Raw genomic sequence first — 72,089 nt, 5'->3', positions numbered from 1 at the left:
ATTTTTATTTTATCAATTTAATATATTATTTATATTATGGTTAAAGTGTTGAACAAATTAAATTTCGATTTAACCAATTAAATTAAATTGAAAGATAAGATCCATAGCCACATATGGAAAAGCTAAGCAAAAGAATGATCAGCATTTGTTATTGGAAGGGAGCATTAACAAGTCGGGAGAAGATGGAAAGTTAAAATTGACAAGTATGGAGGATAATGATAATTATATTATATTAAAAAATAAAATTATTTAAATTTTAGAAACGATATTATTAAGAGAAATAATCAATATCTATGATTGTAAATAGGATTTGAAAAATATTTTGTTTTTTTAAATAATGCTAACATTAGTAAAAGTATTATAAAAGCTTTTGTATTAAGAATCGAATTGTATTTTACTTTTTTTACTAAAAAATTAGAAAAATTAATCCAGATACATCAGATCCAAGAGCAAATTGGTCTTTTCATTTCTATTATTAAAAATTAATTTTTGTATGTCAAACTAAGGCATACATGGCACGACATGCGTGATTGTTTGGTTATTCTATCAACAACAACAGTATTTAACAGTAGAAATAGATAAAATTTTTAATTTAACCGATATAAATTAATTTATTTATTTTTTGAATAAAAGAAAATATTAGCAGAGAAGCTATATGGTTGTTTTACCTGCTAACATCTTTTTCATATGCTTAATTTGCATTAGTTATCCGTCTGCAGAATCCTTGCATTTGCTTAATTTGCATTAGTCATGAAGCTGCAGGATGAAGAACCAGCAGGCTGTGCCACTGCCACTGGCAGTGCCACCACCAAAGTCATCACTTTATCTTAATTGTAGGGCTTAGAGTCTTTTGCAGCTGTTTCTTTTTTTTCTAATTAAATTCCATTGAATCCAATCTCTAACTTCTAAAAAAGCTCCAGATGGCTAAGAATGGCAATGGCAAAAAACATAAACACCCTAAATGCCATGGACTTTAATGGATTAAAACGCCATTGAAATTGAAACTAAACTCCCATATATATTTTTTTGAACACAAAGTTCAAAACACATGCAAATTAAACAATATTAGTAGTAGATCTACGCTTTTTTACTTCATCACCATCTCCTTGTACCAAGTCTAGAATCCATCCTTTGCAACTTCAACTGCTCCTTAAACTTGTTGATGAAATCATCGGCTTTGGCATCTACTTCATCGTCCTCCTCCGTAGCTTTACCTTTCCCTTCCCTCATAGTCGCCGGCCGTCGAGCTTCCAATATATCATCTTCCTCGAAATGCGAAAACGGTGACTTCGCACTCGCTGATTTCTTCATCTTCTTCGGAAGCTTCGTTGGTACCTCCCCAGATGCCGGTTCGGCGTCGGATTTGGTCCTCGTAACTTGATTGTTACGGTTCAACTCACTGTATATTTCATCAAAGCCTCGCTCTTCACCTTGGGTTTGTTCTACTTGTTCGGGTTCTTTTATTTCTTCTTCCTCGGGAGTGTAATGGGAGCTAATCTCACGGGGTTTTTGCCCCGGGGAGAAGTAGCCATAGAGGTTTATAGACTTAAGCCTATGCAAAACAGAAGGAGATCTATCGAGGTGGGTTGGGACTGGTTCAGGTGTGGTTTCAGTTTCACTGGTTTGTTGTTGAAAAGAGATATGGAAATCAGCGCCGGAATCTGGGATTTCGGCGGCGGCGGTGGTGGTAGTAAAAGGTTGTTGGGATCTGTAAGAGTACAAGTTGATGGATTTGAGCCTTTGTAAAACAGATGGAGATGGAAGGAGTCTAGGGTCGTTTGTTTCATCTCCTTCGTGGAGTGATGGGCCGTCTCCGACACCGCCAGAAGCGGCGGCGCCAGAATTGTTGGAAGAGAAGGTGGAAGTGAAAAAGATAGTACCAATAGTAATGTTAAGAAAGACAAAGAAAACAGTAGGGGTAAACCAGCTGAAAATGGAGGCCCAAAGGGAAGAAGAAGGTACAGTCGACATTGATTCTTCCAACATCACTGGCTCTCTTGTTTCTTGCTAAGATTTTCTTAAAGCAAATTAAAAGAGAAAATTGTACCTAAAAAGCCGCACAAGGAAAGGCTAAGAAAATTAAAACGAAAAAAAAAAAGAAAAATAGAAAATAGGGTGGAGCCTGAATTCGAAGTGGAGGCCGACGGCCTATTAATTGAAATTATAACAAAAAAAATTATTAAAAAATTGTAATTTTTAATGTTTAGGGTTGCTTATTTCGCCTATTGGGTTTAGATTTCAACATTTTAATTTTATCCTCTAATTTTATATTACGAATGTAATCTTAAATTTTGAATCAATTTATTTTTATTTTTATTTTTATTTTAATCCATTTAAGTTTTTCTTAAAGACTAATTAATATATATTTATTAATAGTAAACTATAATAATCATTATATTTCATTTATTAATATATTAATTATGGTTATGGATAGTGTTGTAATCACGGATTATTATAATTATGATTTATAAATTTATTTCAACACAATATATTTACTTACTAATATATAAATTGTAATAAAAAGTAAGAATTGTAATAATTTATCATAATTTTATGGAAATTGAGCTTAAAAATATTAAAAGAATTAAACTTGTTTAAAAATATTATATAACAAGGACAATTGAGTAAAATGTGCTTTTAAATAATCTAACATTCCGTCAACTAAACAACTAAATCTTGCATTCCGGCTAAGTGAGCCAAATAACTTAATCTCACATTCCATCAGTAATATTATATTCTCGTAATTTTATTAGGAAACTTAATCTAAGATTCGACAAACCAAATACTCTTTTAATGTTTACATCTTTTGTCAAGTTGGTCATTTTTTAGCTAAATTTAGCGCCCAACTTTTAAAAAGAGTAGAATTTGACGATCAATTTTTTAAAAGGAGTCGAATTATTATTTTTAATGAAGATACTGATTAAAGTTTTAAATTTTTAAACATGGCAACTCTCATAGCAATATGTTTGTACTTCATGTTAATCTTATTGAATTTTTAAAACTTTATATTTTTCTGAACATTTTAATAATTTAAATTATTTGTTGATGATATATATAAGTCAAATAATGTTATGTTAACATGAAGTACACATAGATTTTCGAATAAGTTGCCACATCAACATCGCTAAAAAATTAATGTTTTGGCATTTTGTTAAAAAAAAGCAATTTCACTCATTTTTAAAGGTTATAAATGTCCAAATTTAGCTAAAAATAAAATAATGGCTAAATTGAGAAAAGATGTAAACATTAATGATTAAATTTGCTATTATGCCTAAAATATATAATAGTGATGAATCAAAATAAAGATTAAGGAAAACTACACAACAAGTCACCCAACTATTGCTCATTTCATTTTTTAGTTACGCAACTATTAAATTTTTTATTTGGTCACCCAACTAATTGAGATTGTTTCTTTTAGTTCATTTTCGTTAAGTGCAGTTGAATCTCTAATGGGATGGTGACATGGCAGTTAAAAAGTTGGTATAGTAATAAATTTAGGCTTCAACTTTTATATATTTTATTGATTTAGTCATAATTTTAAAAAATTAACCTACAAAATTTACAAATAATTTCAATTTAATCCTCAAAATTAGCAGCAGCGAAACTGTAACAATCATGAGAGAAATAATGGGACATACAGTGGAACTTGTTTAGTACTGTGTTTCAGTTCATGTTCAATTTCCCTGTCAAGGGTGTTGTCTTTCATAATATGCTAATGAAGCAATTCTTAGAATTTGGTGGGTCTGAAACTCATGCACACAAAGGAATCATCACGACGATCATCATCAGCTTCCGGCAACACCTTGAACTGGTCTTCATTGGCAGCCGGCGAGGGTGAGGGCAAAGGCGATCCGAGCATTTGGGCAGTCACGTCTTTCCATCACATACGACCTTGAACTGCCAAGCGTTTGGTGCACTCTCAAATATTGGATGACCTATCAACGCCTTTCCATGACTTCAGTTTCCTAAAACACCCATCAAAACAAGACAACGATGAAGACACAGAGAAACAGAACACAAAATAATTCTAATATATATAATTACCTTGAAGTTGTGAAATTGGAGTTGGAGGTTTCAGCCAATTTGATTACTGTTTCGTTGCTGCCACAGTTTCCATTGCTCTCTAATTTTGAGGATTAAATTGAGACTATTTATACCCTAAATTTATTATTATATCGATATATTATTATACGGATAGAAATAAGTTTTGTATAAAAATATAAATTAAAATTGAAATGAATTATGTGTAATTTTAAAAGTTTTATTAAAAATAAAACCTTAAAATATATTAAAATAGTAATTTCAGGATTTCTTTCCAGTGGTTTTAGAAAAACACCTGGAGTGTTGACAGTTACTCATATAATCTTTATATAATAATTTTATTATATTTTAATTTTATTATAAATATATATTTCCTATATTATAGTATAATCGAATAATAAAAAGTTGGATGCATTTTAAGTAAATTTTAATAAATAGAGAAAATAGTCAAATGACAAAGTTAACCCTCTAAAATGAAAAAACTTCTATTTAAGTTCCTTTATAATATATAAAATTTTAAATTAACAATGATAAAATTGTACTTTGACCTCCTAAAATGATAAAATTTAATTTAAATTTTTAAAATTATAAATATATATACGATTAAAAATATATAATTTAATTCCATTATTCCTAATAAAAAGAAATTATAAAATCTAGGCACGTGTTGGTGTTGCGGGAAGTGATCTGAGACAAGAGAAAGGGACAAAAGCAAAAGTGAGGTTCGTAATTGTAGCTGCTGCCTCTTCCATCATGCTGACACAGATCGCATTTATAGCTACTCACTTCTTCATTGTTCTCTACTAATTTCTAGGTTAAATTGCGAGAGATGATGTTAATTAAATCACCTTCAATTTTTCATCTTTTAAAGTTGGAATAAGCTCAACGAAAAGGTTTAAACCCTAAGAATTTTGAGATCTTATGTTCGAGTATTATTTTATCTAAATGTGTAGATTCTTTAATAGATTTATCTTGGTTATAGTTAATTAGTTGTTGAACTGTTGATATAATTAAGAGGAATTTTGAAAATGAATTTTGAATAAGATATAGATAAGAAGGGAATGGGCATGGGCACAACCGTCTCGACAGCCTTGAGTGTTAATGTAAAGTTATCTTAAGTCAAATCCATTTGAAAACATTGTGAAAGAAGAAAGTTTGACTCGATAGTTTTAAATGTCAAGATCAAATTATCTTAAGTTAAATATATTTTAGAATACTGTACTTGACTCAATACTTAAATGTGTCAAGATCATGTTATTTTAAATCAAATATGTAATAGTTAAATATAAAATTATTAAAGAGAATCCTAAAATACAAATTCTCCTACAACTTTGAGAAAATGATAAACGTGGGCATAGAAATATTAGTTTAAAAAATAATTTGAGAAAATACAATGTTGTGACACATGAGGAACTTTTTATTTTTGCCCGATAAAATCTATCTATATAACTATATTTACTTAACTATATATAAAAGGAAGGTTAAAAGGAACTTCCTCCTATTGACACATGGGTACTCACTAGACTTATTTAAGGGCCGAGTACTTTACCTACTCAATAAGTCCGACCTGATTTGGGTTGGGTTTGGACAAAAAAAAATTTATTTCGGGTCAATTTGATTCAACTTAAAGAATAAAAAATATTTTAAAATTAAAATTTAATTATAAAATATATAAAATAACAACTAAAAAATATTTTTTAGTATTTATTAAATTTTGAATAGTAAAATGGGTTATTTTGACGGCATGACCTAAAAATGGGCCTGGGCTTGAAAATATTCTATAACTAGGCCTTAGCTCGACCCAAGGGCACTTTTAGTACTCCCCGTCCTTCTATTATACTTTAATTTCTAACATAATTCGGTCTTATATTTTTGTTATGTTATTAGTTAGTCCAAATAGTTAATATAGTTAAATTTCTGATTAAAATGTTACGTGGTTATATATAATTTGAATGTCTTAAGGGTTTTAGGGATAGACACATCTTCTGGGTTTGCCTTACTTTTTTTGACACTCTAGGGCAATGGTCAAATTTTAATTTTGAACCTTGTACCATGCTAAAACTTGGACTAAATCCATATACTTTAATTTTTAACATAATTTAGTCATACTTTTATAAATTCATTAATTACTCTAAATAGTTAATATTGTTAAATATTTCAATTATAAATGCTGTAGCCATTTTTTTAAGAGTAATATTCCAACAAAAAATATTATTCTAACATGATGAGTCTGAATGCGTATTTTTAAGAAAAGGAAAACCATTTAAGCATTTTTAGCATAATTTTTTATTACGTCACTACTAAGTTTTTTTTATTTTAAAATATCACACCATTGAATTTAATGAAGAATTTAACGGTGGTACCAACTTAACCTAAGTTTTAATTTTGAAAAGTAGAGGAACTAAATTCTTGAAAAATAAAATAAGGAGACTAAATTTCAAATCCATAAAGTATATAAGGACTTAAATCATATTTTAACCTTCAAATTTTTACTCCATAATTTGATACAAATAAATAATCAACCCATTTCAAAATGTCACACAAGTGAATTTAATAGAAGAATTTTAATAGTGGCAACAATTGGACCTAAATTTTTAAATCTAAAAAACAGGAAATTTAGATATTTAAAAATAAAAATAGAATTACAATATATTTTAACCTTTAAATTTTTACTCTATAATTCGACACAAACAAATAATTAATCCAGCACAAAACTGAGAATCATACTAGCATATATCAAAGCAGGGACCTTCCTTGGTTGACACATGGACTAACCTTTCCTTTTCTTTTCCTTTTGTTCGCATTATATAGAAAAATGATAAATTTTTAATTTTAGTCCCTATGCTATACTCAATTTTAAGGTTATATAATAATGGTCAATTTTTAATTTTGGCCGCTGTATAACACACAAATTTAAGATTAATTTTTATACTTCAACTTTTTGACTTGATTTGGTACCTCAAATTTACAATGCTATAAATTATCTAAAATATTTTATTTTGATTAAAATGCTTATATAACTTTTAAGAGTTATTAATAATATTAAAATTGTTTGTTAAATTCAAGTCCATTTCAATATCTTTTTGTTACATGACTACTAAGTTATTAGTTTTTAATTTCAAAATGTCACACTGCGAATCTAATGTAAGAATAATAGAGAAATAGAATTTCTAAAAATAAAAATACGAAAACTAAATTTTAAATATAAAAATAATTAATATTTAAATATTTACTCTATAATTTTACATAAAATATAATTAATAAATCACCTAACGCGAAACGTAATAAAATTCGTACTAATTGAAGTATAAAACAAAAATAATATATTTTATCTACACTTTGTGACACACTTATTTTTTTTCTTTACATTGTTAACAAATAATTAAATTTTGATTCCATCCTTTTATATTTTTAGATTATATAAATAATCAAGTTTAAATTCAGTCTATATATTATGCTTAATTTTAAATTTTAATCTTTTACTTTGATATTATTATACACACATAATTACTATTTCTTATTTTTTACATTATTAAATAATGGTTAAATTCCGATTCTGGTCTTTTTTTCTAAAATTATATAAAATGATTAATGTCATTAGTTAGCCTAAATAATTTATTCGATTAAAATACTAAAATGAATTTTAAGAATTGTTAATAACGTTAAAATTATCTCGCTAAATTTATGTCCATTTCAATGCCATTTTATAGCCACAAGGTTACATTAGCGAATTTAATAGAAAAATTTTAACAATGTTAATAATTAGACTTGGATTTATAAATTCAAAAGTAAAAGATAAATATATTATAACTTTTAAATTTTAACTCTATAATTTAATCCAAAATAATTAACTAAAAGCGTCATACTAATTTATTTTAAAAAATAATACTATTTAATTTTTCATGTATAATTAAATAAATTTTTATTTTTTCATCACTACAAAATTAGTGTCTCGTAATTTAATCTTTAGTATATGGATGCTCGAAAGCGAAACATTTAAAACTATTATCATCACAACCGACAGGTATCAATGTCGTGAAAAGACAACAAAAAACAGTTAATCAAACAATATTTTTAGCTATATGGTTCTTTTTTAGGTGTCTTTATGTGGTGGGTGCAATTCGCCAATAATTCTACAATTTCTTTAAAGAATCTAGGGCTAAAAAAATGGTAATTGATATGGATAATAATATAGCTATTCATTTGATTCAAGTAATTTCAGTAGAATAATATCACTCAATTGTGTTACGAGTTATTAAAGATCAATTCTAATTATCTTGAATGATTCGATTACATATGTATTTAGAGAGGGTAATCGGGCAGCCGATGGTTTGCCATCAATAGTGTCCTTAAGGCCTCTGGGTAGGTATATCTACATGCAACCGTCGGATGAAGTTCTTCAACTGCTATAGGATGATAGCCCTGAAATAGCTTGGCCTCGCCTAACCTAATTATGATTTTTATCCCCCCAAAAAAAGAGTTGATGGATGCACAAAATTCCAAAATGTTCAAATTAATTTATTATTACTATTACAATTGATGAACCAAATCGCTATCAACATAGAATATTCTTTCTCTGATTGCTCTTTTATATTCTTTTTTTTTCCTTTCGATTTTATTATTATTATCTTTTCGTTAACAAAGATGAAATCTAAGCACACCACAACCATCGTTTTCTTCAACTTTCGGCCGTCGAGAAACGATGGGTTCGACTCCTCCGCTCAAGGGAGGTTTGTCACATTTTTGCTAATGGTGGATTGCTTTCTCCATGTGCATGAACCTATGATGTAGGCCTTGGGAAAACTCCCCTTCAACAACTTGAAGGAACGTCAAACTCTAGCAATTATAATAAGACAAAATCATACTGATTTTCATTCAAATAAAGTTCATACTACTAAGGGTCTTGTTCACCAATTACTGCTCCCATTTTCATCTACCCACCTACGTACGTGCACGATTTTACCAACCTAAGAGTTTCCTTGTATAAGAATTTAGTTGGATCTAAAAAAATAGATAAAGATAAATATTAATATTTTCTAAATACAATATCTTTACTCGAATGGAATAATTCGTAATGCACCGCGATTTGTTTTAAATCAGAATTATATCAAAAGATCACTCGAGAAAGAAAGTTTGTACAAAATAGTATTTCACCATAATTGGATGCACCAACTCAAAATGGTTAAAGTACTTGGGAGGTCTTTGTATTATAGAGACTCTGTCAGATTAGTCCCTCTATTATTAAATGGATCAATCTAGTCTTTATACTATTAAAAGAATCGAATAAATAAGTCCAAGTTGTAACAAAGTTAACATTTACTATATAAAAAATATTTTGAAAAATATATTTTTTCAATTAGAGTTTAATTCCAAACAAAAGATTTCATTTATGAAACCATAAAACTTTGAAAATCTTAACTTTGTTAAACAAGAAAAATATTTTTCTAAATAGTAAATATTGATCTTTATTCTAATTTGACATTATTTGGTTCATTTTAACAGTACAATGACTAAATTGACCCATTTAATAGTAGATAGATTAATTTGATCAAATCCCTCTGATAGAGGGACATTCCCTATACATTCCCTATACAGTTCATGTCTTTTGAAGTTAGCAAGAGTTCTATAATTTAAGCATTGAGGACTGGATTATTCTTAACCTCACCAAACCTTGGTATTTTTCGAGCTCTATAGAAAACTAGAATATTTTCCTTGTTATTGCTTATTGGTTTTTATGGAAGAGAAGAAATACTTATATTTTTACTCCTGACTGTGTGGACAATGATGGTTTTATAATTGTTGCATGAGACATAAAGAAGCGATTTTATTTTCCAGTCAATTGAATCAGATTCATCACAAATGTCCGGAGAAGGTGGGCGTAGAATAACCTCCTCCATCGGTGGGGAAATGGAAAGTAAATGTAGACGGTGGCCAGAACTTGGAATATGAAATAGGTATAGTCATGCCCGGCCCTAGTGGTCGTCTAAAGGTGTGGTTGCCCAAGGCCTAAAGTTGAAAAGAGACCAAAATATTATTTTCCAGTTGTTAAGGGGCCCAAAAAACATTTTTCACCAACTTTTAAGGGACCTAAAACCCCATTTTATTTTTTTGCCTAGGGCCCCAAAAATGTCAAAAACGGGCCTAGGTGTATGGTGGGTGATGTGATTCAAAGTGCATCTAACTTGTGGTGCTTGGGATTTGCAAGGAATATCGGGCTGTGCAATGCTTATGAGGCGGAACTTTGAGGTATTTTTGATGGTCTTGAGCAGGCTTGGGAGCATGGCTTGAGAGCACTGCATCATATTAAAGGTATTATGATGATACATCAACCGGATTCATTTATCATATATGTCATCCCAAATCTGTTGCATCGAAATTGGGATATTGATATTAGGCATGTGCATCGAGAATGCAATAAAATGGTTGATTGCTTATCAAAGGCTGCAGAAGGGATGGTTATTGGCTTTGACTCTTGGTCCCAACCTCCTGATTTTACTTTGAATGTGTTGCGTGAAGGTGTTACTGATTTATCTTTTCTTAGATTGATTACTATGTAATAACTTATACCCTCATTCATAATAATAATAATAAAGTTTAATTTTTGAATTTGAGACTCAACCATAGGATGACAATGATCACACTTTTGAGCACGAGAGCGATAGATGATTACCAACGATTATGCGAAAGTTTATATGCCGCTATTTGGTGTAAAAAATATACGGCAATTGTAGTTAATATGTTTTATTAAAAAAATCTTATAATTTACTATAAAAAAATAAAAATATTTAGTCAAAGTAATTAAAAATTACAATTTTTATTAAAATAAAGATAAAAAAATAAAATCCTTTTTATGTTTCATCAAAATAAATTACTACAAAATTTATCATCGTCACTATTTGCAACTAAAAACTTTAATGGGACATAGGTGAGGCTCACATTCCAAATGTTTTTTTTATACAATGCCTAGAACTATTCATAATCTCTTCTCAACCCTTAAATAGGGGGATAATGACATTCAAAGCACTCGAACCCACGTCCTCCTATACTGACAATAATATCGATGTCAATAGAGCTAAGATTCAATTGGCATGACTTCCATTTTATATTAAAAAAAAACTATCATTTTAAGTCTCACCTATTTTTTTTTTTTGAAAGTCTAATTGTAAATTAATGTGTTTACCACTCTTGCAAAGAATCTCAAGTGCATGTGTCATTTGAAATTAATTACTTTAAATAACTTTCACCAGTTATAATATTATTTTTTTGTTATTTTGCCCAATAAAAATTGTTTCATAGTTATCAGCATTTTGATGATCTCTGATTTGGTTTATTGTATCGTATTGTAAAGAGAACTGTTAAGAGATTTTCATTTGAAAATAAACGAAGTTATGGATGTTAAAAGCAACTCTAGAGGTGAGATCTTGATGCCACAAGAGCATTTGGAATTATTTGATTCATAGTTTTTAGAGACAAAAAGGGGTGCTTATGTTTACTATTATAAGTGAGACTTTGGTGTTGTTAATGGGTTAAGTTTCAAAATCCTTTCATATCATCTATAGCTTTGCAACCTAGCTAGCTATCTTGGGTTGATTATCTTATTTCGTGCTTTTGGATTTTATGTTTCTTTTAATATTTTTGACATTAATGAAAACTTTCAATTTATCGTTTTTCTCTTTCATTTTTAAGTGATAACTTTCATGTCTACCTTGATTGGCACAATGTAAAATACATTGTGTTTGGGTTTTAATTTTATATATGACTTAGGGTTAAATTTTAAGTATACATGTGAACTTTGATCTAACATGAATTTTGATTTGATGCAATTTTAAGAATGTAACTTTAATTTATGTTCTTTTGTATAGAGATTAAATTTCAAATTTGTGAAGAGTATAGAAATTTTATTGAGCATATACCTATTAGGCTACTAGCTACCTTGGCCCAAATTGAAGAGGAAGATGCTAGATATATTTTGGGCTTTCAAAGTTTAATGGGTCGTAATATGAAAAGTTTAATTTAGATAAAAAATTCTTAAGAGATTTTTTAACTTTTTAAGAGTCTAACATAAACAGATTTAAGAAAAATAATCAGATTTCGTCACATGACATAACTTTAAAGTGCCACATGACAAAGTTAATAGCGTCAAGAGGCTTACCCAAATTGCCTAAATTCAGTTGAGGATTCAATTAATTGTTAAATTATTTTACAGGGGTTTTTCTATATAATAATTTTTATTTTATTTTATAAGGGTTTTTTTTTCTCAAAATATAACAACATATTACCATCATAAAATAAAGTAGTAAAAATAAAAGTTTTCTAACTATGCTGAATTTTTCTAATTACTCTACTATAAAAAGTGATGACATTGATCTGCCTGTTGAGTTTGGCCATTATAATAGTGAAACACTATGTTGAGTATGAATTTACATGTTCAATCTTAGCCTGCTGATATATGCTGACCAACTTGCATGCTTTGCATTGCCGTATACGGTGACCACAGTGCCATCTGCACCTTTCTCCCGGTGTCGCCAATGCGTGCCTAATCGGCTAAGCCGTATCTCGCCCTGGCCGATGATCTAAAACTTGTTCACAAAGATGACAGTAGATATCAACATAAATTATCCACCATATTTGCATACATGCTCAGCAACAGCTGTGACTGTCATTTGGTTGATATTAAACAATCCACAAGCACTTTGCCTAATGAAAAACAACAAAGCTCCATTCAACTTTGAATTAGAAACTCAATGCTGAATTATTTGGTTAAGTGGATATGTGATCAGCAGAGCTAATAAGAGAATTGGCCAAAATTTGTCATCAGTCCCTGTATTTAAATGAAGTTTTAGATTTAGACCCGTGCTTAAATAGATTTGTGATCAGCAAATCTTAAAGTTCTGGTAGATTTGAATAAGAAAATTGGGGTAAAAGTACTATAGAAGCTCATATACTAGGAGTAAGAATATTTTTTGCCCCTCTACTAAAAAATGGGCAAATCAGTCTTTGTATGTTAGATTAAGGAGCAAATTGATTCTTTTGTAAAAATTTCATCCATTTATATTGTTAAAAACTGGTCCTTATACGTCAACGTGAGGTAGACATGGCATGCCACATGTAGTTGTTTGGTTATTTTTATCAGTCACACTAATTTTTAACGGTAAAAATGGATGGAATTTTTAAAAGAAATGACCAATTTGCTCATTTGTTTAGTATAGAGGGCAAAATGCAATCTGACTCTTAGTACAGGAGCTTCCATGGTACTTTTATCGAAAATTGGTCAAATTATATCATCAATCCCTATACTTTAATAAGTTTGAGATTTAGTCCTTTTACTTAAACCAGGTAAAAACTTTTTTTTTTTCAATTTAAAAGTCCTACTCTAATAGTTGACCTTCAGTATTTTCCATCACATTTTACTATCAAGACGCTCATGCAATCATACCAAATTCAAACGCAAATCATTATAGCTCGTTAAGCATATCTGACTATAAGCAAATTTTGATAGAAAATATTATCAGTATCAACAATTGTACTAAAATTTTTAATAATAAAAAGGTAAGAGGACTAAATATCAAACTTTGTTAAAGTACAAGGACTGATAGGATATTTTGACCAAGAAAATTCCAACATTGAATAAGAAAATCAAACTATCTAATCATTGCACTTACATTTGTTTTTTTCTGGGTAAAGAACATAGCTTTATCACGTTCAATTAAACATCACTTATATGATTCTGGGTGGGTTTAGTCGATTTCTCCTGCTGGCTAGTCTCTAAACCCAGTTCCTTGCCAAATGCCAACATGTTTAGTTACAATAAATCTTTCCTTGTTTCTTTTAGATGAGTTTTCAACTCAAATTTCTTCAAGATTGTTAGTGAGAATTTTTGAAGGGTCGATTAAAGTCATTAGTAGAATTTATTGAAGTTCGTTCTTCAAGGGGTTCAATTGAATATCTTTCTTCCCGTCTCATCATCATCATTTTTATCATCCTTCCATCCTCTTTTTTATTATTATTTTTGAATTGTTCCTAACTTATTTATCTTTTAATTTCATATTTGACATCATCTTTTTGGAGAACAAGATTCGGCTTTTTTCCTTCAAAAATCCATAAATCCATCTCCTATTGTTTCAATCTCATTCTTCTAAATTTGTTTTATTTTATTCTTTCTAATCATTTGTTTGTTTAATTTTTAGAATCGGATTCTAAACATTTTCAACAACTTGAAATCGATCCATCCGTTGCCATCTATCAAATTGGTATTATATAAACAACACATTCTAATTCTTTTGGGTAAAAGTACCATGAAGTCCCCTATATTAGGAGTCAAATTACATTTTGCTCTCTTTACTCAAAATAATGCAAATTAGTCCTTATACGTTAGATGACAGAGTATTCTATTGTTAAAAATGCGTTGCTAATGTAAGAACTAGTCAGTTACATGCGGCATGCCTCATGTACCTTATGCTGACATATAGGGGCAAGTTTTTAATAATAAAAATAGATGAAATTTTTAACAAAAGGACTAGTTTGCCCTTCGATATAACGTACAGGGACTAATTTGTCCATCTTTTGAGCAGAGAGGAAAAAATACAATCCAACTTCTAATACAAGAGCCTCCACAATAATTTTACCAATTCTTTTGTATCCACTTACCAAATCTACTAGTGCATTAAATTTGTTTTGGATCAAATTAAAAAAGTTATTGTTAATTTGATGTCATTCATCAATCAACTCCCAACTCAGTTAAGAAATTATTGAAAATTCATCTTTTTATAAAATAATAAACATTACTATAAGAGTATTTCTATCATTTTATATTTTATGATGGATTTGAACAAAAACACTACAATATTCAATATTTCAACTTTATCATTTCAATTAAAACCTCATTTATTTATTATATTAAATTTTTTATAAATATATTTTTCACCTAGTAAGTGTATCATATCTAATATTAATTAATTGGCTTCCTCAATCAAATTACCCAAACTTCAATTGTTCTATCATCAACAAATTAAAATTACATATTTCAAGTTTTAATTTTAAATTTTAATTTTTATAATTCAAATAAACATAACCATCCAACAAATACTTAAATTTCAAATATAAAACTTGAAGCATCTAGTAAATACTAAAATTCCAATTGCTTACCATGTGGATGTGAAAACATTTTTTCAAAATTATTAAAATAATTATAATTAAAATATAATTGTTTAAGTGATAGGTATTTTTAATAGTAGTATTTATTATTGGAGAAAAAAAAGGAAAAGGAATGCCTTATAAATAGTTTTTAAGAGTAAAAGAACATAATAATTTTAGTGATAGGTATTTATTATTAGAGAGAAAAAAATCTTAATGGATAGTTTATTTTAAAATAAACAACATATTTAACCTCATTTTATAAATATATTATAATTAAATTTTAACTGATTAAATTTTATTATATCTTATCTATTTCTTCTCTATTTTCAATAATTCTAGAATGTAAATTAGTGCCTTGGAATCATCTAGGCAGTTGAAAATGTTTATAGTACCAAAGGAAGTTAGTAGCCAACTATGATCAAACTCTTGAACTTGGATGTGGTTAGAGGATTCGTTATCTTGATGTGGAGTTTTTAAATAAATTTTAATGTGATTAGATGACAGATCACATGTTGATTGAGGGCCTGTTCTTCTGCATGTTTTAGACGGACTTTTTCAGAATAAAGTCATTTTCTCTTAAAAGGAATGAAGAACGGCCTCCTTTCACCTAAAAATTTCACCATCAGAAAAGGATTTTTCTCCGAATGAAGAAGCTAAAAATTTCTCCTTTTCTTCAGCTTGAAGTGCTTTTGGCTGATAATTGACCAAATTAACCTGTCTTCTCCCCAAACGTTCTTTCCCCTCTGCTGGTTCTTTGGAGCTGTATACCCATTTTTTTTCCCAATTTTCAGCTTTCAAAGCTCTTTCCTGTTCTTTGTTCCTCTTCCGCAGGTGAGAGTTTCTTTTCTTCTTCTTCTCTTTAAATAGTTTGGGTATAGTTCTGTTACGAGAAATTACTATTCATCTTACGAGAAATTACTGTTGATGAAGGAAATGATTTAAATTTGGAGATGAGCTCGATTATATCTTTAAGTTGGATACTCAATTTGAGTTTAATTCAACATTTATTTTTAATTTCGAGCTCGGCACAAGATATAATCGTGTTACTTGAGCTTGATTAAAATTGTTTTATCTCGAAATATAATCGTTCATGGGTCAGGCTGGATTGAGTTCGCGGGGAAGGGAGCTAAGCATGATATTAACACACTTTATGCTTGCCCAAGTTTGACTCAAGAATATAGACCTAAAATTTTGCCCAAACTTGCTTATATATTTTTTTAAAATTTAAAAAATATATTTTTATTAATTTTAATATTTAATAATTATATGTATCTTTTATTTATGATAGTTTTATACATAGGCATCTTATTTTTTTAATGTTTACATTATAGTAGTATTATATATTACTATAGATTTAATTTTTATGTGTTATAAATTAAATAATATATAAAATATTACAAAGTTGGACTCGAGTCTTGAATGTTCAAGCTTGAGCTCAGCCCATATTTTCAACGAGCTTATTTTTTTGTTTAAACCCATTTTTCTGACCTAATATATTTGCCTAAACCCTCTCAATTTTCACGTGAGCCTTTGGGCTTGGGCGAGTAGCCCAACCCATGAACATGTCCATTTTCGCACTCAATTAAGCTTGTATATATTCAAGCTCGAGCAGGGCTAAATAATTAAAGTTAGAGTTAATAATATATATTAAAGATAATAACATAATTTAATAATATAAAAATATTTAAAATATATATTAAAATTAAAAAGCTCGATAAATCTTGTAAACTATTCTAATCAAGTATTACTAAACTCGAATCCGATACAATTGAAAACTCAAAATATTCGAACTCAAACAAAACTCAATAATTACCGAATCAAATTTATTTTTTTTCAATCAAAGTATAGTAATTTACAACCAACAATATTTCATTTCATTTACATCCTTAAATGAGGTACCTCCTGAACTTGCTTAAAACAAAGGGAGAAATTTATTTCAAATAAAAAAAAGTTGGAATATTCTACACCATCTGTTTTTTTAGAACTTTATTTCTCCTATAAGAAAATATTGACTTTATTAATTAATTTCCACCGTCGCCTCGCCTCGCCTCCCCTATACGTAACCTAGAACAATGGCACATGCCGTTGTCCGTTAGTTCCTCAAGTCAATATCTACAAAAGGGTTCTTTTTATCATATTTATTTAAAAATAAAATAATCCGTTCCGTTCAATTTGATTTTTTATTTAATTGTAAATATATTATTTTAAATAAAAGAAATTGAGTTTTTTAATTTGATAGACCTACAAACCGATTGCAGTTAAACATTAGGCAAACAAATTGTGTTTGACAGTTATTAGCGGTTCATAGGTGAGAGGGTCTTTATCACCAAAATTAATTAAAATTTAACAATTCTTTAATATATATATATATATATATATATATATATGAAATTGGAAGAGGTGGATAATATGCATTTAGAGGTGATCATGGTCGGGATGAGTTGGGTCAAATCTCAACAAAATTTTAGGATTAATTTCTAGGTTTGGGTCTGGCCTAAAAAATGAGCTTAAAAATTTGTCTACACTCGGCCTGAATTATAATAGCTAAATTCAGGCCAAAAAATTATACCCGAGGCTTGACCCATTTCGAAAATGAGCCTCATTTTTTGTTCAAAATTATTTTTCGGACCTAAACTTTTATCCAAACCCTCCCACTTTTCGGGTGAGCCTTCGGACTTGGTGGAGTGGTCCGACTCATGATTAGGTCTAGATGTATCGCAGCAGCGGTAGCGATAATGTACATTAGATTAAAGAGCAAATTGGTTTTTCATTCTACATTTCTTACCTACTAAATAAAATGAAAATATCATAGAGATCTATGTATTAGGAGTTGAATTGTATTTCATCTTTTTTATTAAAAAAAGGGCAAATTAGTTACTGTATATTAGATTAAAGAACAAATTGATTTTTTTTTGTTAAAAATTTTATCCATTTATATTGTTTAAAATTGGTGTGATTGACGGAATAACCAAAGAGTAGCATGTAACCTGCCTAGTGTACCTCATGCCGACGTACAATGATTAATTTTTAACCATAGAATTGGATGAAATTAAAAAAAAAAGAAGACTAATTTACTCTTTGATTTAGCGTATATGAATTAATTTGCTCATGATTTGTCGAATGTGGATTAATTTACTCCTGATTTGAGTAGAAAGAATAAAATGCAATCTAACTCCTAATACAGAAACCTCCATGGTGCTTTTACCAACTAAATGTTGATTTTCATATACCAAAACAACATTATTGAGAGCCTGTTATACCTTTAAAATGATTTAGAGCTCGGTCGATGAATGGCTTCGGATCAAGGCCATTAATGAGTCAATAATTTTAGAGAAAGAACACCGCTAGTATGTATCTAGCAATGGGAAATTTTTTTTTTCAAGAGCCAAAACTAGACCCCATTTTGCATTGATTAGTAAAGGATTGGAAATGTAAGAGCATGATGTCTGTGAGTCAGTTGAAGGAAGGAAATGTGGAAAACGGGAAGAAGCTTGGAATCAGCTGGCAGTTGAAGCTTATACGCTAATGGTCCAACGTAATGAAGAATTCTGTAAGGGCCAAAGAAGTGAGTGGAGAGCTTAACATACTGGCAAGGAGCTAATGATTTTTGACAGTATGGTTGCAATCGCAGAACACATAATCATCAACCGTAAAAGTTACTTCATGGTAATGTGCATCTACTTCTTGTTTCATTCTAGTTTAAGCCTTTAAAATCTGTTCTTTAAGAAGCTTTGGCATGGGATCACATTAAATGAGTTGAGCATTAAGGTCAGCAGTCCTAGTTTCACCATGATTAAAAAGAGAAACTGCTAAAGGGTTATGGCCATATACCAATCTGAAGGGTGTGGTGCCAGATGAAGAATAGAACCTAGTATTGAAAGAAAGTTTAGCCCATGGTAGGTAGGTACTACAGGTATGCAGTTGTTGTTAAACAAAGCATCGTAAATAGGTCTCCAACCACTAATCGATCACCTCTGTTTGACCATTCATTTATGGGTCGTAAGAGGTGCTCATGCGCAATGTGGTTGAGTTGGAAGAGCTCCTACAAAAAAAGCATTGAGAAAATAGAACATCGTAGTTAGAAACTATGAATCATAGGATGCCATGAAGTCGCAAAATTCCCTTTAAAGAAAAAACAATATATTTTTATGTATTAGGGTGAGCGATTATAATAAAAGAAAAATCACCAAAGCTGATTAAGTTGAGTGGTAAAATTAAAAAAAATATTTTTTAAATAAAATTTTGAGTTAAATTAATTTTTTTATTTTTATTTTTGGTGAATTATAAGAAAAAGATAAAATTCTAATAACAACGTGACAAGCGCAATTTAAATTTAAGCCACATGACAGTTGAACATCCTGACTATCAGAGTAGTGTGAACATTGATTAGCATTCATGTTGTCAATTTTTTACTTGTTTGTGTATTGGAGGGAATAGGTGGGCCGTTTGTTTAAGTCTTTACTGTTTAGCTCGAGGGGAAAACAGTGCGCAGGATAAGCGAATCTGCTTTGGGCGTAGGATAAGCCTGTAGATAGAATAGAATTCAATAAGCAACAGTTAAAACAAGAACAAAAATAAATAATAATAATAATAAAAACAAATAATAAAAAAATATTAGTAAAAAATTCTACATATTTATTTTTCTTAAAAGGAAAAAAGAGAGAGGAGAAAAAAAAAAGAGTCGCCGTTGATGATCGATGTCGAAAATGAAGCATCTCTTAAGAAAACTCCACATCGGCGGTGGTTTAAATGAGCACCAACGATTGGCGGAGGCGCGGCCCGTGATCAGCCCTAGTCCGAGCCCGACTCCGGACTCGAACTCGATGAACGTGACGGGACCGGCAACGGTGACTTCTTCTTCATCGTCTACGGTTACTTCAAGTACAATGGGGAGAATCGGGGCAGTTGAATCGGTCGGGGCAGATCGGACGGCTGGAGATGCGGTGGATTTTAATTTATTGGAAGAAGAGTTTCAGATGCAATTGGCTTTGGCGATCAGTGCCTCCGATCCAGAGACGGCTCAGATCGACGCCGCTAAAAGGATTAGCCTCGCCGGCACCGACAACAACGTGTTCGTTGAGTTGCTTTCGCTCCGTTATTGGGTAATATATTCTGCCGTAGTTCAATTTTTTAATATTTTCTTTTATATAATTAGGTTTTCGAAATCGCATTTTCTGTTCGAATCGGTTTTAATAGCCAATTATTTCCCCCCTTAATTTGGATATGAAGTCATTCTATATGTACCTTCATCTTCTTTTTTTGGGGCGTCTTTTACTGATAATTCTGATTGCATTTCATGTTTCCTCGTTATAATTACTAGTATATGTTTTTATTTTCGTTTGTATTGTAATTGAGGATTTTCAACTGCGGATCTCATATCCCGTAGTAATCTTGGGAGTTCTTTGCTTTTACGCCATTCTTATTAGTCATGAAGTGATTGGGATAATAATTCACTTGTTGAATCTTTCTTCTATTGTTTTATTTCAGATGTTTTGATTTGCATGTTAAGCTGGATTACTCTTGGTACCTCTATCAATTTAAGTTTTGCTATCATTCATTTTCTTTGATAGTATCTCATTGTTTATATATGTAAAGTTTACTGCTTGCCTCTTGCCTCTTGGCGCTTGCTACCAATGAATTGTGTTTCTATTATATGAAAATTTATTTTATTATCCAGGTATGGCGGTTTTGCTTGTTTTTTATCTCTGTTATATAATGCCAAGTCCTTTTTAACCATAGCTAGTTGGTAAACCTTGTTCTTTTTTTTTATGCCATAACCTTTACATGCATGCTTCTTTGTCATGAACATAATATTTATGTTGTTTTATTATTACTGTTGCCTTTCCTGTAATTATGAGTTGATTCGTTATTGATTCAATTCTTATGGTGTTATGTTGTATTCAATATGGATATGAATACTAATTGATGTTAGTTTTCGATATAGATTTTTTTTTTTATTAATTAAAATGAATCCTTTTTCATCCTTTGGTTTTCAGTACAGGCTGAAAGGTTCCTGTTCATGTCTAGACAAGTTCTAGAGCCCATAAGTTGATATATTTGTTTATTTTTCTCTTGGGGAAAAGAAAACTAATTTCTATGTTGTGTTATTTGCAGAATTATAATGTTGTAAATTATGATGAAAAAATTGTGGATGGATTTTATGATGTATATGGCATTGCCTCAACTCTGGGTGCCCAAGGGAAGATGCCATCTTTGGTTGATCTTCAAGCAGTATCAGTGTTAGATAATGTTGATTATGAAGTAATTTTGGTTAATAGGTTGCTTGATCCCGAACTGCAAGCACTTGAGAAAAGAGTGTATAACATATATGTGCAGTCCCGGGCCTTCGGCAGTGGCCCAGTTTTAAGTGGCATGATTCAGCAAATCGCTGAAATAGTTGTTAATAGAATGGGTGGTCCTGTTGCTGATGCTGAAGAGATGTTGAGAACATGGAACTCGAGAAGTTATGAGTTACGGAGTTCTCTTAACACTATCATTCTTCCACTTGGACAGCTTGATGTTGGACTTTCTCGTCACAGAGCCCTGCTTTTTAAGGTTGTAAAAACCCTTGCTCATCTTATTCCCATAAGTCAAACTAACTCATGTAACATATGTTCATTTTAACTTCACTAATGTCTACAACACCCTTTTTCATTTTCATTTGATGGCTTTTGTTTAGCTTTTTTTTTTTTCTGCTAGGTCATTTATCCTGCCAGTTTTATCTAATTTTAACCTGCATTAAGGATACATGTAGACCTTTTATATGGAAATCGTTTCATGCCTCTGGTTCCAGGTTCTAGCTGATAGAATTAATCTCCCGTGTATGCTGGTAAAAGGGAGCTATTACACTGGTACTGATGATGGAGCTGTCAACTTGGTTAGAATCAACAATGGAAGGTAGTTTCCTCCAGCTATACTCTACATTTTTTTTTATCTTTGATTTTGGTAATTATGCTGTGTTTTCTACTTTATTTGCATATTAGGGTCTTTTTACTTGAGTTAATCTCTCAATTTTGTGGACTTAAAATTTTCTGTTCAGCCTTGTTCTTTAGTTGGTTTAAAATTTTTACTTCATGCTAAATGCACATAAGTTTTGAGTTTGTGTTTTTTTTTTCAGTTTCATCCTGTCTTCTTCTTTAGCCCTTATGCAGTATGCTGTCTAGTCAAAGAGAAAGTTCAATTTTTGTACTGTTATGGGCTGATGTGTTTAATTATCTAAAAAATGCAGTGAATATATTATTGATCTGATGGGTGCTCCTGGGACTCTAATTCCCGCTGAAGTACCAAGCTGTCACCTCCTAAATTCTGCACTGGATGTAAGGGGCTTTGCTGATCGTACTGAAGCTTCTCAGAGTTCATGTTTTCAGCTTGACAAAGGAATCGGAAATGTGGCAGTTTCATCTGCTCCAGATACGAGCCCTAAAGTTGGTGCCATGAGGTCAACAGAATCTGTCAGCAGTCTGGCAAATGAAGAGGAGAGGAGCCATGCTGAAAGAGCTGTCTTTAAGAGATTTGAACAGGAGTTTGGGAAGCTTCTCCCCTTGACGCCTAAATCCAATGAAATCTTTCCCGGCATTCATGAAAAACCATCATCAGCGCAAAAGAGAAAGGTTAAAAATGTTTCTAAGTATGTTATCAGTGCAGCAAAGGACCCAGAATTTGCTCAGAAATTACATGCTGTTTTGATGGAAAGTGGTGCATCACCTCCTCCAGATTTGTTCATGGATATTAATTCACAGGATCTTGCTGAACAAAGTAGGTCTGAACAAGCAGTGAAAGGGACAAATGTAGATGCTGCTGTTAGTTGCCATTCAAATGAGTTGCCAATCAATGAGCTGTGTCTTGTATCCTCTGGCATGGAGACTTCAGAAAACACTAATTCCAAGCTTAGGCAAAAGCAACTGGCTAAATACCAGAGAGAGGTTGGAATGAATGCCATAAAAGCTAAAGTTGCATCTTCCTCTGATGTTACACGTGAGGAATTTCTCATTGGTAATACAACTAATGAGTGGACACAAGTTCGAGAGACTTCCTTTTCCTCTGCTAATGACTTTTGCCAAATACAGCCAGAAAATGTCTTGGCGATGGATGAGAAATTAATACAAAGGACTTCTGATACAGATTTCTATAAAGAATCTGCACTGGAATTGATTGAATCCACAGGTTGTGATTTGCATTTGATTAGTAAGGCTCACAGTGAGAAGATATATCCTATGCTAAGGGAGGTTTCAGAATGGGAAATTCCATGGGAGGATCTTCAAATTGGTGAACGCATTGGTATTGGTAAGGTTTCATAATAAAACAATCAAACTTGTTCATTGTTATATGTGTCTGGCTCTGCTTTCCCGTTCTTTTAAAGTTTCGGATATCTCCTGCTTACTAGACTTGATAACTGCAATTGATAGTTGTCAAATAGGTTAAACCTACTTTTTGGTGCAATGATTTAAGAATAGGAACTAGCTTAGTTGATTGAATTGCTTTTTTATAATCATATTTTGCTGGATCTACACTTGGTACTTGCTTGAATATGACTTGACTGTTCCTTACCAGTGCACACTTTCTTAATATATGAACTCTTGTTTTGCAGGATCATATGGTGAGGTCTATCGAGCAGATTGGAATGGCACAGTGAGTTACATTTACTATTACTTTTATTCCGTGGAACTTTTAGGAGTAGTATACTACTATTTGATATGATGACACAATAATGTGGCTACATGCCAAAATTTCCAAAAATTGTTATTCTCTAAGCAGTGACATTGACATTGTATATGCAAATTCGCTATTAGGAAAATTGAGTAGGTCGATCTGATTGAACAATTGTGGTAATATCTGATTCAATGTCATACTGCTGTAGTAAGTTAGTGCATTAGCCTTAATTTATATTAAATAGTTCTTCTATTGATTGATAACAGTATATGGCTTGAGGCTTGTTCCAAAAGTCTCTTCAATGACTCCTATGGTATTTTCATTTCAGTGTTTGTCTCATTGTCTTTGTTGGCACTTCAGGAGGTTGCTGTGAAGAAGTTTCTAGATCAAGACTTCTCTGGTGATGCATTGGTTCAATTTAAATGTGAAGTAAGCCCCCTAAAAATAGCTTCCTGTAGTATGTTGCTTGTTTACTTCCTCATGCTTGTGAGCTCAACTTTGCTGTAGAATTGAATGAATTTATATTGAGAATGTGGCCATCTCTGATTGATGACCCTGTGCAGGTTGAAATCATGTTAAGGTTGAGACATCCAAATGTTGTTCTTTTCATGGGAGCTGTTACTCACTCCCCGCATTTCTCTATACTCACAGAGTTTCTCCCCAGGTTGATTTTCTCTATACAATCCAAATTGTTCTCATATCTCTTCTATAGTATTCAATGCTTTCATAAGTTAAATTTGTTTGTATGTTCTTTTCATTTGTTACAAGTATTAGTGGCATTTTAAACTTCATGATGATTTCCCTCTGGTTTTAGAGGATAAAAAAAGGAAAATAGTGTTGGCTCTTGAACTCTGTCTTCATGGTAGTGTTGTGTGGATGTTTTGTAACTGATGTTATGCTTGTAGATATTAGGTATTGGAGTCCCGTCTTCATGGTTTTAAAGGATGAAAAAGGAAAATAATGTTAGCTCTTGAACTCTGTCTTACATTCTTCTTACTCCTCCCTCTTTCTTATGTAGGGGAAGTTTGTATAAGCTACTGCATAGACCCAATCAACAACTTGATGAGAAGAGACGAATGCGAATGGCTCTTGATGTGGTAGGAGTCACAAGTGAATAAATTATTTATTTTTATTTTGCTTCATATCTTGTACCAAAGTCTCCCCATCTCCCTTTCACTCTCTTGCCTGGTTTTTTCTATTTAACTGAAACTTTCTATTGTTTGCAGGCTAAAGGAATGAATTATCTGCACACAAGCCATCCTACTATAGTGCATCGAGATTTGAAAACACCAAATCTCCTTGTTGATAAGAACTGGGTTGTAAAGGTTTTTATCTTGAATCTAATTGCTGGCCAAAACTCTTCCTTGATTTTGCTCATAGTTCTATAAACTAATTTACTGATTGCTTTAGGTTAAAATATACTCCAAGTCCCTGCACTCTTTATATATTTGGAATTTAATCCCCTTGTATTTCAAGGAAATTAGTTCCACTACTTTTCTGATTTAAAAATGCTAAGTCCAATTAACATTGTTAAAATTCTTCTGTTAAAATCAAGTTTATTATGACATCTTTTTTTTGTTACATGGCTACCAAGTGAGTTTTTTTTTTATTTAAATGTTACACCAGTGAATTTAACAAGAGAATTTTAATGGTGTTAAACTATTAGACCTGAATTTTGAAATCTGAAAAGTAGAGGATTAAATTCTTGAAAATGAAAGTAGAGGCATTAAACTCCAAATGCATGAAGAGTTCAGTGACTTGGAACATATTTTAACCATTGCTTATTTTCTGCTGAAAGATGTCTTTAATTTCTTGCTTACATGTTTGCTTCTCTCTATTCAGGTCTGTGATTTTGGGTTGTCACGCATGAAGCATCACACATTCCTCTCTTCTAAGTCTACTGCTGGAACGGTATTACTAAAAGATAATCCTCGGTGTTGACTTTGAGTTTTCTCTTCCGTATATATCCAAATCTATCATCTTTTTATGAATTATTTGATGTTGTACTGCAGCCTGAATGGATGGCACCAGAAGTTCTAAGGAATGAACCAGCCAATGAGAAGTAAGTGACTTGAACCGCATGCATATTTTACTGACATTTCTATTCTGTTTCTTATATGGATAGATTGGTTTGGTTGCAGATGTGATGTTTACAGTTTCGGTGTGATATTATGGGAGTTGGTTACGCTACGTATTCCTTGGAAAGGTTTGAATCCAATGCAAGTTGTTGGGGCTGTCGGATTCCAGAATAGGCGTCTAGAAATTCCTGAAGAAGTCGATCCAACAGTTGCGCAGATTATACGTGAATGCTGGCAAACGTGAGTTCTAGACTTAATTTTTGCGCATTTGTCTGTGCGTTGAGAATGATCATATAATCCCTTTTGCACTAATTCTATCTAATCTGAATGTTCAATTGGTGTCTCGTTTCTTAGGTGGCCACTCATAAACAATCTGAAACAAACCCTGGTTATCTTTACCTTGCATTAAAAAAATCGTGATCATAATCAAGTCAAAATAATTAGAATGACCCTTTTTATGGTTAGTCATTGCTCATGACTCGGTTTGTGTTTCATATGGGTAATGGTGACAATAATTCAAATGATCTCATGTTTTTCTTCAACTGCCTGTAATGTTGATTGTTGTGGAACTCACATTAAACTTGTTATTTTCATTGCAGGGAGCCACATCTACGACCATCATTTGCACAGCTTATGTCCCAACTGCGACGTCTTCAACGGCTGTATATTGAAAGGCCAAACTCGAAAAAACAAATTATAGATGATTCCGTTCAAAGTCTTTGATGTAATAAGAGCCTGATTAGATGTTCTCCTGGCTCAAAGAACCAGGCAGCCGGAAAGGTTTACCTCTAAATGTGCAAAGAAAGTTAAAAAAGGAGTTAGGATCGGGCAAGTGTTGGCTCATTCGAAGCGGGGGATCGGCACTTCCCATCCGAGTGGATTGATTCCTGTTTTAAGCAGCTGCATAAGAGCAGGGGAGGATACCACTTAAAAAATTGTCTAGTATTATGAATAGGTTAGCATTTGTCAACTGTAAGAAAGTTCGGGGAAAAAAACAGAAGTGAACAGAAAACAAAAAAGAGGAAAAAGGAAAAGGAAAATAATTACTTGTGGAGGTCTTTGTTTTTGGGTAGGAAATCCCAATCTCTTGAATTGTAAACATGTGAGCTCTACTGCACATTGTGGGAAAAAAAAAAGAATTATTTGCAAATTATATGCTCCTTTATTCTATTTGGCCTTTTATAACACACACCCAAGTAATATAAATTTCGTTTTGCTCAAAGGTTTGGTCAGAATTTTGATGTACTTTGTTTCGGTCAATATTGATTCATATATGTTAGTTTTGGTCAGTATTGGTCAGAATTTTGTTTTGCTCAAAGTTAGGTACCAATACCGTATATACATTCGGATACACAACTGTTGTGTGTGTCGATGGTAGAGAAAGATGGTGAGGTGTTCAAAGTTGGTGCATGATAATATTATGAAAGTTATTAAAAAGTTTTAAACATTATAAAAATCATAATAAAATTTAAAAATCCTAAAAATCAAAATTACAAAAAAAACAAAATGGATGTCCAATTGTTTGTCTATATTAATTGTTCAAAATGTTCAAAGATTATTAAAATTTTAAATAATTATCATAAATATTACAAAAATCATAATAACTATAAAATATTTAAAATGTTAAAGATCGGGCATTCATCAAAATGTCTCAAAATAAGAAAAATCGTTTATAGAGTTCTTCGTATGGTTTTTCCACATGAATTTTGAGTACGAGAAGTAGAAATTCAATTTTTATCTGCTCTTCTATGTTCATAATTTATATGAAAAATCAATATAAAGATTGCTTTAAACAATTTTTCTTCTTTTGAGACATTTTGATGAATGCCCAATTTTTAATAATTTTTAATTGATTTTATAATGCTTTTATTGAAGTCAATGTTGTAAAGTGGTTGTCGAAGTACCAATAGTAGTGACTACAACTAACACTGCGACGTACTTTGTTACTTGTCATATTTGAAGTTGACAATTTTTTAAACAAAATCTTTGGCGCTGTGAACGATGCTGATATTGTGGAAGTATGAAAGTCCATCTATGAAAATCAGTTCATTTGAAATAACTTATCTTGAAAATTGAATTGGGTCGGATTGAATCCCTTGGATTGTGGAGACTATATTGGAATAGCATTGAAGACATATCTTCAATAACCTACTTTACATTGGTCTTTATTGTTATTTGTATCTTGCTATTTTAGCTACTATTTAATAGGGGAATTGATTGTAATTGACCTCTTAACAAGTCTCAAAACTCTTATATATTTGAGAGACTTGTATAGGTTTTGTATTGAGTATCGAAAGTACTTATCGATTCATAGTGAAACATATGTTTGAGTGCAATCGAGAGAGTAAACAAGTTTTGTTTACTGTCTAAGTTCTCAGGGGGGATAATAGATAACTTAGAGGTGAGTTATCTAGATCTTTCGGTATAAAAGTGAAGGTGTTATACCAGAGTGCGATAAGACTTAAATCTAATTGTATTGAGATTAAAGATAGTGAATTCATTTGCTAAGCTAAGCTCCGCAAGTGAACTGCGTAAACAATTTGATGCGTTCTTTTTTCTTTGTTCTTATTGTAGTGACACATTTAGTGATTATTGCAGCCATCACTTCCATTCAAGCACTCTAATTTTTAAGCAACTATCATCTGTCTTAAAATGTATTAATAATTATTATTATTATTTAAATATTTTTTAGTGTGTAAGTTGTTGAATGTGCTTGAATTAACATTCAATATTCTAGTTGTTTTAAGCCTAACACGATGGCTAAACCATTGCCATACACGGTAGGCTAAACTTTAGGGTCTTTACCATAATCTGCTTATGGCCAAATGGAGCTTCATGCCTGCTCAATTATCATTCTTATTTCTAACGCCATTGTTGTCGAATGAGAGGCAGATAAAATTTTTCACGTTAATTTATGAATTGTTGATTATGACAAAGAAAAAAATCATTTATCTAACTCATATATAAAAGTGCATGCACCTGAGGATCATTGATAATTCATGCAGCCCTAAAAAGGTTTGCTTTAGAAAATAATTGCAGCCAAGTGTTTTATTCTTAGGGTTAGGTTACATGTATTTGTCCCTCTACAATGAATTTCACCATTAAATTCATCTCCATCCTTCCATCCCATGTGACCAAACCTTATGCTTTTTCTTGTGAAATCAACTACTAATATACGTTATAGTGGACTCCTTTTTTTTTTCTTAGGAAGAAAAAAACTTTTGATGGAGTTGAATTTTAAGTAAATAATTTAGTTTAATTGAGTCACGTTAAAATACATATGTATAAGAGTAACATTTTCTAAAAATAAAAATAAAGCGAAAAGAGTAACACCAATCCACCGAATATGTTCAGATTTACTATTATTTGATTTTATAAATATAAAACACGTGCTTGTCAATTTTTAGTAAAACTTTGTGATAATTTTTAAATTATTTATAAATTTTAAATTAAAAGGTAAAGAGCAATAGTAAACTTGCAGCTAGATCACTTGACTTTATAAAATTTATAAAATAGTGACAAGTTATCTTTTTGTTTTTTTTTTAAGTTCATTTTCGTTAAATCAATAACATCATGGTGATGTGGTTGTCAAGTATATGGAGAAATTATTGTATGGATCATTCCCATTACATCATTTATGGTCCTTTTAATTATTTAATGACATTTTAATAATTTTTCTTGTCATTAACACATAATTTTGGTAATTTTTTACCCGAATCCTAAACCCGAGTTCAGGCTTGAGTTTGAGGTTTAAGGTAAAAAAATACCAAAATTATGTGTCAATAACATAAAAAATTTGTTCAAATGTTATTAAATAATTGAAAAGAGATTACCGAGAATATGATGAAAAGGGTTCATAAAATAATTACATGACATGAAATTTTAAAAATAAAATAAAATTAGACATAATTTCCACATCATTTATTGAAAATAAAATAAAACCCTAAAGTCACCGTTTTGGTCCTTTAAAATCTGAAAAGTTTGAAGCCCGCCCCCAATTTCATCTTCTTCCGTCGTAGAGGCAATGAAGAAAAAGAAGAGGAAAAAGAATAGTTTTGCCTGAAAATCCAATGTACATAACGGGTAAGATTTAGAATGGATGATAAAGTGTTGTTTAGGTTTCAAATTTGAATACGAAACAGAGATGTTAAAGCATTTAATGAGATTCCCACTCTTCAAATCTCAAATCACCACCTTGAGTATAACCCACGCTATTGATATCCAACCCAACATGGTTTCCACGTAGGTTACCCCATTGGAGAAGAAAAGAGAAAGAGAGATCTTCAATTTTGTAGGGTTTTAATGGTTTTTTATTTTCTTTTATTTTCAATAAATGACATTTAATTTCATTTTATATTCAAAATTCCATGCCATTTCCTTAGCAGTCATGTCATCGTGTTGTTAATGATTTAATGGAAATGAATTAAAAAAATAATTTTAATAATTCGAAGGATCATTTTATAATTTTTTAAGATTAGATGATTATTTATATAATTTACCTTTAATCAAAAAATATTACGTGTTTTTAAATTGCTACGACATCAATAGTGCCAACTAAACAATAATCAATTGATTTTTCTTAAATAAATATTTTATCCAAATACAATTTTCAGACACAATGTTTTTATTCAAACTTTTCTAATATCGAATCAATATTCAAACTTAACTCTTTCATGTTTAATTAAAAGTTGATACATAGATAATTATTTAATAAATTGGAAATGAAAATTTTAACTCAAAAACTAGGTTAAGAAATCGTATAAACCCTTAATTGATATTAAAAAAGGAGGACACATAGCGATCAACTTACGGAATTTAAAAGCTTTTACTAGATAATAATCTTATATATTAAATACAAAAATGCAAGGCTTAAGGATAAAAAAAATTACTAAAAAATTAAAAAATTAATTAAACATCTTCTAAAATATTACAACAAATCGAGTATTCAAGTACCCAAAAAAATCAATTGATCCCTTCTTTAATGGGAACCGTGGTTGATTAGTTTAACCGTCAACAGTCCTACAATGATAGGCAAAAGGTATGAGAAGTTGATAAGTCGATAAATATCTTGACATGGCATGTCGTATTAGCATTTTTAATAGCAAATCATGATATTATAATGGGAGAAGAGATGGAATCAATCAAGAAAATTTTCAAAGAGTCTTAGTGCAATTTACTTACTTTATTTAAAGATATATTGATTTTGAAGAACTGAAGAGGAGCTCTTTTATTATATTCTATAATAAGTGATGGCTTGGAATGCCTTTTTAATCGGGTCAGGGATCACTTATTAAAGACATTAATAGAGCTTGAACCACTTGAACAACAAATGAGGACAAAACAACCAATTACAACTTCAAGAATCATTGAAAACTATTTTCAAGTGTGTAGATCATTGGGAATTAAGGCGCATCTTCAACTGTATTTTTGCTCGCGAGCCTTGGACCAATCTCGCAACCATAGATGAAGGCACAATTTCTGTGAGACTGTCAAAACTTCAATTGTTAACATCAAGATTATGTATATTCTCTAATCAAGCTTTTGCTCTTGATGAGGAGTACTTGAATTTCAAGGTAGTTCTAAAAGTTTTGTGATCTTTTTCTAAATGTTTTATAGTTAAGGCGACTTCAATAGAAGAGGCAAAAAATATTGATACGACGAGGATTGATGAGCTCATAGGATCCTTACAACCGTTGAGATGAATCTTGATGAATCCAAGAGAAGTATGATTAAGATAGAGAATAATATTACAAATTATTTCTCCAATTGCAACCGAAGAAAAAAGCTTTTATTTATGATTTATTAAAATAGATGGTCTTCCTTAGAATAAATTTAAATAAAGTCATTTGAGCGTATAATGATGTTTGCCAATTTGCAACCATGACTAGAAGCAAAGATGTTATGGGGACATACAAGGCCATGTTAGACAAATAGAGTGTGAAATTTTTTCTCTTAAATAAAAAAACCACAACCTTTTGAAGATTTTCAAAGAGAAAGGCTCCCTACTAGCTGAAAACGAAGCTAATTTTGGTGATGCTCTAAAAAGAGCTTGCAACAACCTAATCTATCTTGAAAAACATGGGATCGAGGAGTAAGAAATTAGATGAGATCCTTAATATAAATTACATAATATAAATTATTGTAAACTTAAAAATGGGTCGAACTGAGCTGGGCTCAGGGCTTGAACATGCTCGACCTATATTTTAAACAAGCCTAATTTTTTTGCCCAAATCCTTCTAAATTTTAAACAGGCCTTCGAGCCTGGATAAATAATTCAGCGCATAAACAGGTCTAGTCATGAATACTCCAAGATTTCATGGTAAAGATCCTTACAATTCCACAAATTACAAGTCCTATTTTACAAAATTGTTAAAAATTTAGTATCCATAGCACCTTCTATTAAAGCATTTTATTGAAAAAGACCTAAGACCGTTTTATGGTTAAAACATAAAATTATTAATAATTTAATCACATTAAATATAATTTACTCTTAATTTTGTATGGATCGCTAAGAAATGCAATTTATTGGCTAAATACGATAAATGAATGAATATATAAATCAAAAAAAAAAATCTTTAGAAAACAAATTAATAAATATTTTTTTTTAAGAAGGTGAGGGGTGGTGAGGGTCCCACCTGGAAGTGAAAATCTGGAATGGTTCATGAACCTTGCCATTGCTTTTTCATGTCCCACTTTTCTTTCCAATTCCAAAAATTTTATCTTTAAAAAAAAAACAATTTTGATTAATTCCCAAATTGGATTTTTGTCTGAATATATACAATCAATTGTTGTGATTCTCCAATATGAACAGCACCGCCACCTCTTCCACCACCCACCACCAGTTCCAAAAACCAAATATAGAACACAAAGCTATAAACTTTCTTCTTCTAATTTACCGACCTTTTCAAAGATCTTTGCTTTGATTCATCTTTGCTGCACCCTTTTTTTTTTTTTTGTTTTCAAGCAAATTACCCTACTTTTTTTGTTGCAGGTTAGTCAAAACATCTTCCATTATCAGTCTAATTTTTCATTTTTTTTCTTTGGTTTTCTTCTTCTTCTTTTTCTTAATTCGCTATGCATTAAATATAGCTAAAGTTCTTGTTTTTTATGTGTTATGGTACACGTTTCTGGGTTTTGCTTGGTTTGCCTCAAGAAATGATTCAGAGCTTAGGGGAGCTGAAATTTGATTGGTGTTTTTGTTTTTACTTGGTTGAATTGAGGAGTTTTAGGTAGAGAAAAAAAGGGTTGTAAGAAGATTTGCTTTTGATGATTTCCCACTATAAAAATGGAGCATTTAGTGTTTAATTTGATTGGTTGTCTAAAGGAAAATGATCTGATATATGGGATGCATGTTTTTAGGTAAATTATCTATTTGGATTATTGCAGAGTTTTTTGTGCTAGGCTGATAGTTGTAATCTGTTCCCTTTTTTGCGTTTTTGATCTTTTAGAGATAATATTGAGATGCAAATTTTGCATTCCATTGTGCCCATGCTTTTGAAATCTTTGATTTCTTTGTGAATGAATGAGGTCTTCATGCTGGTTTTTACTTCTTAGTTCCTTAATGTGGTTCTTCCACTCATATTGTTCCTATTTCGCCACTGATACCCTTGAGCAGTTGTTAACTTTCGGCTATGGAGGAAACCCGATGTCGTAACGAGTCTTTATTTTGGGTGAAGTTTGGAATGATGTTCCCAAATAGAGTTGATGTAGATACACAATAAATGGCTTAAACGAATGGTAGTCAAGGCTATAAGGATGATGACTAGATATGAATGTAGCATTTCATTAGGCGAATCGAAAAAGTTAGGATTCTCGAACGTGCTAGTATATACAAGGTAATGGAGTTGCATTATTCTGTAGATCATGTTGGATCTTGATGGATTCTGAATTTACGCAAAGGTTCAACATGCTTGCTAACGTATGCAGTCGTTTAGAGAATTAAGTAGTTATTGGCATGATTAATCCACTTTGGAGTTTGGACTTATTCGTCAATTAATCAAAGTATTAGGACTGCACTACCTTGAGAATGACATTTCTAATGCTGGATATTAAATGGCTTGGGTTTTTGCCTAATTTTGAAAGGCGATGAGTACAACCGGCAATAACGGAATTCTTGTATGATAGTGAATTTTGATGAATCTTTTGGTTTATGTTGACATTTGGAACTTTTGCTTTCTTACTACAATATTTTGCTTTTTCTTGTATGGCATTTACCTATTGATATCGAATATTCCTTTTGTTTCTTTCCTAGAGTAACGGTATCGTGTATTTATTGTAGAATGAGATTATCGTCTTTGTGATTGGATAATTGCATATCAAATCGAGAACAAGCCCATCATGTCTGAGGGTGTTGTTTGAAATGATGATGGTTTGCAGCCTAGATTTCAAAAAACCGTATGCCGCGTGGAAGACCTCCTATAATGGATCTGAAAACAGCTTATGATGTTGAACTCAGTGGATCTAGAATTCAGCATGAACTATGGCCATTAGATGAAATTGATCCGAGGAAAGCAAAGTTTCCTTGCTGTCTGGTTTGGACCCCACTCCCAGTTGTCTCATGGTTGGCACCTTTCATTGGCCATGTTGGCATTTGCCGAGAAGCTGGCGCGATTTTGGACTTTTCAGGATCATATTTTGTGAATGTCGAGGATTTTGCTTTTGGTGCTGCAGCTCGATACGTTCAACTCGATAGAGAAAAGGTATAGTTTTGTGCCGGTGCTCGGAAATTTAACCTTTTACATCTCTCTATGCATACGAAGGCAAATTTCTCTTTGTTGGAACTAGTAGCTGTTTCATTAACTAGTTTTATTGTGGAACTAGTGCTGCTTTCCTCCCAACCTGGCAGGTCACAAATGCAAGCACGGGTATCAGCATGAAGAGTTTGGGACTGCACTCACATGGGATGATGCCTTGCAGTTGAGCATGCGTCACTTTGAGCACAAGAGCTACAACCTCTTCACATGCAACTCTTACTCATTTGTAGCCAATTGTCTCAACCGGCTCTGCTACGAAGGATCAATGGATTGGAACATGATAACTGTGGCAGCTCTAATACTGTTCAAGGGGCAGTGGGTCAATAGCATGTCGGTAATAAGATCATTCCTCCCTTTCACAGTGGTGCTATGCCTCGGGTTACTACTCGTCGGATGGCCATTCTTGGTTGGACTTTTCTCGTTCTCTCTCCTACTCTTTGGGTGGTTTCTGTTGGGTACTTACTGTGTCAAAACCTTGTTGGAAAGCTAGAGTTACTCTCTTCTTTTTTTTCATTGAAGTTGAATTTTTGTTAGTTGAAAGATGCATGGATTGTTGGTACAGGTTGGTGTGTTCTTTCAAAACCCTAGGTTGTCAATACCGGACAGACATCGGCCGAAGATTCTACCCGAACCGGCTGATTGTCGAAAGATATAAAGTTGTCCCTCCCTCATGAAACTGAATTGTAGATTTGCTTCATTAAAGGGAAATAGAACTTTTTATTACAATCCCAAGATTTCTTTATCTGGTGATAAGTTCATGAAGTAGTTAGATTGCTTCATTAAACGTTAGCTACCGTGATTTACATAGCTGTATCAGCCGCCATGGTTTCTTGCTTTGTTATTTCTTTCCCTTCAAGTTGAATCGATGTATGCATTCCATGCCACATACATAATGATGGTTATTATCATATTAACTAAATTGTATAGATGCATGCATTACATGCCACACACATAATTTAAATATATCTAATTGATTTTCAGTATTTTTGGGCTAAGACTTAGGTATCCCTGCATTTTTGTCTAATTTTACTCCATAGTTTTCCTCATTATTTAAACTTATAACTGAGTTGAGTTAATAAGTTAGTCGAGTATTAATTTAATTGGGAAATGACAAAAAATCCATTCATTTTATAAAGAAAGTTACATTATTATGAGTGTGTTTTAATCTTTTCATATTTTTATAAAATTAATAAAAACGCAATAAATATTAAATCCTCGACTTTACCATTTCATCTAATGTTTTAATTGATTTTAATAATATTAAAAGATGTCTATTTGTTACACAACAAAATTTTTGACTTAATTCTCAATTTATCCTTTAAAGCATACTCGTATTCCTTTTAAGTGTCATTTTATTTTTAATATTATATTGATTAAAATGTAAAAAGTCATATATAATATATTAATTTTTTACAAAATTCTAAAATAATACCATTATAATTTTAAAAAGCCAAAATAATATATAAAATTAAAAATTGTTATAATTTTTTTAAAAGTATTTAAATTTCAAGTAATTGCAAAAAACCTTTTATTTTAATTTTTTAGTATAAAAAGTACTTTTTAATTTTTTTACAATTTTGTAATAATATGATTAATTTCAACTAATTTCTTTTTAATTATCGTTTTTTGTAAATTTTATTTTTATAATTTTTTATAATTTATATATTTTTCTAGATTATATATTTTCTGAATTTTTTTATTTTTTATTTTTTTAATGTGCATATTCATTTAATAAAATATTTTTTTTACATAAAGTGTCACATGATGCTTTAGGTACCAAATTGGGACCAGGCCCGACCCTAAGGGTCGTCTGGAGTAGACCTGTCCATGGGCCGTGCCGGGCCGGGTTCGGGTCGAGCCCGGAAAAATTTTCGGCCCGCCTCCTAGGCCCGGGCCCAGCCCGAAATATGGGCCTAAAATTTTTCCCAGGCCCGACCCGGGAAAATATTATAAGCCCAAGCTCGGCCCGGCCCGGCCCATTTTAAAATAAACATTAAAAAATTATTTTAAAAATAAAAAAATAAAAAATTATTTTAAAAGTATTTTAAAATTAAAAAATAAAAATATATATTTATTATATTCGGGCCGGGCCCGGGCCAAAAAGTGGTGCCTGAGGCCCGGCCCATTTTTTAAACGGGCCTTGTTTTTTTGCCCAAGCCCATATTTCGAGCCTATATTTTTACCCGAACCCTCCCATATTTCGGGCGGGCCGTCAGGCCTGGCCGCCCGGCCCATGAACAGGTCTAATCTGGAGGTGTGGTCACCCAAGGTCCAGAGCTGAAAGTGGTCCAAAATATTATTTTTTCAATTTTTAATGGGGCCAATAATTTTTTTTTTTAACTTTTAAAGTTCAAATGTTTTTTATTAACTTTTAAGAGACCTAAAAAAAATTTTCTTTAACTTTTAAGGAACTTAAAATCCCATTTTATTATTTTACCTAAGACTCAAAATGTCAATAACGAGCCTAATTGAGACAATAAAATTTAAGTACTACAATAAAAATAAATATACTTTAGGTTGAGATAGTAAATTAAGGTCTCTTTTTTCACCCACCACATAATCTAGAAAACTATGAATATGCGATCGAGACTTCTAATGATAGCTTGCTATTAAAACCAGGAATCTAAAATTTTCCAATTTTCCCTTCAATTATAAACTAAATATATTAGAGAATCATTTTTATTTTTTATTTTTAATTTTTTATTTTTATAAAGAAGCAATAGCATTTTGAAGTACCAAAAATAATAATAATAATAATAAAACAGTACTAAGAAAATGGTTTGGGGCCATTCGGCCTTTCCATTCATGAGGTTGGAAAATGGGTCAACTTTTTTCTCGCCTATACAATGACCCTATCTTGTTATTTTTGGCTTTAAAAATTTATGCTATATGTGGCTTGAGTTTTAGTTTAATTGGTATTGATATTATTGTTAGTATAAGAGGATGTGGATTCGAGTACACTAAAACGCATTATCCTCCCATTTAAGGGTTGGGAAGAGGCTATGGGTAGTTCTTGGTAATATAATATAATATATATATATATATATATATAATAAGAACTTATAATGAGATCTTGAGTCAAGGTCAAAACCATCATCTGCAATTATATGTGTGGATTCTAAAGTTCCGTCATGTCATGTGAGTTTTAGTCTGGGTTAATCAATTTTTGTCTAGATTTTTTCAAATTTTAATCCATTTGTGCTTTAATAATTTAATTTTACTTATTCAGACATCTTTGTACCTGGCTATGCTGTAATAGTTCGATTCTACTAGTTATATATATGTGTTCAAATTTACACTTTAATTGTATATTAGTGTAAACTTTACAAAAGATTTGAAGTATGTAATGGTTTGGGTCTGAAATTTATCTAGGTTAGGAGAATATTAAAATATATTTTGATTGAGACTATATTTATATTAAATTGAGTAATTCGGTTATGAACATAAAACCAAAACCTTAATATATTTTAGACTTATGATAAATTTAGTCTCTAATGTTTATTTATTTTTTTATTTTGTCTTTTTATTTTATTTTGTTCTTCAACTTTCAAATTTTAATAAAATTACTTTGTTTTGGACGAAAATGTTGACTAAACTGTTAAAATTTTAATGGCACTAAGGCAACAACCCACGTTGCATTTTGCATGTACTTTATTACTGACATGGATAATTTTTTTAAAAAATTTTAAGAACTTCATTAAATTTTATTGAAATTTTAATAATTTTATTTTTAGTTTTAATGAAGTACATGAGAATTTTCACATAAGTTTAGTCAATTTTTCATCTTCAAAAAATAATTTAATTAAATTTTAAATATTAAGGTCTAAGTGATAAAAAATCAAAACTAAAGTGACAAACTGAGATAAATATGCCTATATTTTAACCTAATTAATTTAATTTAATTATTTCAATTCGGTAAAAGTATTATGGAGACCCTTGTATTAGGAGTTAGATTGCATTTGCCCCTACTCAAAAAATGGGCAAATGAGTCATTGTATGTTATATCAAAGAGCAAACTATAATCTTATTATAAATTCCATCCATTTTAATATTAAATATGAGATACACACTATATGTCAAGTGTAATTGTCTTATTATTACATTAGTCATGCCAATTTTTAACCGTAAAAATAGATTAAATTTTAAAAAATAATCAGTAACATATAAATATCAATTTACTATTTTTAATAAAAGGAGGAAATGTATTTTTACCCCTAATAAAAACCATGGTAATATTTTTTAAGTGAATTACAAAAATAGAGTAAAGTTGGAACGATTGTAACTTGAACATAAGATACACTTAAGACGATAAACACCGTAACAATTATAATATTTTTGTTTTCAATTCAAAATTATAATCGAAATTTGCTATCCCAGTCCACAAATTTTGCAAAAACCATTAAATATTGAAAGCAGCTTTTGGAAATGGGAAAGTCTTTGTCCAATTGGTTCATCACAAAAGCTTAGACTTGATAAGACAAATCAATGTTGGTCGAGAAAAAGACGGAACAATTTAATGACGTAAAGCAATACACCCTTTTTGTTTTTTTATTATTATTGCAGTTTGGGAAACAGTCGACCTTCGACCACCCCATTTGCGTAAGCTTTCTTCATCTTTGGGTGTTTGGCTATGCAACTATTTTTGCCCACATCACTCAGTTTGGGTCAGAGACTTGTTTCAATTCTTACAATTTATTTTCATTTTACTGTCCTGAAACCAGAAAACCAACCTGTAGCGTCACGTTTCTGATGTAGCGATACTAGATTTCTGTCTTATTTCTTATCTTTACAAATTCTTTTGGTATTTGAGATGAGATGAGGCTGGTCACTGTCCCAAAACAATGTGTCCATTGATAAGTTTGATATTTTTTTAAATTTTAAATTTTGTAAATGAAAAAGTAAAATTTATTCTAATCTGGTTTGATTTTAGATTTATTCTAAAATTAATGTAAGTCAAGAGTTGTCCCTTAAAAATATGCTATTTTTGGAACCTGAAAACTACATATGCCATACTCTGAAAAACATGATGCTAAGAACCTTTGCTTATTGGCTAAATTGGCCTTACATGGGAGAGTTAATTGGTCAAATAGGTCATTTTTTAAAAAAATTTAGTAAAATAGACCATTTCTGGAAAGAGGAAGTGAAAGTGCCTCCAACTGGGCGCTTTCTACACAGTTGGCAAAAAAACTCTTCTAGTTGAGTGAACTTTTTACTGGCATGTCAGAAGAAACTTACTCAGTTGGACACGTTTTCATTGAAATTTCAAAAAATGCTTCTAATTAGGCACATTTTTCTGACATGTTAGCAAAAAATTTGTCCAGCTGAACAAGTTTCACACACTCTCTCAAAAAACGACCTATTTCTTTAAATTAAAAAAAAACTAATTATTTAACTTTTTTTTTTACATATATGGCCTATGCTTATTGCATTATACAACTTAATCGCATACATTGCATCTCTGGACAAAAATGGGAAACCCCAAATGGATAAAATATCGAAGAAATTGAAAACCCGACTTAGAAGAAAAAAGTGGAGGTAGTGGGTGGTGATGGAAATTGGACTGATCCTGCAAAATTAAGGCTTAATTCATAACATTGCTATTACTGTAGAGAATGTTAGGTTTAAGAACAATTCGTTTAGAAAGGGTGCATTTTTTTAAGGTGTCCTTAAGCTGGGGGCTTTAATCATTTATTTTTTTTGGGCATTTTTCGAAGATATAAACGAATGATGATGAAATGTGTTTTATTTTTATGAGCGAAAATCAAATCTCTAATCATACGATTAAATGATGAAATGAATAACCACCATACTATACATCATGATTAAAAAGGTAACTTTATTTGGTAGTTCCTTTTATATTAAAATTGTTTCAATAAATGGATTGATTTAATTTCTATATTGTAAATAAATTGAATTAAATTAAATTAAATTTTAACATAGTTAACATTTATTATTTAAAGAAAATATTATGTATTACTTAATAGGGTTAATAGTTTTAAAGATTTTATAAATTATTTTTAAAGAGTTGAACTTAAAATTTAAGGAGATAAAATATAATTTAGTTTTTGAACTTGACAATTTTTCTTAGCTTGGTCCCTAAACCTTTTTAATTCACATTTAGTTTCGAACTTAACAACTTTTCTTAATTTAATCCCAAAATTTTTTTAAACCACAATAGTTTTGGAACTTGATAACTTTTTCCAATGTTGGTCTCTATTATGATGTATCATTCTAATATTGTGTCATATCATCGTCTAAATTTAAATTATATAATATTTTTTATATTTTTCACGACAATGTATCTAAAAATACTTTTAATAAACTAAGGTTTGTTGGGTTCTCGTATTCAAATTTTACGGAATGAAAACAATAACTTTTTTTTATAATTTAACGTAACTCAACTCCCGATTTAATCGGAATTCTCAATACAATTAACCAAAAGAATCTCACAGAAAAATAAAAATTAAAATTAAACAACCAAAAACCAATGGTAAATATATTACACAGATTTGTTAGAAATTGTCACATGATCCACCAATCTCTTGCTTACCTTTTCATCGATGGAGACAACACCTCTCTCTTTTTCATTTATTTTCTGTTTGGGTAAACTATGCCACAGGTCACTCAATTATGGGTCATTTTCTTTATTGTCACCAAACTATTTTTTTTTTTAATTGGTCACTTAATTATAGATTCTTTCTTTTTTGGTTACCAAACTCAACTAATATATTCATAAAATTAATATACCCTGAGGCCTGTTTCATTTTCTTGAATTTTCATACAACGAACTGCCAAGTAAGTAGCATCCTCTTGCTTGCGAATTCAAGACCCTAACCGAAGTCCTTGTCTTATAAGCGGGCAACTCCTTGCAAAGCCAAGCGAGCTTCGACCTTCGCCACTGCTCCGGTAACTCATTAAAGTATAGGTACCAAAATGAATAAATTAAAAGTACACATACCACATTAATAATTTCATTAATGTATAAAGGTTATTTTATTATTTTTATTAAATTCCTAAATATATCCATAATTTAAAGGGTAAGTTACATTAGTAGTCATCTAATTATGATTTTTTGTGACTTAATTATAAAAATTATAAAATAATTACTCAATTATTTGATTTTATCTTTTCTGACTACCCAACTATCTTGAAATTTTAGTGTTTTCACTGCCTAAAATGATTTGGTATTTTTTATAATTAAATAACTAAAATATATATCCATAATTGAAAAGACAAATTGATGCGATGGGATAAGATAAAACATATTCATTTCCGAAAGTTGAAAAGCTTCAAATAAAAGATTGCCACCTTTTGGGGTTATTATTGATAATATTAATTAACATGCACAAATTGAAATGCTTTAAGCTAAGGAATATTGATACTGGATTAATTATAAACTAATCCCAATATTTTATCATTTTCCCGAAGGGAGAATCCCAAGTAAAGGTAAAGACAAAAAATCCTTTCTAAATTTAGCCATTTTATGGTCCATCCACGAAATCTCTTCATTTAGAAGTAAACACAATTTTAAGAAAAAGACAAACAAAATCCACTGACAAGTTTGCTAAACCCCCATATCTCTCTAACAACAACATTTTCAAAATAATTAAAAAGGGAAAACCCTTCGATTCACTTTTTCTTTTTCATTTTTTAATAATTTCTTATTTTATTTGTTTTTTTTCCTTCACAAATTGAAAAGCCTCAGCTTTTATTCATTAGCCACAAAACCCTTCTTTGTAGCATCCACATCTAGCAGCGACCAAAAGGCCCACCACCGAGACCGGAGATAAAAACCGGTGGTGAGCTCAGAGGCTAACGAGTGCAAGCAAGGTAGCCATGGACTCGGGCCTAACCCAAGAGGAATTCGATGAGCTAAAGCCCCTCATCGACACATACCACAAGTTCGACCCAACGCCAAACACATGCACGTCGCTAATAAAGCAGCGCATCGACGCCCCAGCCCGAACCGTGTGGCCATTCGTTCGAAGCTTCGAAAACCCCCAGAAATACAAACACTTCGTCAAGAGCTGCAACATCAGCGCCGGCGACGGTGGCGTCGGTAGCGTTCGGGAAGTGACCGTCGTTTCAGGCCTTCCGGCTTCGACGAGTACCGAGAGGCTCGAGATTTTGGACGACGCGAAGCGTATATTGAGCTTTAGGGTGGTGGGGGGTGAGCATAGGCTGAGGAACTACTGGTCAGTGACTTCGGTCAATGAGTTCCACAATGAAGGCAAAGTTTACACCATTGTTTTAGAGTCTTATATAGTTGATATACCCGAAGGGAACAGTGGGGAAGATACTAAGATGTTTGTGGACACTGTCGTGAAATTGAATCTACAGAAGCTTGGGATTGTAGCACTGGGTTCTTTTCGTGGGCATGATTGAGAAGAAGAAGAAGAAGATCCAACTTCCAAGGGAAATCTTGGAAATTAAAGTCTGGGATATTGGCTTTTAGTAAATTACTATATTTGTTGGGTGACGAATTCAGTGATAATGTTGATGTTGGATATTATTTTAAGCTCTCAATAAATTATTACAAAAGTAAGTATTCTATTGATTGAAAATTTATTTTTTTAAAGATTAATTTAGATATATATCATTGTTAAACCAAAAAATTTAATTCATGCATCTTCCTTTTTAGCAAAGATTGACCAATTAATTTGAGTGTTTTATTATTCTTTTATTAATGTAATTTTATATTTATTTTACTATTGATGAAGATTATTTTTTCAAGATTTATAACTATGGTTTCCAATAATGTTATCTTATCTTAAAAATATGATGTACCTTGCTATCACACGATAAATATAATGATGAATTTTATTAATAAAACAATTTAGTATTATGCTTTGAATTTTATGTAATTCATTTTATTATGTTATTAAGATTAATATTTGATATAGATGGCCACTTAAACAAATTATTCAAAAATTTTAATAAGATGGAGCTCAAAACAGGGTGTAGCCGCTCTCTTAAAATGAAAATTTTTTATTTAAGTTTTTAAGATTTTAAAATTTTAAATTAATAAAAGTAAAATTACACTTTAGTCTCCTCTAAAAATAATAAAATTTAATTTAATCTTTTGAAATTATAAATATATAAACTATTAAAATAATTAAAATTCCATTTTCACAGTCATAAAAATTAGAAATTAATTTCTAACCCTAAAAGAATTTTTGGACTTGACCCTAATGGTAACTGTGTGAATGGATCATAGGTTAGAGGGATATGAGGTATGGTTGAAAGCACCGAACTTAAGAGTAGGTGAACACCTTTTTCGTGTGGCTTCAATGTCAACCCTTAATTCATGGGCAAATATATCAATTATTACCTTCATTTATTTCATCGTTAAAAGTTGTGATCAACTTCAAGCAACATGTGACTAATAGAAACCCCCCATTAATACTTCAACAAATAAAACTCCTTTAGTTCCGTCACTGTATATCATTAAATCAAATAGAGATATATTATTTAAAATAAATATAAATTTATTTATTTTAAAATTTTAAATCATCGATAATTATTTGATTCACTGGTGATGTATAAATTTATACATGTGTATGCATCAAATATTAACCGAATCAAATTATATGATTAATACAATATTATAATATATATATATATATATGACAAATAACATTAATGGGACATTGGCTTAAGGAATAAATCTCAAAATTATACATGAACTTTGGTTCAATGCAGCTTTAATACACGAACTTTAATTTGGTGCAATTATACATATGAAACTTTAATTTTGATTTCAATCATACGCATTTAAAGAAATAAACACATCAATTTATTTTTATATTTGATAAAGATAATTATTTTTGCATGCAATATATAAACATAAAATGTTGTTATATCAATAATTGTGTTAATAATTTGTGAGAGTTAGATTAAGTCAAAATTTGATGTATAAAAGTACATAAAAAAATTTATATGTAATTTTGAGATTTACTCCTTCACTTAATAATAATGTTGAGAACTTAGAATCTGCATGTCCTAGGTTTCAAGTCACACGATGTGTAAATTCTCATTCTATATTTTTTTAATGGCTTCAATCCCATTATACGTGGGCCCTGTTCAGATTTACTACAATCTAAATTTAGATATATTTTGATTATCAATTCATTCATTTTACAATATAATAATTAATTCCGGTTATAGTTTTACAAGTATTTTTTATAATTATAATTCCTAATTATAGTTATTTAAATACATTTATTGGAATTATAATAACTAGGAATTTTATCACACGTATGGGTGTGAAAACCATAAATTTAAAATACAAATGTTTGTTTAAAAGGAACTAAAATTAACGATGAAACATATGGTTTGAAACTAATTATACAATTTACTGAGATAATAAATTGTGTATATTAAAACAAAATGTATAAGTTATATTAAAATGAAGTTTTTGTTGAGTGGTAAATTTAATGTTTTAGTAATCCAATTGGTGCGGGTTCGAATTCCACCATATGCATATTTTTATTGATTTTTGTTTAAATAAAAGACTAAAATACCCTAAAATAATTTAACTTTTTTTAATTACAAAAGGATATTTTCATAATTTGTCAACCGAGTTGGTGATCCGGTTGAAGGTGACACCAACTCAGTTAGAAGCTTAATAAAATAGTATAGATATATAAACAACTAATGTAGATAATAAATTGTGTATATTAAAACAAAATGTATAAGATATATGAAAATAAAACCTTGGTTTAATAATAAATTTAAGGTTTTAGTAATTCAATTGGCATGGGTTTAAATCTTACTATGCATATTTTAATTGATTTTTGTTAAAATGAAAGGACTAAAATACCCTCGAATAATATAACTTTTTTTAATTATGGATTGACATTTTCATAATTTCCTAATCGAGTTAGTGACCCGGTTGAAGGTGACACCAACTCAGTTAGGGGCTTAATAAATAGTATAGATGCATATAATCAATTGTGTATATTAAAACAAAAATGCATAAAATATGTTAAAATGAAACTTTGGTTGAGTGATAATTTTAAAATTTTAGTAATTCAGTTGGTGTGAGTTCAAATCCGATCATGCATGTTTTAATTTGTTTTTGTTAGAATGAAAAAATTAAAACACCCTCAAATAATTTTTTTAATTTCGGAAAAACATCTCTGTAATTTCTTAACTGAGTTGATAATCCGATTGAGGGGAATGACTTAATTGTAACTTTATTTGTGGGCTAATATTTTAAATTTCATGAAAATTTATTTAACTATAGTCGAAACCAAAAGAGTACTGTTTATTGGGCCTGAGCACGTATTTTTTTTTTCAATTTAGAAGAAAAAGTAGATTAATTATTTAATACACACACAAAAAAAAGATCTCGTCGTAGTTAAAAGTATATTTTAGTTCAGACTTTTAAATTTTGATATCAATTATTTTAAAAATTTAATTAATTAAAATTTATAAAATATATTAAGGAATTAATTCATTGAAAGTTTTTTATAATATTTTTTTCAATTTTTTATCTATAATAAATTTTAAAGAATAATATGTCAAAGTTAAAAAGAATTACCACTAAAAGTCAAAATGCGGTAAATTTAACTTATAAACTGAGTACCAGTAGTCAATTGCCCTGATATGTAGCAGTTTGAGTGGTATAACCTGGAGTGATATGCGGATACTCTAGAAACTCAAGTACTCTCATCCTATCAGAGTTAACTTTGAGTATACAAACTAGGGGTTGTAATTTTAGATTATCCCAAATTATCCTTTCCAACATCACCAGCATGTATAGATTCCTCAGTCTCGGAATCGATATCACTAAAGCCACTGTGGGTACTCCAAATAACAATCCAATGATATTCTCATGCACTTCTTGCCCTAGTTCGGAATGGTGTATTCCAACAGAAATTGACGGCACCTCATATGGTTGGGAATGGTGTGTTCTAGCAGAAGTTAATGCCACATTATATGGATTAGGAGCAACATTGAATTTGAATTCTGGAAATTGTAATGCAATATATCTTGATTGCATTTTCGTCTATGTGTATTCATTAGAGATATAAGGAGTTTCCAATAGCAATACGAAACTATTAATCAACCCATATGTCGAGTCTAGTGTTCCAATTTGTGAATCCACTAAAAGGGTCTTAAATGAGCTTGGGATATTGGCCCCCATGTCCTTTTTCAATGCTATCAAGCTTGACATACAACTTCATTTTTCCAATACCATTAGACTTGTGAAGTGTAATCATTGTTTATAGATCATCATCATCATCCGCTACATGAATTACAGTATATCTCACTGGATTGTCATAGGTATTAAATCTATAACTCGATAATCCCATCAAAGCTCCAATTTTGAATCTCATCTCTACTAACTTGGTGTCCTTTCTGAACATCATGTTAATTAGACTTCTGCACTTGAAAATTACATTGATATTCGTATTACAGGTGTGGCCATTATAGTTCACATCATAAAGCATGTTGCTCATTTTGTAGATCAGAGTAGGTATATGAAGATTGAAGAAGGTAGACGAAGATTGTTGAATATTTAAAAGATAATACCAAGAAGAAGATAATAATGCTCAAGGAAAGAAACTTGTTTTATCATCTCAATCTTCCATCTGCTCAACCAGAAGCCTCTAACGCCTTATTTCATCATTTGGCTTCCATCAACTCATTTAGTGACTTGTTTTACCATCTCATTCTTCCATCTACCCAACCAAAAGCCTCCAAGGCTCGTTCCATCGTGTTAGGCTTCCATCATCTCAACTATGCTTACATGCAAGACAATACTGTATTACTTCAACCTTATGTAAACCCTAATTTAGTTACCTTTACGTAAACCCTAATATTTCATCAATTGCCTCACCCTAACATGTATATTGAAGTCGACACCTCAAGGGGTCGACTTCCACAATGATAATAGGAAGTTGGTCCCTAAAGGTGTCAATTTTAAAGTTAGCTCGCTATGGTGCCGACTAGACCTATCCATGGGCCGGGCCGGGCCCGGAAAAATTTTTCGGCCCGCCTCCTAGGCTCGGGCCCAGCCCGAAATATGGGCCTGAAATTTTGCCTAGGCCCGGCCTGGGAAAAATATCATAAGCCCGGCCCATTTTTAAAGTAAACATAAAAAAATATTTTAAAAATAAAAAAATTATTTTAAAATTATTTTAAAATTAAAAAATAAAAAAATAAAAAATATATATTTATTATATTCGGGTCGGGCCGGGCCCGGGCCAAAAAAGTGGTGCTCGAGGCCTGGCCCGTTTTTAAACGGGCCTCGTTTTTTTGCCCAAGCCCATATTTCGGGCGGGCCGTCGGGCCGGTCCGGGCCGCCCGACCCATGGACAGGCCTAGTGCCGACTTCAACTATATCACTAAATAAATTCAATACCTAACTATTTTGTTAATTAATATTTCAACCTAATAAATTTGGTTAAAAAAGCCGGCAGAAAGCTGTCTTATTTCAAAGACATCTAATTTGAATACCCAAGTACTTCCATGATCTCTCAATTGTCTTCACCTTCAATATACAAATAATAAAATATGAATGTTGTAATAATTTAAATACGAGAATTTGTTTAAATTCTACTTAGCTTTAATATGATATTTTCAACTTTGATATACGTAACATATGTAACTTCAAATTAAGTATTAATTTAGACATTAATTATTATAAAATATTATCTTATTATAAAATTAAGTTAATTGTCAAAACGAGTCCTTCTATAATATTTTGCAATAAATATAATTTATATTGTATTTGTTTCACTAAAAATAACTTTTAAAAATAATTTTAATGAAAATTTGTCAAACCATAAATAATATTTTAAACTAAATTATTTAAATATTAAAGCATCACATTTATAAATAATATTTTATACTAAATTATTTAAATATTAAAGCATCACATTTTTTCTAAAAAAAAAAATCTACTGTTCAAAAATCATTTTCTGAAAAAGGAAACTTAAATATAGTATAAATTCAGAAATTTAAGACTTGAAAAAACATTTTCCAACCATCATTTATTTCTCAAAAACTGGACATGGCAAGTCCAAAAAGACACAGTTCTTGTTTTGCTGAAAGGCAAAGAGAGTTAAAAGAAAAAAGGGGAAAAAAGATTGAATTATCACATCAAAATCCCACAAGAAAAAAATCAAATTGGTTGCTAGCACATTAGCCATTACTGATAAAAATCCAAGTATAAGATCAGAAGATCAACTGATATGGTTCAAATGTTCATTATTACAAAAGATTTGGTCTGCCTCCCTTACTCTATAGACAATCATAAGTAGTCAAGAGATTTAGATTTATTTATGTACTCTCTAAAGGCCCTTTCAAGTTTAAGTACACTAGACTAGACTAGACTCGTAGTTAGTGGTGCTACAATTAAACTTGCTTTTAGAGTTTTTAACTGAGTTGGGTGATTTTGGGGCCAACCTAGAGCAACAATAAGCTGAAAAGAACAAGGGAGTTAGATGGAGCATGGTAAGTGCTTGAATAAATTCGTCAAAGATCTTTGCCCATCAGATATTCTCGTCACCTTTGGCATAGCTTGCATCATCATATTCAAAGTACACTGCAAAGCAACACTGTGTGTTTTCTTGCAATACCTTCACAAATGTTGCATTGGTTTTTGGTTTGGTTGTTTTTTGTTTTTGTTTAGCTTAAAACTTTAGTTGGTTTGCTTACACTTTTGTTCACTCAATTCATTCATCTTTCTCATCAAAAGGGTGTTATCCATTGTCTAAAATGAGCTAAAAAAGCAAAAGACTTTCGTCTGAAAAATGGTGCCTTTAAGAGAGAGGAGGTACCTGACACCAAACAGAAGTTTTCAACAGAGAATCCAGATATTTTAATTGTGATGATTGCAGAGAAAACAGATAATGAAAGGTGGTGAGGAGGACAAAGAAGATCAGAAAGAAAGAGAAAGAGAGAAGCAACAAAGGAGGGCCCCCCCCTAAAGCCTGCAACAGAAATGAGTGGCACTGCTGCACCAAGGAGTAATGTGTTTCCCTTCCTTTTCTCTGTCTCAATTTCCCCTCTATCTTCTTGTTTTTTACTTATCTTTCTCTTTCTATCTTAATAAAACGGGCCATCTCCATTGTTTTCTCTGCTCATCTGCTTTTTCTTTCTGGGGGCTTTTTTGGACTCTATCTCCCTCCTTTTTAGTGGGTTCTCTATGATGTTGCTGTTTATATGTATATATATATATATATTTTTTTTCAAAAACCCAATTTATGTTTTAGAGCTTTAAAATCTTTGTTGGACGGATTATAAATCTTGTTGGGGTCTGAAACTGTGATCTTAGTTTCTTGGTGTTTGAGTTCTTTGAAAGGAAAAGCAGAAGCTCCACTTTTCTGTTCATGCAAACAAATTAACACCACCTTTTGTGTGTGTGTGTTTGCTTTTTTCCTTTTTTTATATTCTTTATGTTAAAGAAGAAAACAAAGTTTTTTTTAACTACAGTTTTCTAGCCTTTTGACAATGGTCTTTTTAATGGAGAAACAGAAATCTAATGATTTCATGTGAACTTTGCATTGTAGTGGCTTATTTTGTGTGTCTCTAAGAACACCCAACATTCAATTTTCAATCAATATAGTTATAATTAGGGTGTGGGTGAAGACACTAGCTTCCCTTAGCTGGTTTTGTACTGTAGATAAAAGCAAGGTTGAAACCTTCATATAATATCAGGTTGGTCATCTTTTTTTCAGCTTAGCTCTTTGTTTCAAACACACAAGCACGAACGAAAATGAAATTTGAAGGCCCTAAATCTTCAAGGGTCTACTTTCTAATACATGAACTGTATAAATATGAAAATTTAGGGTTTATATAGGTTCTCATGTTCCTTTTTGTTCAACTTTTAGACTTCCTTTCAACTGTGCTTTTGTGTTCATTTCCATTCCCTTTAATCTGTAAGTTTATTGAAATCATGATCTTTCCATATAAACATTGTTTTCTTAGCTTGAATATATATTTGTGTGTGTGTATTATTTAGTTGCTCCAAGTTCTGATGCTTTATTTTTGTGGCAATGTGTCCCATTTACACTGACTGACATCCTTCTGCACTTAGAATTTGTGGTGAAATATTTCTCTATCAATAGTCTTATCTTTTGTGTAAGAGTGGGGCAGGAAATGACCTCAATAATTTTGAAAGGTTAAATCATTCACATAATGCTTCTGAGAAGTCTGTGTACCTATTCTCTACTCTTTTCTTTAAGAACAAAAGAATGGGATTTGATATAATTTCTATCTTAAAACTTTGGTTTTAGAATGGTGGTCACAAGTTGGTTTCTCCATTTTTGCAAATATGTGTAGTATACTTCTTTTATATATTAATTTGGTGATTTCATTTCGTTTCTCAGTTCTTCAGGTTCACGGTGGATCAACTGAATGATCATATTTGAACTCAAGGAAGTTATATAATGAACTTATGGTGGCTTAATGCTCCGAATGATGAAATGAAGGCTAAGCTTTAAGAACCCTACATGTTAAAGGAGCTTCGTATGGTTGAGGCCATGTGATTTTTGTTCCCAAAGTATAATGGAGAATGATATGTTCAGCATTCCACGACCGATGGTGAGCCAAAATTCTGTTGTTATCAATGGGATTCCACCAGAGACTATCACTAATAACTCAGTAGTTGAGTCCAACTTGTTTAACCAGATCAACCAAAATCAGACTTTAGTTGGATTTCCCGTGCTTCCCTCGGTGCAAGGAGAGTTTGGGGGTGATCTGTGTTCTGATCTCCATGTATCTAATCATGCCAGATTCTTCGACTCTAATGCATTGATTGCATCCGTTGGAAGAAAGGTTGCCAGTGATGCTTCACTTGGCAGTTCGGGTTTGGAACATAACATTGAGTTTCATGAGCAGTTTATTGGCAGGACACCTGTTTCTTCAAATCCACCTGCAAGCTGTGGTCTTCAAGAAAACTTAAACGAGTTAGCAATCATAGCGCCTTCGATCTACCCTCAGGATTTCAGGAATTACTCTTCAACTGAATGTTCTGATGGTATAAATTCTACCACGGTAACCTCGGTGAATAGTGTATTGAATGAAGTTTTTGGTAGTATGACAAATAAATGGGATTTTGAGAAGTTTCCTGGTCCTCTTGAGCATGTTGGCAAAACCACATTGAAGACTGCATTTCAACCATATTCGTCTATAGGATGTCCAGATCCAAACAGTTGGATGGCACCGAATGGTGCAAATATGAGCCTGGATTATCCTTGTGGTTCCTCAAAAAATAGTAATGAGCTCTCGTTAAGTCTTGCAACATCTCTTCCTGGTGTTATCAATGGGAATAATATACCCGATCAGTCCTCTGAAATTAATTGTTGCTTGAATACAACAAGGTTAGGTTCAGAACAAACCTCTTCCAATGCTAAGGAGCTTTCTCTGAGTTTTGGTTCTGATGGACCCGTTCAAGTATCACACTTAATATCGGGATCTAGATATCTTCATGCAGTTCAAGAAATACTTGCTCAAATTGCAAACTATTCACTTGAAAATCTAGAGCAGATGAGTGTTGGACCTGGAGCAACTATGCCGTTCTCCGGAAGTTGTCTAGCTGGAAGATGGATGGCAGTGATGGATTCAAATGATTGTCCCAATGTTGATGGTAACACTGAGGTTCAGTTAGAGGCAGAATTACAAAAACGGACGGTCGAGGCCAAAAAAACCCAACTGCTGACTTTACTTCAAGTGGTATGTTGATCTAATTTGTGCTGCTAGAATTATCAGTTTTGGCCTCTCTCAATTGCTATTCCGGATTTCAATTATGAACTGCATAATTTTCTTGGTTATTGAATGGATAAGATAAACTGGTGCTGATTTGATGTGGAGTGAAACATGGATTGAAGTTCATAACTTCAAGATTCTTTAAGTCTAAACAGTGTAACAACCTTGAGTTCAGCCATAGCTTACTATAATTGAGCAAGTTGGCTTTTTCTAGAAAAGTAGGTGTGCCTATGTAGTATCGAACTGTTTTAAGTTGTTTGTTTCCTTTGCTTCTTTTTGTTCTCCAATTGCTTTCTTTTCTCTATTTGCTGGTTTATTTAGCATTACATTCTGGTGTAATTAAAATTGTTTTGCTTTGGCTTTTATCGAGGCCAGGTTGATGACAGATACAGTCAATGCTTGGATGAGATCCATACGGTTATATCTGCATTCCATGCTGCAACTGAGTTGGACCCCCGGGTGCATGCTAGTTTTGCTCTACATACGATCTCTTTCTTATACAAGAACCTTAGAGAGAGGATCAGCAACCAAATCCTAGCCATGGGAGCAAATTTCAACAGCGCGTGCACTAGAGATAGGGAAAAATCTTTTCAGAATTCATTCATCCAGGAGCAATGGGCGTTACAGCAGCTAAAGAAGAAGGATCAAATATGGAGACCGCAGAGAGGGTTGCCTGAAAAATCTGTCTCGGTTTTACGTGCGTGGATGTTTCAGAACTTTCTTCACCCGTGAGCCTTCTTACTGGAGAATTGCTTCTAGGACAAGAAACTAGGAGAGAAATAGTTTACCTTTTTTCACATTCACGCATAAAATCATCACAGTTCTGCATATTTTGAGAGTTTCGTGTTTGCAGGTATCCAAAGGATGCAGAGAAACATTTACTTGCAATAAAAAGTGGGTTAACAAGGAGCCAGGTACTTGGAGCTTTAGATATATCTTTTGTGTTGAAGTATTTTAATCTTCAAATGGACTTCTATATGATTTGATTGTTTCATCATGTTCGTTTGGATCAATGAATGATCAGGTCTCTAATTGGTTCATAAATGCTCGTGTTCGGCTTTGGAAGCCAATGATAGAGGAAATGTATTTGGAGATGAACAAACGAAAAGCTCGACAAAATGAGTAAGGAACCAAGAGCAACCCCAGAAGCCAGATAAGCATCAACCATCAAAGATTTAACTTCAATTAAAAGCACAAGAAAGAATGGATCAGTGGGCAATGGATTCTGGATTTGAGCACACGTTTTTCAGTAGGAAAGAAACACATCCACCTCAAGGTTACAACTGTACATAATGCTCCATTATAGTTGGGACCTTTAGCTTTAAGGGTATGATTCTAATTCATACAGGGAACTCTTTTGTTGAAAGTATTTTTGATTTCATAGTAAAATTTTCATGGACTTGGTATATTGAATGCCTTGTTATGGGTAGTGGTACTGGCACACTTTTTTGTTTTTATGCATGTGGGGGATTCATGGGTTACCAATGTACTTATGATGTTCCACAACATACCAATATTACACTAGTATATATATTATAGTAATACATAATGTGATGGCACCAAAATGTTGCTGCTTAACTCAACAATTATTGATCTCAACTTCGAAATTGAGGAATGTTTTCATACTTCAATTTCTGCATTACAAAAGCACACCATCCAAGGATGAAGATGAACCTCCTTTTTTTCTCCTTTCTTGTACAACTACCGTTTACTTTTGTTTTGAAAATTGTAGAAGCAATTCAGGGTTTACATAGTCAAGTAATCCATGTGGGCAAAGAAACAAGAAAGGTGCAAAGTTTGGACTCTTTTGAAATGCTCACATCACCATGTAAAGCAAGAGCTTATTACCATCAAACTATCTTGTTGGTTGAAGTGATAATGGTCTTGTCTTTGTAAAAGTGAGAACACAATTTGAGGTGATAATGGTCTTGCCTCAGACTTTTAGGAGTCTAGGAGTGAGAATGCAACAATGTGATAATGGTCTCGCCCTAGTAAAAGTGAGAATACAGGTTTGAACTTTGAGTCGCCCTAATAAAAGTGAGCTCTTAAAATCTCATTTATTCGGCTCTAATTTGAAGCTCGAGTTAAAAAAAAAAAAAAAAGGCAAGAGAGCTTATTTAGAAGAGCACCATTGTCTTCTATAATTACTACAAATTCTTCCCAAGTTAATTGGAATCCTATTATTTATCATATAGGATTTGGGGGTTATTTGCTATAATACATGCAAGTCTAAAAGTACAGCTGTTATAGTGTCAACATGTTCTCTTTTCCTGCACGTAATTGGATCCCAAGTTCATTTCAGTGACAGATATCTTGTCCATTATATATATAGTGCGTGCTAAGTTGTAATCCTGTTGGTCAACAGCAAATCAAAGTGCTGCAGGTGATACCTGATTGGTGAAGCTGTTAGTGCTGCAATTTGAACAACAATCAACAATGGCGGGGATGGTGTTTTGTTTTTCACTTTGACAAGACAGATTTCATTCATCCTCTCATGTCTGCCAACTTCTGCCCTCCCAGGGTGATTGTTAAAAATCCAAATTTTCTATCATCACAAACTTCTATGATCAACATCTCTACGTTTACTATATACAAGAACTACCAATATAAATAGGGTTTGATCATGGAAACGATGGGAAAATATGTTTATTTTTGCCCCTTATTTCAAGTCTTTACTTTCAATCATAAAAAGTTCAATACTATTTGGAGTCACCAAGTTCTGAAAAAGAATAATCTGATGGGAATCAAATCATTTCCCTGGAAAGTTGGTAAAGACAAATAATACGACTATTTAAGTGACAGCAACAGGTCTAATTGTTTTTTCCTAGTTATCTTATCATTTTCCTGGAAAGTGACATGAACCCATTTTCAATGGCTGACTCAATAGCCAGATGATCCACCATAATAGCCTCTTAGACCCCACTAACTTGACAATAATTTGACAATGGAAACCCACTGTTATTATCAGTAACTTGGTGTTTCTCTGGTAGATAATAATTATTCCATTGATTTACAGATGACTTTAACATCTAAGATTTATGGTTACAAATAAAAGAATTGACAATATCTCTTTTTCTGTCTGTATTTCTATCTACAACCCTCACCAGCCGATCAAAAGATGTTACAAACACCTTATATATATAGATAGATTACAAAAGGTGATGTTGCCCTTTCTCTTTCATCTTTACCTCCGCAGCTTACAAAGAAATCCGGGTTCTAATCGGTTTCAACTTCAATCCCATGCTTTCAGGTGAAAGAAGCTCCGGAGAGATGCAAGATGGACTCAAAGGGCTTCTAGGGCTAATGCTTAGAGTTGGTCGGTATAAACCGTATCCCATTAGAAAGTACTCTATTGGTATCAACATGGCATGCGGTTGCTCCTCTGTCACCATTGACCCGCATGCCTGAACCTGTAGATTCCACCACCATTTCAAGGTTGTTAGTTCACTGCCGTATGGATATTATGATTTTGAAAGTTGGATGTGTAAGGTATTATAACAGGTTAGGCAATAGATTGTTTGCTTACCTCCACTAGGGCACTGTATCTTCTATCTAATTTCGATGTCATGTGAAGAGCCTCAGAATGGAACGGTGAGTTCTCCCCAACAAATATTAGCGAACGGCAATATAGTTTTCTTAATCCTTCGCTAAGGTCAGGTCTCCTGAAATAAAGTAAATAATACTTTTATGCTGGATCAAACCAGTAACTGCGTGCATGCACTGAAAAGTTTTCTTTTTCTTTTCCCCTGGTAAAGGTGGAAACCAATCACATGAACCTATTTTAAGAATATCTTTAAAACAAACCTAGTCTATTGATCTACCATGGTTACGGTCTTACTCATTCATTGCATCAAGGAATCGGCAAACATTTATACTCTGCCTCTCATCTAGCAGCTGCAGGTGGAAAGAAAACAAGATTTATGTCAGAAAACTGCCATGAGACAAACTATCATATTCTGTATAGGTCAATTGAATAGCAAATAAAAGTCGAATACAAAGAGCTGAAGAACTAACTCTTCTGCATGCCTGAACTATATCAGATTCTGGTACTAGAACACTACCACGAACTTCCTGCCATTGTCATTCAGAATCTCACAATTAGTCCAGTTCTAGACAGAAGGAAATAAATTGCATAAGTTATTGAAGCAGAAAAATACCTTACTGAAGTACCGCTTAAGCAATAACTCCTTCGCCATGCCACACATGCCATAGAAATAAAGAAAATTCGACATCACCTGAAATAACATGAAAATCCATCTGAGCACGTAATTATTTAACCCCTAAGAGAAAATAAAATGGCGTAGAACAGGAACCTTATTTAACAACCATTCCGTCCATGAAGGTGCTCTGCAGAGGGGTGAAACGAGTATTAACCCAAGGACTCGTTGTCTGTATTTCATCTATTAAGGAAAAGAAAATGCAGCAATAATTACTTCCAAGAAGTCAAAAGTGCATGATATTTAATTTGAAATGAAAAAGGGAATAAGGAAAAATGTATATGCCATGCCAAGATAGTTGACTTACAGCAAATAAGGTAAGAATATATGCTCCAGCTGTAACTCCCATGCACATTACAGCACCAAGCCTGTGGTTAAAAGTTAAAAACATAAATAAATAAATAAAAAGGAAAGAGTTAAAAGATAAACAATATCAGCTTGCTTGCCTTTATTCTTTTCCATATAAACAAATAAATAAGTATATGTATATATATATTAAAGAAGATGACAGCTTAAGAAATTATATAAGGGTGGTAGGTGCCTCAAGATGCATCATTTTCAGACAACTACTGCACACCAATTACCAGCCATCATTACAACATAATATGTGTCATAGAATGCCTAGAGCATAAGAGATTACAGTAAAGTAAATTTCTAATAAGCTGACACTAGGGAAAGAAAAAGCAAATAAAGTAACTATGAAATTATATTTTTACCCGAAAAAGTTGAGAACCTCAACAATCTGATCTGCCAAGTCATCGACGGATGGACTAAAGTCATCGGAGATGATCGGGGCAGCTCCCAACTGCAATATTTCTTGAAGGAAGTTCCGAATAAGAAAGGCGTGAATTATAGGATTCAACCAAAACAACAATGATTAAAACCGGCTAATTAAAACTGACCTCATGCCCTGGAGGACTTATATGATATATGCAAAAGTTGTGTAGGAGTAAGGAGCTAGCTTCTGGAGAAAAGAACAAGCCTTGGAAACAGGAGATATCTGCACAATCCCGCATATTTAAAAAAATTAAGATACAAGAAGTATCACTAGATAAATGGTATGGGTCAATGTGGAAATCTAACAAATAATGCTATGAAATTCAGACATATGACACTAACATGTAAATCTTTAGCTCGGATTAAAAGCATTACAACAATATCTATGTTTAAGGAGGAAATTCAGTATGCAAAGATAAAAGACAAATTCGAGTGAACCCTTTCCAGCCTAAATTGTTAGTGAAAAATAAAGATCAGCATAAGGAAAATCGATGAATCGATAATGTTTTCTGCATTGCTTACGATTTAGAGCTAAATCCGGATAAGTAACAAGAGCCGGCTTATCTTGGTCTCCGAACACAACAACAGAAACCGTACCGAGGCGAGTTTTCACAAGGTACTCCTGCAGATAGAGTTTACGAAATGCATTGTTATTCGTTTAACAAACCTTCATGAAAACACCCTAATGAATCAAAACAAATTACCATCAAACCAAATAACCCCTAATTTTTAACAAATAACTAGAGCAGAAAATTACAAAATATGATCTAGTAAAGAAAACCCAACTTACTTGGGTGTCATTCACTTTAAAAGAACTGCTTCAAGCATAGCCCAAATTAAGTATATTATAACTATATAAAGCTAACATCTAACCATGTTCTGAATCATCTAAACTCCTAATTTAAGCAGACATTGACATAAAAACTCATGAAATTACTAGTCAGCTTTCTTCTTTTTTCTTGCACTTAGAGCAAAAAAAAGCAAGAACCCATTAAATTTTCAAAAGATAATTGAATTTAGTTTATCCGGGTGCTTCTCAAATGAGGAAAAAAAGAAAAATCAGAAGCCGTGAATCAAATGACTATGAAAGCAAATTAAGGAATAGAGAATTAAGCAACAAATGGGAGCATAATCCAGCTAGATAGCTGCATTAAACTTTTTCCCATTTCATTTTCTCTCCATTTCCCGCATTTTCCCGGTAACCAAACAATAAGATATGAATGCAAGTTTACCTTGCCGCCTAGAGAGATCGTTTCCATATCAATGGAAACCGAATCGCTAGAAAATTCCATTTTCCTCCTCTCTCTTCTCTCTACCGAAATGAAAACACAATTTTAGAATTGGCTTTGCATTGCTTATATATACCAAATTTTCCCTCTGTATTTCCTTTTTAGATTTTTCCCATGCTATTAACAAGTAATAAAAACGAGAAAATTATGATATTAAAAATTTAATGTACTTTTTTATGTTTATCTTCAAAAACAAAAGTTTAACTCGTGGTTAACTCTGACCGAGTCACCGACGCTTTGATTTGTAATGACTCGGAATCAGTGAGCGAGAGAGAGAGAGAACTCGTAACTCACAAGAGTCCGTACTAGCGGACTTTAACTTGGGTCTCGGGTCTATTTAACCCCAGTTAAGAGGCCGACAGTTCTTCGATTTTACGATACTACCCTTTTTTCCTTTTGCTATTTTCTCATTTCCCATTTGTATTTAGCAAAGTATTTTCTTTTTCTAACTACAATTTGCAAGGCTGGTTTTTTTTTTTTTTTTACTTAAATGCAAATTTAACTCTGAAATTATACTATTTTCTTATTTAGGTACTTGAAGTATTTCTTTTATTAAAAGCAATATCTAAATTTATTAATTTTGTCATATTTTACCTTAAAACGTGAAATCAAGCAATATAAATATAGCATAAGGGATAAAACAAGGGATTGGTAGTTGCGTTGCTCCTCCAATAGAAAATTTATTATATAATCCCTCCAATTTTATAAAATCATAAGTTAGTATAATGATAAAGTTATACTTTAGTACTAGATTTGTTTTATTCATTTTTACTCCGTAAAAATTTTTGATTTTGTTCTTGCCTCTGATGTGACACGCGATACGTTCTTATTAAATATCATACATTTTAGTAAAATAAAAAGAAATTAATAGTTAAAGTACCAATTTTAATTTAAAACTTTAAGTACTTAAATAAAAAAGTAGTATAATTTGAGGGACAATTTTATAATTAACTATTTTTTCAATACTTTTTAAACACGTCGTTTTGAGTACTTTTTTAAAATTTAAAATAAAAATTAGTATTGTTTTGAGTATCGGTTTGGAGAGTAATTTTGAATCAATTAGATTGAGAATCGATGCGAACTAATTGAACCGATTAAAATCGTAAGAACTAGATTTTTTATTTTTTAATTTCTTTTAAATTTTTAATCTAATGATTTAATCACTGATCTAATTTAAAACTATTTATAAAAATAATTGAAAAGACATTAAAACCTAATATCTCTTACTTTATAACCACTGTAATTTATATTTTTATAATTTCCTTTAATTGAATTGGATTCAATGCTTTATTAATCATTAAATTATAGCACATTCATGATATAGATAAAAAATTATGTAACAAATATTTTATAAAAATTTGATATAAAAAATGAAACTTTAGTTTAAATAGTAAAGTTAAGGTTTCAAAATCATGTTGTCTTACCTTCCAGTAGTCCTATTACCAAAGGAAATCTCACATTATGTGAAACAAACTCAAATAGATGAATTTATACAAATATAAAGATGATTAACTAATTTGGTATCACGAGTTTATCGAATACTAATTCAATTAGATAAATATAAAAATAAATTAATTATACTAGATTATGACACAATCATGATGTGATTAGTTTTGTTTTTTTTTTTTGCAAAAAATATCTTTATTAAAAATCTATTTAAGAACCAAATTAAGCTTCGGTAAAAATGATAAAAGCCTCGTTATGTGTGAATTTTTATTATTTTTATATAAAAATATTACAAAAATCAAAACGGATTAATTAACCTTTTTTATTTAAAAAATTATACCAAATAGTTAGCTTATTTAAAAAAAACCCACTTGTTGATTGAGTCTTAACTCGATTGGCATGGATGTTGTTGCCAATGCAGGAGGATGTGGGTTCGAGTGGATCAAAGCGCATTATCCTCTCATTTATGGGTTGGGGAGAGACTATTAATTCTAAACATTACGTCAAAACAAACAAATATAATCAAATTTGTTAAAAAAAATGCTACTGAGCTCAAAAGAAAATTCTAATCTAAAAAGAACATACTAAAGTCTTAATATATTTTATTTTATTTTATTTTCTAGAAAGGATCTTTTTATTTTATAAAGATTGTATATATATATTTAAACATGAGTGTGCAATATCTAATTTTTATAAATAAATTATGCACGTGGAGTATAAACTTTCTCCTAAAAATAAAATAGAATCTTATAAATAAATAGATAAATCTTTAAAATTATACAAAACTTTAATTTTGTAAATTTTATACGTAAAATTTTGATTTAATTTGATTTGTTTCAATTCACATAAGTTATTAACACAATTATTGATATAACATCATTTTATGTTTATATAATATTACATTCACGTATAATTATACTTTTCCAATACAAAATGAATTGATATAGTGTCTAATTACACCAAATCAAAGTTTATATATAAAATTGCACATTAAATAAAAATTCATGTCTAATTTTGAGATTTATTCCTATAGATAAATTTATTTAAAAGTTGAATTCAAAACTACGATTTTTATAATATTAAGAGTTAATTGCCCAAACTTCAAAATATTTTAATTAAATATTCTAATTATTAGCTTGTTTTGGGGGTTCGTAACTATTCCTCTCAACAATGTCTTTAAAATTAGAATTTGTATCCTCTCATTAAAAGTGTAATGAATCTTACCATTGCACCCGACCACTTATTAGACTGTTAGCTTGTTCTTAAATGTGAGCTCAAATGGATTAATGATACTTGTTGATAAAATATCATTACCTTAAAATATTAGAATTTAAATCAATTTAGAATTCTATTCGTAGTTTAAAGATTTGTGTATTTAACTACACTATACGATGAAATGAACTCAATCATTTGTATTCTTCTATTTATGAATTGAAGAGGATTATGGATAATTTTAGGCATTATGTCAAAAATAACTTATATAATCAAATTTTAAAAAAAATTAGAAGGCAACTACTACAAATAATTTTAATTTTCCTTAATAATTGTTTCTATTTTGTTGCCATTTGCTGTGCAAGATTTGTTCCCACTGATATGGAAAGATTCTGATTTCCTTTAAAAAGATTAGAACATTTTTATCATATTTTATAAATTATGATCAGCCGTATATTATATAATCCAACGGTTGAGAGATCATTCATCAAAATGGGGCCCAATCAACCACATCAGCCATCCATCTCATGCAAACTACGTCGTTTTCTGCTCAAGTTGGTATTTGTCATTACCATTCACCAGAGGCCGACAACAACCCTCCTCCCCCCTAGGTCCAGTCCCTCTTCATACCGCTTTCATGTCGTTTTACTCAATTTTAGGAAACGTTTTCCTTATTTTTATATATTTTACTTTCACAAATGAAGAGAGAAAATAATACATTATTATTTACTACTGTTATTGGAGTTAGATTGGATCGGTCGGTTAAGTTAATTGAACTATAAATAAATTAGTATATTAATTTAGACAAAGAACCACTCAAAACTAATAAATAATCAAAATTTCGGATAAAATTTAACGATTAAATTAATTTATAATTTTTGAATTTATTTTTATTTTATAAATTTTAATTATTTATTTAATTATTGTTAGAGTAGTGATCAAATTGAAAACAACGATGTAACCAATTCCACCACTAATCTAATTTTTAAAACCTTGTTTTTTCCATCTAACAACATATTATTAGAAATAAAGAAAACCAAAATGATATGCTTAACTGTCAAGCGTTAATGTTGCCTTTGCTCGATAGTAAATAGTAATATTAAGATTTAGAAGTTTGAGTTGAGTTAAGATAGTTGTTAATTAATTATTCAGTTCTTCAGCGATGATTGGTTGTGTTATAATTGTTGTAATTTAATATATATATATTTAACTATAATTAATAATTTATAAATCCTATAAAATAAATAGGAAACAATGTTAACCGTCAAAATTAACGATGATACTTTAACTCCTCTAAAATGATATAAGTTTAATTTAATATTTTAAATTTTATAAAATATAAATTATTAAAATTACGATTTAATTTCGACCCTAAATATATATATTTTACTTGAGCCTTGATTTAGTCCTAACTTGTCATGTAGTTACAAAATCACCATCCATTCAAAATTCCTAAAATCATATATATATATATATATATATATTATATTTCAATGTGATGAGTGGGTTAAGAACCATTATCGTCTAGAATATGACCTTTTATTTTTATTTTTTTAACCATGTACTAATTGGTGCATAATAATATAATCTTTTAGTTAAATTTTTTAATTAGTTCATGCTTTAAAATGAGCCAAATTCAAACCTTTAGAGGTAGACATTTTACCTCACAAAATACCCAATTTTTTATTTCTTAATCTATAGATTTGTCCAAATATTGTACTATCCATCTTACTTTAAAGAGCTAGTTTTGACAGAGGTTTCAAGAATTTGGGTGGGTGAAACCCGACTTGAATTCGTATTTAATAATATATTTTATTTAAATTTAATTATAAAATAAAATATTTTCTATACTATCACATATATCCATTTATTATAAAAGATCACAAAATAGATTATATTTGCATATTCATATAATATCGATTTTGAATTCGATCTTGAAAAAGTCCTAATTTTTATTAAGAAACGATAAATTAATTCAATAACAAAGTTAGTGAGTCCAAATTTTTTTTCATTTAGACTGTTTTATAAGTTATAAAAATTTAAATTAATAATGATAAAATTGTACTTTGGCCTTCAAAATGATAAAAATTAATTTAAATTTTTAAAATTATAAAGATATAGTCTATTAAAATGGTGACATTATATTTTTTTTCTGCAATTACAATAACATAATAAAACCTAAACAATAAACGCGATTAACACGACTCGACTATCATAAAGAATATACAATTTAATTTTGACCCAAAGTTTTTACTAATTCACCCCTAAATTAATTCAAATAAATTGTCTTCAAAATCAACGTCCTTGGATTCGTTACCATGGTGCCTTAATATGAAATGATAGAGAGATGGACCTTTGAAAAAATTAGTACAAACTCCAAACAAGGGCCGTCTTAAAACGGCATTCCCAAGCTTAATCATCAAATTGTCCCACACATAAAACAAAACATTACTTTCATTTTATTTATTTATATTTAAATAAATGTCATAAGCAAAACTCTAGCGTCGTTGTCTACTTGTCTTGTATGATTTTTTTTCTAAATTAAGATATTTCTCCTTCAAAAATTAGGAAATAATGATGATAAATATTTTCAGTCCATATAATAATAAATAATATCCATACTAATCGAGTTAAAATTTAATTGATAAATATATTTTAATTTTAAAACCCAAAAGAGTAAGGAAAGTGTAATGAAACCTTTAATTTAAAATTTGATACATTTTTATATTTCTATTTAACTATATTTGTGTGTCCTGTTATATTTTTATAGTTGGTATTATATTTTATGATGAATTTTAAATAATTTTGGTAATACTATAATATTTATGATGGGATATATATATATAAATATTTTAGAGAGATCCAAGAAAAATATATGTGAAGGCCACCTAGCAAGCAAAATAATTGAAAACTCGTAGTCAACCAGGCACACGTGAGGTTTGTCGACTCTAACACTACCCTAGAATCTATTACAATACAGTACACAATTTTTTCTAACAAATTAAGTTTTTTCTAAAAAAATCTTTTTCTCTTTTTGGTACATCTTAGTTTTTACGACCAAAGACTTGCCTATGCAATTGTCAGCACCGACACCGACACACGGTCGTTGTCCAACTGAGTTGACTCAGGCCATGAGCCCACAAGCTGAGCCGAGTTTTGAGGTTTAGTTTTCCATTTGAGCTTCATGATAAGTAAGTAGTAGTAATAATAAATAATAATTAAAATAATATCAGGACGATTTTAAACTATTATTTACTAAAAATATAGATAAATTTTAAAATTATATACGGATTTTAATTTAATGTGTAATTTAACACATAAATTTTGATCGTAATTCAATTATATAATTATTTATAAATGTAATATGCAAACGTAAAATGACGTTATACCGATAATTATTTTAATAATTTTTAAAATTTAATCAAATCAAAATATTCAAATATAAGATTACACAACCATAATTCATGTATAGTTTTGAGATTTATCTCAAGATAATATTATATATTTTAGCATTATATCAATATTTAATAATATTTTAGTTTTAGTTATTTTTATTTTTATGTTATAATAATAGAGTAAGATTTAAGGTTGGATCTAGAGTTATGTGATTTTAGAGTTTAGGGTGAGAATTAAAATTTAAGATTTAGGATTTTAGTGTCTAATGATGAGGTAAAATCTCGAATTACTTATGATAATATAAAAAAGTAAAAAATAATAGCTTTTTAAGTGAAAGTCATTTATTTGTGCACAGTAGAGCTGTCCATGGGCCGGGCCGGGTTCGGAAAAAAATTTCGGCCCGACTCTTAGACCTGGGCCCGGCCCGGCCCGAAATATGGGCCTGAAATTTTATCCAAGGCCGGCCCGGGAAAAAAAGAGTAAGCCCGAGCCCGGTCCGGCCCGGCCCGATTTTTAATAAACACAAAAAAATATTTTAAAAATAAAAAAAATAAAAAAATTTTAAAAGTATTCTAAAAATAAAAAATATATATTTATTATATTCGGGCCGGGCCGGGCCCAAAAAGTTGAGCCCGAGCCCGGCCTATTTTTTTAAACGGGCCTCGTTTTTTTGCCGAAACCCATATTTCGGGCCTATATTTTTACCCAAACCCTCCCATATTTCAGGCGGACCGTCGGGCCAGGTCGGGCCCGGCCCATGGACTGCACAGGGATAGAAGGGGGAAAAAGACAAAAGTTATGGAAATACATATAATTTACATGTAAAATAATTAAATATATTTATACATGTTTGCCACTTTGTCTTTACTTTTCTTTATTTCTGAAGTGTAAAGCAAAAGGGATTTCTTTTTTAAAATTCTCTTTGAAGCCGCTTCGAATAATTTATCTATAATTAATTTAATAAAACCATAAATTTAATTTTAATGTTTTAAAAATTAGTATAATAATAAATATAAAATGTCGGCTGACATGATTAGTTGGATCACTTGATCGGCAGTCATAAGGGATGAGGATTTGGACCAAAGCAAAGTTCTAAGAAAAAAAGTGCAAAAATTTCTACTTACGTGTCACCTTCTCGTTGACTTGGAAAAATTTGGTGAATGTTTTTTTTTTTTTTTGTATACGATAAATTATGGAGTTTGAAATTAAATTATGGTAAGATGACGTTACAGTGATGTCATGGCGGGGAGAGAACAGAGAAGCCACGTGTTTAATTATAAAGTAATTTAGTTATTGCTTGAATTAGAGGGCATTCAACTGTAATGATTGGGATGTGTACTGATTTTATTTTTAATTTGTGTACTTATATGTCTCGATGAATTGAGTATCAATTATTAAAAAGTTAAATTTAAAATAAAATAAAAGAAGGTTACGAAATCTTCTTCGGCAATGTTATTTTATGGTTGGTCCAACCTACCATGAATTACATGTGATGATACGAGTTTTCTTTTATGGAGATCAGTGCCCCCCTACCCAATAAAATTAAATTTGAAATATTATGAAATTAAAAAATTACGATTATTTGATTAATAATTAATTTAATTTTTAAGATATCGAAGGATAATTTGAAACATAGTATAAGAATGATTGGTTATTTTTATTTATTTCAATTTTTTAAATTTATATTTTGTACAAAATTCATAGAGCTAATTTTGTTTGTCAAAATAAAATTTAAAATTCAAAAGATTTATTAGTCTTCAGTGAAAATTACAAAAATTAAAATTAAAATCAATTAAGCATCCAACAAAATTTAGCATCGAATTGAGCTCTTAAATGATGAAAAATTAATCAATCAAGTTATTCTATTAATATTGACCATGTTTCATCGTAATGTTTCGTTAATCTGATTGATGGACTAATTGAACGACGACACATGTCAGCCACATATATATTATGCTGATGTGAAAAAATGCAACATCAATAAATATTTAGAAAAAATAAAAAATCCTAAAAAGTAAATATTTTTAAAAAAATCGCATTTAGAATGAACCTGGACAAAATCTTGTCCATATTCATTTGAACTAAGAGAATTATTTGTCTAGGTTCATCCTATAAGTGATTTTTAAATAATTATTAAAGAATTATTTAAATTTTATTTAAAATTTTTGGTAGAAATTATTTAAAATTATTATTAAATTTTAAAAGTTATTAAAATTATTTTAAAATGAAAAATATTTAAAATTATTAAAACCACGCTTGGAATAAACCTAGACTACCATTTGTCTAAGTTCAAATGCATCTAGACAGCTAACTTGTCCAAGTTCATTCCAACCATGATTTTTAATAAAATTTTAAACATTTTTATTGATTTTAATAAGTTTTATATCTTCTTATAATTATTTTAATTTTAATAAGTTTCCGTAATTTTTATATGTTTTTTTTATTTTTATAGTAATTATTTTTAAAAAAATCATAATTAGGAAGAATCTGGACAAATTATTGTCTGGATTCAAATGCATATGGACAATTGTTCCTCCATGTTCATTCTAGATGCGATTTTAAAATAAAATTTTTAAAAAATATTTTTTAATAATTTTTTAATTGCTGACATGACATTTTGCCACGTTAGCATGATGTACATGTGTCTACCACGTGTCACCATACGATTAGCCTATCAACCACAATGAAACTGTAACAGCCCGATTTTGGGTCTAGTAGGAACAGTGGTTTTGGGACCACAAATCCGACGAGGAAAAAATGTAATGGCCTGAATTTTCAGAAGTGTCGGAATGGTGATTCGAGATCACTAAATTCGACAAATGGGTAGAAAATATTATTAATTTAGTGAGTATAAGTTAAATGTGAAGTTAAGAAAATTTTTGAAATAGTGAATAGTACAATAGAAATAAATATTAAAATAATTAGAATCAAAAATGAGGTATCGAGACCTCGGGGATTTTAAACCAAGCCATAAAAATTTTTATAAATATTTATGTAGTGTTAAAAAGTTAGTATTAAAGTTTCGTTAAGAAATTTTAAAGTTCCGATAATTAATTGAACAAAAAGGACTAAATTGTAACAAATGCAAAATTATGGGAAATGATTAAATAGCTTAAATGATAAAAGGAAGAGGGCTTAAAAGGAAAATAGACCCAAGGTCTAGTTGGGCTGGACGGCAAAGGCATGATGAAATCAGCAACAAAGTAAGGAGAATTAAGGGCAAAATTGGAATATTGCAAAATTTACTTAATAAAGTTAGGACCAATGTGGAATTATCTAGATTTCTCTTTATTTTTCTGCATTCTCATCAGCAAAAACACCATAGAAGGGTTTCCTTAAGCTGGTTCTTCCTATTTTTACTACAGGTAAGTTCAATTTTTGATTATTTCTTGAAAATTTTATGTTTTGTGACTTTTACAACTAGGCCCACTTGTTGAATTCATTAGTTTTTGATTCTATGAAAGAAGTTGAAAGTTTCTATGAATATGTGCTGGAAGTATATCATGATTTAGCATGGAATTAGAGTTTTAAATTGTTCATATGTTGATTTTATTGAAAGAATTGAATAGAAAGTGAATGTTTGGGACCTAATAGTAAAAGAGTTTGAAAATAGAGTTATATGTGGAAATTATGAATTTCAATAGCTGTGTAACAACTTATAATGTCTAGGTGAAGTATTAATTAAGAAAATTAGATTAATTGAGGGGTTAATTGAGAAAGGACCGAATTGTATAAACTATGAAATTTGGGGCAAAATGGAAACCAACATTTTGCACTAAAGCAGTTTTGGACAGCAGCAGTAGTCTAACTTTGAAAAATCACCAAAAATTGTGGGAATTTAATTAGAGGATGACTAAAATATGAAATTAAAGTTTGTTGAGTCTAGTTTCTCATAGAAGAAATGGTGTAAGTAATGGAATTGTAAATTTTGTGATATTTGAAGTTTAGTTAGACCGAGTTAGAATGAGTTCGGAATCCCCTATTCTGATTTTGGAAAATTGTTAAAAATTGTACAAAAATAATTATGAGTTATAGTTTATGTTCTTAAAAGAAATAAACGGAAACATCATTCGAATTCTGTACAATGAGATAATTAATTTTTAGTGAAGAGAGGTCAGAACTGTCAGACAGCGAAACAGGAGAAACTTTAAAGAATAAACTATACTATTTGGCTAAGCCAAAAATTCTGAAATTTTTATGGTAAGAAGATATGTGAATCTTGTTTCTGGGAAAATTTACGGATCTTAATTTGGAGTTCTGTAGTTCCGGGGAAAAATAATTTGGTGACTCTAACTCAGATGGACAACTTGAATTTTACATACAAGAAAATAGTGAAAGTACGAATAATATTGTTTAAATGTGTTATACACATTAAGGATGAGGAATGGAGAGGAGGTGGAGAAAAATTGGGAAATATATGAATGATTTGTGTATAATTGGTCATATGTTTGATTATAACTGATAAACGATGAAATATGAATGATGCTTATATTTGTGTATTATTGGTCATGGTTTAAGCTCATGTGTGAAAATGAAGTTTCATAGTATGTGTGTATGGTATATTCGGTACATGATTTGGCATGAAATAATGTCATGAATGGTTTATCATGTGATTAGTTCCAAAAAGAGTTTATTTAAATACACTAGCTTGCAACTATGGTTGAATGATATGTTTATATCTTGTGTGATGTGCATAGGAACAAGTGTGGAAAGATAATGAAATAGTAAGTTCATATGGCTGAAATTTAATGATTAAATGTTAATTTCATGAATTATATAATGTATGATGAAATATATATATATTTATTGTTGAAATGAGAATAAAATAAAAATGCGAAAACTGAATAAATGATCAAATTGAGCGGAACGTCGGATTTGAGTACTTCTGATCAAGTGACAAAGTGATAAGTGGTAGCTTTAGCTACACTTATCTGATCAAGTGACAAAGTGATAAGTTGTAGCTTTAGCTACACTTATCTGATCAAGTGACAAAGTGATAAGTGGTAGCTTTAGCTACACTTATCTGATCAAGTGACAAAGTGATAAGTGGTAGCTTAGCTACACTTATCTGATCAAGTGACAAATTGATAAGTGGTAGCTTTAGCTACACTTATCTGATCAAGTGAAAAAGTGATAAATGGTAGTCTAGCTACACTTATTTGATCAAGTGACAAAGTGATAAGTGGATAAGTGGTAGCTTTAGCTACACTTATCTGATCAAGTGACAAAGTGATAAGTGGTAGCCTAGCTACACTTATCTGACCAGGGACAAGTGATAAGTGATCATACGTAAGACCATAGTTATACTATGGCCAAGAGGAAGTGAAGTACTCAATTTTCCGTAACCGTTCCCTAATTTGATTAAGGATGGTAAGTGACAAATGGGTCCAAAAGAATTAAAGCAAATGGATAAGTGGTTGTTTATTTATAACAGGATGATGTTGTTACTTAAGCTAAAGTGATATTTTCATTGCAAAATTGAGAATTTCTTAAATGTGTTATTGAATGGTATAATTGATAAACATTGAGATAAATGGTAAATACGTATTAGTGTTGAACTTAATGTCATTGAATTGTATGTGAATTAAATGGAAATTGCTAGTGATATGATTTAAATTGTGAGCATGAGAAATTACGAATTGAATGAAATGGAAATGAAGCATTGAATTGCATGAGTATGTATCGGGTCTCGTAGGCCCTAATTATTATGATTATTTGAGGATATATTGTGAAAAGTTATAGAAGCATGTTAATTATTTTGAAAGTTTTAATTTAGATGAAATTTTATAACTCGGTTTAATACGTTTACAAGTGTATGTGTTTTGGTAATGCCTCATACCCTATTCCGGTGTTGGATACGGGTAATGGGTGTTACAGAAACATAATGGTCAAACTTGATCACCATTAACGGAGGAAATTGATTGATTAATTTTTCATCCGTTAAAGGCTCAAATAGGTGCTAAATTTTGTTGAAGATTTACTTAGTTTTTTGAAGTAAATATCAGTATTAAAAAAACTAAAAATCAAATTGAAGTAAATTACCTCAAATATTTTGAAAATCTAAAAAATCCAATTCAATCAAACCAAACTAAACACAACTCTATCCTTCCAAGCAATTTTTTTTCTTTTATCTAAACCAAACCAAACCTAATTTTGCTGAATTTTCTTTTTCATAATTTTAAAATGGATTATTATCTTATGCATAGTTAGCAAAATAAAAAAACTCCATAAATAAATCTAGAATGATATAATTTATTTTTAAAGTGTAATAAAAATAATTAAAAATATATCTAACATCATCTTAAATCCACTCGTAAAGTTCACTCCACTAACAATAAATAAAATAATTACTTTTAGAAAATGAGTATGAATAAAAATAAATAATAGGCCGATAATAACAAATCAATGCATCTAAAGTTAAACTTTGGAATGATTTTTGTTCAAGGTTAAAGACTGGTTCGATATTTATAGGATTTAGATACAAAATAATATATTTGAAAAATGAGTTTGAACAAAAAAATTGTATTTGTTTAAAATATTAGTCAAATTTGGGCTTTGATATTCAAAGTGATCTCTAGCTTGACCAGACTCCTTTTTTTTCTTTTAATTATAATATATTATTTTATTTATTTTGATATATTGTATAATTTATATCATATAAAATTAAAAACATAATATAGTGTGAATATTAAAAAACTTAATGTTTTTATTGCTTAAAATATCAATAGAATATAAAAGTAACAGGTTTGGCCAAAATTTAAAGTTCATATTTCAAATATTATATATATGAATTTGACCCGAAATTAATCTAGATCAACAATTGGACAACTCTATTAAATGAAAATCCTATTGGTAACCACGTTTAATCTATATTCTATAAGATTAAAATATTATTAACAGTACAATTTAAATAAAATATTTTTACTAAAAATAAAATAAAAATTATAAAATTTATTCTACCACCAAACTTAAATCCAAATATTTTCTTTTACTATATAACTAAAGCCCAAGAAGCCCACCTACCCGGTGGATTAAGCATCTAACCCAACTGTTCAAGTTACAAAGGAATTTTTTCTCAAAAAAGTTATAAAGAAATTGTATTTAAAATTTTTACCCTATATATATATTTTTAGCAATCTGAAATTAATAAAATTAAAAATATTACTTAGACTAATAAATTTTTTAATTTAAAATTAATTATTTAATTAAATAAATTGTTGAAAAGAAATCCTACATAAGCGCTAGCTAATGATAAAAGTAGAAAGCAAGGACCAGACTAAAATTCATATCATAGTAATAAGATGTTCCCTGTTGATGAGCTATGGAGGTAGGAGACTTGTGAGAAATGGGTGGATTTTGAAAGATTTAAGGGGA

At 30.7% G+C, this 72,089-nt stretch overlaps 5 protein-coding genes and 1 pseudogene across 7 annotated transcripts; 4 read left to right on the top strand and 2 right to left on the bottom strand.

The window, feature by feature from the left end:
- Positions 1-992: 992 nt before the first annotated feature.
- Positions 993-2,106, bottom strand: LOC105803289 (pathogen-associated molecular patterns-induced protein A70-like; annotated as a pseudogene).
- Positions 2,107-19,805: 17,699 nt separating this feature from the next.
- On the top strand, positions 19,806-27,126 carry LOC105803356 (probable serine/threonine-protein kinase SIS8). Its single transcript, XM_012635528.2, has 13 exons — positions 19,806-20,279; positions 21,292-21,732; positions 21,971-22,074; positions 22,406-23,460; positions 23,765-23,805; positions 24,187-24,255; positions 24,390-24,490; positions 24,845-24,923; positions 25,053-25,151; positions 25,669-25,737; positions 25,839-25,888; positions 25,968-26,144; positions 26,504-27,126. The coding sequence occupies exons 1-13, from the start codon at positions 19,875-19,877 to the stop codon at positions 26,625-26,627; spliced, it is 2,814 nt and encodes a 937-aa protein (XP_012490982.1). The 5' UTR covers positions 19,806-19,874; the 3' UTR covers positions 26,628-27,126.
- A 5,488-nt stretch (positions 27,127-32,614) lies between these two features.
- On the top strand, positions 32,615-35,383 carry LOC105803421 (protein REVERSION-TO-ETHYLENE SENSITIVITY1). Its single transcript, XM_012635638.2, has 3 exons — positions 32,615-32,895; positions 34,183-34,603; positions 34,725-35,383. Exons 2-3 carry the CDS (start codon positions 34,301-34,303, stop codon positions 35,145-35,147), a joined length of 726 nt encoding a protein of 241 aa, XP_012491092.1. The 5' UTR covers positions 32,615-32,895; positions 34,183-34,300; the 3' UTR covers positions 35,148-35,383.
- Positions 35,384-42,211: 6,828 nt separating this feature from the next.
- LOC105803596 (abscisic acid receptor PYL2) lies at positions 42,212-43,210 on the top strand. The gene has a single exon (XM_012635898.2). It carries the CDS (start codon positions 42,494-42,496, stop codon positions 43,040-43,042), a length of 549 nt encoding a protein of 182 aa, XP_012491352.1. The 5' UTR covers positions 42,212-42,493; the 3' UTR covers positions 43,043-43,210.
- Positions 43,211-48,771: 5,561 nt separating this feature from the next.
- On the top strand, positions 48,772-53,786 carry LOC105803648 (homeobox protein ATH1). 3 transcript variants are annotated; one of them, XM_012636087.2, is made up of 5 exons: positions 48,772-49,638; positions 51,001-52,345; positions 52,754-53,106; positions 53,232-53,292; positions 53,403-53,786. In XM_012636087.2, the coding sequence occupies exons 2-5, from the start codon at positions 51,179-51,181 to the stop codon at positions 53,502-53,504; spliced, it is 1,683 nt and encodes a 560-aa protein (XP_012491541.1). In that variant the 5' UTR covers positions 48,772-49,638; positions 51,001-51,178; the 3' UTR covers positions 53,505-53,786. The 3 variants fall into 3 exon arrangements, with proteins under 3 accessions (XP_012491541.1, XP_052489945.1, XP_012491464.1); XM_052633985.1 differs by lacking the exon at positions 48,772-49,638 and adding an exon at positions 49,720-50,329 and having other exon boundaries at positions 51,009-52,345; XM_012636010.2 differs by lacking the exon at positions 48,772-49,638 and adding an exon at positions 49,720-50,329.
- A 1,529-nt stretch (positions 53,787-55,315) lies between these two features.
- On the bottom strand, positions 55,316-58,793 carry LOC105803761 (protein NDL1). The gene is made up of 11 exons (XM_012636190.2): positions 58,605-58,793; positions 57,895-57,994; positions 57,498-57,595; positions 57,312-57,400; positions 56,903-56,963; positions 56,692-56,778; positions 56,536-56,613; positions 56,393-56,449; positions 56,217-56,272; positions 55,905-56,040; positions 55,316-55,788 (listed from the first exon to the last, which is right to left on the bottom strand). Exons 1-11 carry the CDS (start codon positions 58,662-58,664, stop codon positions 55,576-55,578), a joined length of 1,035 nt encoding a protein of 344 aa, XP_012491644.1. The 5' UTR covers positions 58,665-58,793; the 3' UTR covers positions 55,316-55,575.
- Positions 58,794-72,089: the final 13,296 nt, after the last annotated feature.

The sequence above is a fragment of the Gossypium raimondii genome, chromosome 7, assembly GCF_025698545.1.
Source record: "Gossypium raimondii isolate GPD5lz chromosome 7, ASM2569854v1, whole genome shotgun sequence".
NCBI classification, from domain to species: Eukaryota; Viridiplantae; Streptophyta; class Magnoliopsida; order Malvales; family Malvaceae; genus Gossypium; species Gossypium raimondii.
Note: the sequence above shows the minus strand (reverse complement) of the source record. Positions and strands in the feature narration are given on the sequence as shown.

Bases quoted from the DNA above. Each gene is read 5' to 3' on its own strand.
- LOC105803648 (XM_012636087.2), top strand. From the start codon at position 51,179: ATGGAGAATGATATGTTCAGCATTCCACGACCGATGGTGAGCCAAAAT. The intron at 52,346-52,753 runs GTATGTTGATCT...TATCGAGGCCAG, and splicing joins TGCTGACTTTACTTCAAGTG to GTTGATGACAGATACAGTCA. The intron at 53,293-53,402 runs GTACTTGGAGCT...ATGAATGATCAG, and splicing joins GTGGGTTAACAAGGAGCCAG to GTCTCTAATTGGTTCATAAA.
- LOC105803421 (XM_012635638.2), top strand. From the start codon at position 34,301: ATGCCGCGTGGAAGACCTCCTATAATGGATCTGAAAACAGCTTATGAT. The intron at 34,604-34,724 runs GTATAGTTTTGT...TTGTGGAACTAG, and splicing joins TTCAACTCGATAGAGAAAAG to TGCTGCTTTCCTCCCAACCT.
- LOC105803761 (XM_012636190.2), bottom strand. From the start codon at position 58,664: ATGGAATTTTCTAGCGATTCGGTTTCCATTGATATGGAAACGATCTCT. The intron at 57,596-57,894 runs GTAAGCAATGCA...GGGATTGTGCAG, and splicing joins TCCGGATTTAGCTCTAAATC to ATATCTCCTGTTTCCAAGGC. The intron at 55,789-55,904 runs GTAAGCAAACAA...TGGAATCTACAG, and splicing joins GATACAGTGCCCTAGTGGAG to GTTCAGGCATGCGGGTCAAT.
- LOC105803596 (XM_012635898.2), top strand. From the start codon at position 42,494: ATGGACTCGGGCCTAACCCAAGAGGAATTCGATGAGCTAAAGCCCCTC.
- LOC105803356 (XM_012635528.2), top strand. From the start codon at position 19,875: ATGTCGAAAATGAAGCATCTCTTAAGAAAACTCCACATCGGCGGTGGT. The intron at 21,733-21,970 runs GTTGTAAAAACC...CTCTGGTTCCAG, and splicing joins ACAGAGCCCTGCTTTTTAAG to GTTCTAGCTGATAGAATTAA. The intron at 25,152-25,668 runs GTTTTTATCTTG...CTCTCTATTCAG, and splicing joins ATAAGAACTGGGTTGTAAAG to GTCTGTGATTTTGGGTTGTC.